Consider the following 70988-nt stretch of genomic DNA (forward strand, 5'->3'; position numbering starts at 1 on the left):
GGCTGGCTAGTATGACCCGATTGCGAAACCGAGGCGAGGGTGGCGTGCGATAGCTAGCCCCCGCGGACCACCCTTGGACCGCGGCCCCACGCAGATGGGTGCCCTCCGTCCCCTGCCCCGCAGCTTTCTGCGCAGACGCGACGGAAGCCCCGCCCCAGCTCGCCACTCCCTCCGCGCGCTCCAATCACGGAGTCCTGAAGGGCACCTTCTGCAGCCAGTGCACGCTCGCGCGCTGGGCGGGGGCGCACTCGGGTTGGCGGACGGTGTCGGCCGAGGGCGGGCCCCTTGAGTGACATGCGCTCTGTCCACTCATCGAAGGCCGTGCGCCACCGCCCCCTCCGCGGCGCCGGCCGCCCTGCTCTGGGCGCAGAGCCGGGGCCCCGGAATGTCCCGGGCCCAGCAAGCTGAGACGCCCGCTCCGCTCCTCCCGGCTTCTCTGGTGTCTACACGGCCCGAGGCTCTCCGCGTTTCGAAATGGCCGAGCAGTCGGACCAGACTGTCAAGTACTACACCCTGGAAGAGATCCAGAAGCACAACCACAGCAAGAGCACCTGGTTGATTCTGCACCACAAGGTGTACGATTTGACCAAGTTCTTGGAGGAGGTGAGTTGGAGAGACGTGACGCCGGCTGGGTTTGGGGTTTCCGTGCGGCGAACCGTGTGGCGCTCGCAGCGTGGCGCGGTCGAGGTGTGGAGCACGGTCGAGCCCGTGCGTGCACACCTGAGCGCGTTCCTTCGGTCTGCACCTGTGGGTGCACACCTGTGCTCACACACGTGGGGGCGCCCCCTGAATCCGGACACCTGAGTGGCACCCGGCTCCGCACGCCTGGGAGCGGCCGCGGGGTCTGCACACCTGGGCGTGCACCCTCGGGAGTGTCCCGCGGCGCGTCGGCCGGCGTCGCTGCCGGGCGAGCCATCTCAGCAGCCGGCGGGTGCGGGCGCTCCGCAGAAACTGCCTCCCTCCGCGCGCCGGAGAGCACCGCTAGGAGCAGGGTGGGGAGCACCATCGCATCCGGAGCTGCCTTCCTGGGAGGGGGCGCTGCTGCGGAAGGATTTTGAATAACCCTTTATGAGTTTACACGGGGGATGGGGGGCTCCATTGGAGACCAGGATCCTCGAACTTGGATTCCCAGTAGAAGCCGGTTGGAGACCACCCGCCCTGAGAACTGTGAGATCCCACAAGAGAGGACCCTGAGTCTCGAGGTCCGGGTGTAGTCCGCCCGCGCTGTCCCCGGCAGCCGCAGGCCCACCCGCACCATCCACGCGCAGCCTGTTCGCCAGGAAGGAGTGCGGGGATTGTTAACCGCATCCAGTGAGGACAGCGCGGCGAGGTACGGTGCTGGACTCTCGGGACTAGGGAATCAACCCCGCCTGTGTGAGGCTCTGATGCAGAAGGAAGGATGATGGGTGGTGAGAACCGCCAGTGGGACTTGAGCTTTAGCCTTGGGAGTTGTAGACTAACTTTGCCTAACTCAAAGGAAAACATTGCTTTGATGAGGTTCTTTGCATTAGGTTACAATGTTTGCAGTGAATTCTAGGGTGTTTTTCTTTGCTACCTCTGGATTTGTTTTATCACTGTGGGTGAGCTTGAACCTAAATCCGAATGCAACACTTAACCTCCTTCGCCGCCCCCCACCCCGGCTCCTCCCACCAAACAAAGGAGAATGTTTAGTGATGCTAATTTTTTTACATAGTTGGAGGGGAAATGGAAGTAAAAACCTGGTCTCAGCTGAATCACAATTTACATCAAGGGACTTTTTTTTTTTTTTTGAAAGACATTTATTTGACAAACAAAGATCACAAGTAGACAGAGAGGCAGGCAGAGATAAAGGAGAAAGCAGGCTCCCTGCTCAGCAGAGAGCCCGATGTGGGGCTCCATCCCAGGACCCTGGGATCGTGACCTGAGCGGAAGGCAGAGGCTTTAACCCACTGAGCCACCCAGGCGCCCTACATCAAGGGACTTTTGCTGAGAACTTTTTAAAAGCTGTGTCTTAAAAAAGCTGAAAGTGATGTTTATTAGTAAGATATTTTACTCCTAAATTGTCAGTTGGTGGTGTGCCAGAAGAAAAAATAGTGTTCCGATTGAGGAGTGGTTTATAGTAGGAAGGCACACCTGACCTGTCCCTCTTATCTAGTCACAGGCCATAAAGCATCAGGAGTTCATAACCTGGCGCCCTTACATCAGGGCTAACTGATGCCAAAGGTCTACTTTCACCTGTTCCTTTTTCCTCTCCCATGGTAAGTGTAATTCTAGAATTTTAAGATTCAGTGTGTGCTTTCTTTGTTTCTATCTGTAGAAAAGAACAGCATTTATGAAATAGTAATAGGATATTTTTTGAAAAAAACTTTTTTTCCCTCTTTTGTGGGTTCTGTTCTGTCCATTGTGTTGTACAGGCGTCTGCCCTGGCATCTCCCCCCACCAGATGTCAGCACTCCCTCCCCAGTTGTGACAGTCAGATTGTCTCCAGATACTGCCAAGTGTCCAAAAATCACTCCTAGTGGAGAATCACTGTCCTAAAAAATGTATTTTGCATAACTTTTAAAGGTAAATTTCTCAGAAGGAGATAACAAGGAAGAGAAGATTACTAAACTGTAGGCCACTTACATTTCATTTTTATGAGGCAGGAAAGAGAATTGCACAGAATTTTCTGAGTAAAATTGTAAAAGGTGGGAACAAGCTGTTGGGTAAATTAGCCGAGGACCAATTCTTTTCTTTAATCGTTTTCAGTACTCTGAAAGTAGCTTGAGAAGAATGTGTTAGGTAATAGGTAAAATACAGTGAAATGAGCTTCTCACTAATATTTGATAACCAACACAGTGAGATAACTAAAAACTATTTATAGTGAGATAAATAAAAACAAGTTTACGGTGGTTCCTGTTTCCTTTTCTCAACTGGTACTTGGTAAAATGCTCCCCGGTATAGCCTGCCTGTGACTTGAGTTTGGGGTGCCACTGCTGTCTGGGCATTGTGCCCTTCCTTTTGATCAGTAAGTTCAGTATCTTCTGAACTCTTTCGAGTGTTTCTCCCTCAGGAGATTACGACCCAAGAGGAAGATGCATCTTTTCTGTTCCCGGAAGCTTCTGTTGGAGGAAGCAGGACTAGCACTGGAAAGTGCTGTGCTGGGGTCCGCTGAGTTTAGTTGAGTAGGGAGCAGACCCAGGAGGGCGGTGTGAAGCCTCGGGCCTGAGCTCTGTAAAGAGGCCCTGGAGTCCACAGTGGCAGGGTGGAAAGGACAACGCAGGTGCAGAGTGAGGACTGGGTTAAGGTAGCAGAGCAGAGTGGCTGACATTTTGCAGTTGGACCCACTGGCAGGAGTGGAGGCCTCTCTGGAATGAGACCCCATCCTAGGGTCCCTGCCTGTGGCTTCCCGCATCTTAAACACAAATCTCCGCTTCTTCAGGCCACTCTGCCAGGTGTAAAATTCTTCCTAGATCTGTCCTGTTTCCATTACTTTATTCTGCCAGTACTGTTTATCTCTTAACTTCTTTTGAAACAGAGAAGGGGCCCCAGGTTATCTGTCTCTTCCTTCCTCCCCTGCTGATTTCTTCTGTCATTTTAAAAGCTCCAGGATTTCATGAAACTTTTCTGTGTTAACTAAAGAATGTTCTGCTTTCCCTAATTTACCTAAGTATGAAAGGTTTTTCTTTTTTCTTTCGGAGTTTGGGACTTCCTACCTCTAAAGTGAACTTTCAGTCATTATGGGCTCTAGATCTCCCTCTACTATGAGTTCACCCATCTGTATGGACAATAAGACTTTTCATGGCAGAGTATTTTTTCCTGCATTCGTGTTGAGAAAATGTATAGTGTGATGGGTGGAAGGAGGTACTCCTCTGCTACCTACACTCTCCGTGTCTCAGATGCCTTATTTTAACATAAAGTGGAGGATGGTAGTAGTGTCTACCTCACAGGGTTATTATAAGAATTAAAATAATGCTGGTTAAACACATGACACAATACCAGACACGTGGATAAACAAAAACCCCTGTTTTAGTTTGGCACAGGGTGGGCTGGTGGTTCATTTTCTGTAGTATCTTATGTAGCTGAGTGTTAATGGGAGATTTTAGGTAAAGGTGTAAATCTGGCAGGCGATGTTGAAATGAGAAAGGATTATAAAAATTATATGCTTCCAGTCAAGAGCACAGGCGAAGTTTCTAAGTTGTGCAATGAGCTCTATCTCTTGAAATAATAGCCTTAAAAAACTGGTTTGTTGTTCAGGAGGACAGTAGATACCTGAGAGGGCAGGCTGGCTCATTGTTAATGGCAAGCTAGGTACCAGCAGGTGTTTAGTTACTATCTCTGTTGACCTACAGGATTTTATTGCTTGCATTTTTTAGAGTAGATTTTCTTTTTTTCAGTCCTCAGTTCTAGTTTTTAAATTTATTTTCGTGAAGTTTGGTTTTGTCTCATCTGATGATATTATTAGCAGGACTAATGACTATAGATCTTTGAGAGACAGTTACTTGAAATGAAAACGTAGGCCTTTGGGGCCAGGAGGAAAAAAAAAATGGTTTGCTTTTCCCTTTCTGTGATTTAGGCCGCAGTGTGTATTCAGTTTTTAAGAGTTGTGGGAGCAAGAAGAAAGCATTTTATAACTCATGAAGTTATATTAACTTGCTTTCAGTTCCAGTCAATAGATGTTTGATTTATAAAATTGGTATCTTCCTGGGGCACCTGGGTGGCTCAGTGGATTAAAGCCTCTGCCTTCGGCTCGGGTCATGATCCCAGAGTCCTGGGATCGAGCCCCACATCGGGCTCTCTGCTCGGCGGGGAGCCTGCTTCCTCCTCTCTCTCTCTGCCTGCCTCTCTGCCTACTTGTGATCTCTCTCTGTCAAATAAATAAATAAAATCTTAAAAAAAAAAATTGGTATCTTCCTAAAAAATGTGGTAGAGGAGAATGCCTTTGTGTCAAGTTGGTGCCTCCTTGTTTCTGTAGCACATTCTCTTGTCATCCTGGATTTGCTTTGACAGCATTCTGCTGCAGAGAGCTTTGGCTCCTGGTTCATTCTTGCTTTCAGAGACTGTGTTCATAATAGCAAGTTTTGGTGTAGGGATTTATGTTTTGTTATCTTCCTTGAACATGGTTGCCTACTTTTCAGAAACCAGTGGTTCCTATCCTGGGGGCCCTCAGTTCTCCTGGACCCAGGAAGAAAGTAGGTGCTTAAAACTTAAGCCCTTAATTCTGAAAAACACGAGGACAGTATAGCTTGGTAAGGGGGTGACATATTTAGGGCTAAATCCTAAGTGCCTTTGCTTTTTTCGAGGAAAATTGATAACACTCTGAATCTGATAGTACTAAAGGGCTGTGGTTGCAAATATGTCTTTGATGACTGTAAAGTAGGAATGTTATTATTCCCATTCATAGTTTGGTAGATAAAACTTTAGAAAATAATGAAGCGCGTAGGAGGAAAATATAAAGGGGTTCTTAGGGGTACATGTGGCTCAGGTGTCTTGGGTAAACAGGCAGCAGAGCCACAAGTCTACTTGGGGTATGTGAGCCTGTGGGCAGGGTCTTTTATATTTCTGCATTTTTTTCCCCTTGGTAACTTTTTGCTACTTTTGAGAGGAGGTTTCAAGAGTGCTTGTGAGCTACTACTCTGTTTTGAAACATTAAAAACTTAACAATAAAAAGCAACACTTGAGATTGTTAACTTTTGACTTTTGTTTATCTTTAAGGTGGATGGAAATTCCAAAGGAAGGGAGAGTAGTTTATGCAGGCCAGTTTGGCTAAATCAAGGAGTAAATAATGCTAATTTCTATTGAATGCAGGTGTCTTTATTCCAAAAGTCCTCCAGAACCATAGAAGACAAGCAATGGGTACCCTTTTATTTTTCTTTTTTAAGATTTTATTTATTTGAGAGAGAGAGAGAGGGAGGGAGAGAGAGAGAATATGTGCACATGCGGAGCTGGGGGAGGAACAGAGGGAGAGGTACAAGGTGACTTCCTGCTGAGTGAGAGCCTGACAGGACAAGGGGAGGGGACACTCCATCCCATGACCCTGCATTTTTTTTTTTTTTTAGATTTTATTTATTTATTTGACAGCGTCACAAGTAGGCAGAGAGGCAGGCGGGGGGGGGGGGGGGGGGGGGAAGCAGGCTCCCTGTGAGCAGAGAGCCCGATGCGGGGCTTGATCCCAGGACCCTGACAATCATGACCTGAGCCAAAGGCAGAGGCTTAATCCACCGAGCCACCCAGGCACCCTTGACCCTGCGATCTTGACCTGAGTGGAAATCACGAATCAGAGGCTTAACCCACTGAACCACCCAGGTGCCCTGCAGTGAGTACCTTTTAATATAATGAAGTTTGAACAGGACAGTTCCTGTTAGACATTCTAAGTGTTGGATGGGGGTTAAGAAAACTATGTCTCATCTTAGACCTGTTTTGAGGTGAGTCAGGTAAAATCTGTAGATCATTTTCTTCATTCTTCAATGGGGACTATTCTGTCACTTGTATCACGTTTGTGAACATTAGAAAAATATGTGTTTAAGCACTTGGAAAATATATAAATATTTTGATTAAGATAAAGTTTTCTTCCCAAGTAAGTTAAAATTTTGTTGTATGGAAGGTTCAATATTTATTTAGTAGATACACACACCAAATTATAATGTTAAAAGCAAAAATGGTTCAAAATACAAATATTCACTTGAAATATAATTTTTGAGGAATATGTGCTGTGCATTATGGATATCCTCTCTTTTCTGGCGCCTTTAAAAATATAACTTTAATTTTTTCTAAAAACATTTTATTTATTTTAGAGAAAGAGCATGAGCAGGGGTAGAGACAAGGGGAGAAGCAGACTCCCCAATGAGCAGAGGGTCTGACGCAGTCCAATGTGGGGCTCCATCCCAGGACCCCTGAGATCATGACCTGAGCTGAAGGCAGACACTTAACTGACTGAGCCACCCAGGTGCCCTAAAAATACAACTTTATTGCTGTGGGGAAAGGAATACATGTTACTCTAAGAAATTGGACCGTGTGGGAAAGAACAAGGGAAAAGTCAAAACTCACCGAGTTCCACTGCCCAAGGTGACTGCCGTGAATGTCTCAATGAACACCTTTCCACGAGCTTTACACACATCCACCCTTGTACAGGGATTTGCTGTACGTAAATGATAAAATACTCTGCGTGCCTTTTGGTAATCTATCTTGTCCCCCTGTACATGGAGGACACCATTCTGTGTCGGTAAATTGTATTCTTCTAGCTACTTTCTTATTGGGTAGATGTGTCATAATTTATGTAACCAAACCTTTTTTTTCTTTTTTTTTTGCACATTTCATTGCGCTGTTTGCCACCAGTGATGTCTCCCTAGGTGAGTCTTTGTAAACTAGGTTGCTGGGTGGGAAGTTACATGCGTTTTGCATTTTGTCGCATATTCCCAGAGTGCCCGTGGTGATCACAGGAGTGGCCACAACCTGGGCTTACACGCTAGTGAGACTTTGCTCTCCCAGACCTTTGTTTTCATTAGTACCTGACAGAATTGATTACCCTCCTTCTCTCTGGAATTACTTGGATGTGTATTTTTCTCAGCAGGGGCAACATATGAAACATTTTTTTCTCCTTTAGCATATACATTTTCTTAAAAATGCAGCTGTAGCAAGTAACACCTTTTTTATCCTAAAACTTCCAGGGCTGGTCCAGTTTGGAGCACTCAGGAAAAGTGGCCTGAGGTAGCAAAAGAATGATGAGTTGGACGTAGCAGTGGCTCAGGGCTCTTCTCTGTGTCTTGATGAAGTGTGCTGCTTTTTCCTGTTATCTTTGAACCTGGGTTTCCTGGGCACTCCGATTTATGTGCACATATTTGTTAACTGACTGCTTGTGTCTTAGACCAGACCGGGAGAGTGAATTGAAGATGTGGGACTCAGTTCACTCTGGGTGGGTAGAATTTGGTGTGAGCAACCTGTTGGAAAGTGATCTCCAGTCGGGGGGAGCTGACGGTCGTGAATGACAGCGAGATGTCACGTTCTTGCGTGCCGAGCTGTGTCTCTAGTCAGGCCCGGAGGTCTCCACTGCTGCTGGGGAGGAGCGGGATGCTGGGTGGCTGTGGGAGAGCCAGCGAGGGAGGCATTCATGGCCCCAGGCACGGTCAGCGGCCTCCTGTGCTGGCTTTCTAGGGGTGACAACCTGTCGCTCCTTGGCAGCAAATGTCTAGAGTATGTCCTTTTCCACGAGTTTCTTGCGGTTCCTGCCATTGGTTGTCACGAGCAGGCTGTTCCGTGAGTCTTGCACAGCTGTGTGGAAAATTCCCCAGGACACAAAATACCCAACCTGCTTTCCCTTCTTCTGTCTTCAGAAAGTGTTAACTAATGTCATGTGTTCTCCCTCCCTTGGTGGAGATGCCCAGTGGACTAATGGTAAAAGTGATAGCAGGGGACACTCACTGAACATTGATTGGTGTTGAAAATGTGCCAGATAGTATGCGGAGTGCTTTTTTGTGCACAAAGCCCTCCTTTGCATTTATGCTTTTAATCCCCAAAATGATCCTCCTAGGTTGGAGTTGGTATTCTCCTCTTAAACGTAAGAGAAATGTGGCTGGGAAGGTCAGGGACTTGCTCTAGTCCCACGGCCAGTGAGGACAAAGCCAGGATTTAAGTCCATGTTGCAGGACTCCCAGCCCACCTTCTTCAGCTTACACTGTGGCCAGGGCGTGAGACCTGGGATAACTGGGAGAGCTTTAGAAGACAAGAGCCATCCGTTTGGTACATAGTTGCTGTTACTTGCTTTGAGTTTTCCACCCCATGTCCAGAGGTCACTGCAGGAACCAGGGAGAAAGCAAAGGGAAGTTGAGAGTGGAAATATTTGAACAAAAAGAAAACCCTGAGAAGGGCAAAGAGCAAAAATGTGCCTGCCTTTCTGTTATTTTACTGTGTTGCGTTACAGAAGGTGAAGGATATGACCAGCCATTCCAGTTTCTCACAGGTTTTTCACGCACCGTGTCTTGGTGGAGTCTTCAAGGACTCTGTTCCTAACACAAGTGACACGTGGGTGGTCTTAAGAATCAGTGTCCTGGGGGCGCCTGGGTGGCTCAGTGGGTTAAGCCGCTGCCTTCGGCTCAGGTCATGATCTCAGGGTCCTGGGATCGAGTCCCGCATCGGGCTCTCTGCTCAGCAGGGAGCCTGCTTCCTCCTCTCTCTCTGCCTGCCTCTCTGCCTACTTGTGATCTCTCTCTGTCAAATAAATAAATAAAATCTTTAAAAAAAAAAAAAAGAGTGTCCTGTTGTTTAAGGAAGAGATTGTGTACGTAAATGTTAGGTATGTGTGAAGAGTTAATTGCTGTTCTGGACAGGCTTCTTAAGTGCGTGCCCTGGGAGGGCTTGTTCTGAATGGAAATCTGAGGAGGTTACTGCTCAGATAAAATCCCCTCGTGGGTTCAGCTAATCCCCGCCTGCCCCTTCCACCCCCTCACCGATTGTGGGTCCTCAGCCCCGGCGCTGTGCATAACACCCTGCCTTGCGTTGTCGGCCTGTGTCACCATTCCACTTAACGTTGCAGCCTCAGGAGCCCCCTGGGAGGTCTCCCCCCTTTCTTGCTGCTTCCCTTCTGTCTTCTTACTGCTCTGTGAGTGTATCTGCCATACCCTTGCGGTCTGTCCCATGTTCTCAGAGCAGGACCTCACCCAGTCTCCAGGATTTCACGGGTTCCGCCAAATTGGTGGCTGCTTTGAGTTTTCAGTTTGAGGAAGTATGTTGTTATTCTATTAGAGAATGGAACTTCTTGAAGAAAATCAAAGAACTTCATTTTGTGGAAACAGATTGCCATTTCCCTGCTTAATTCTTTTCAATGACTTTCTGTTGCATTTATAATGAAATCCCATCTCTGTGTCCTGGTTTAATAAGATCCGCATGATCTGGCCCCTGCTGCAGGCAGTAATACTATCCCCCTGTCCTCCACCCCTCGCTCAGGCCCTCTCTGTTTCTCAGACACGTCCGGCTTGTTTCTGCCATAAACCTTTGTACTGGTTCCTGCTTTGCATGGTGTGTGTTCCCTGATCACTACCCTCTTGAGCTCCCAGCTCGGGATCTTTTTTTTTTTTTTTTTTTTTAAAGATTTTATTCATTTATTTGACAGAGATCACACGTAGGCAGAGAGGCAGGTAGAGAGAGAGGAGGAAGCAGGCCCCCCGCTGAGCAGAGAGCCCGATGCGGGGCTCGATCCCAGGACCCTGAGATCATGACCCGAGCCGAAGGCAGCAGCCTAACCCACTGAGCCACCCAGGAGCCCCCCAGCTCGGGATCTTTTCCCAGGACGGGGATCTTCTGTCCCATCGTCCTGCTTTGCTTCTCTGTTAATACGTCATTTGGTACCTGCTGTTTTTCCTATTCACCTACTTGCCGTCTTCCCACCAGGCAGTGAGGCCCCTGTCCGTCCTACTCACTGCTCTGTATCCTGGCATGTAGTAAGTGCTCAGTAAATGTGTCTCCCTGATGGAGGGACACAGACACATTCTCTGTACTGTCTTATGTCTTTTTTTTTTCTCTTTCCACACAAATGTTATCTTCTAGTTTTATTATGACATGATCCTTTCTTAGTCTGTAGATGTTTGCATGGAATTCCGTCCCAGAGACTTAACACTTAGAGACTGGAGAGACTTTATTAGCAGAGTTCAGATTATGGCATAGCATCAGAGTGTGGACTGGAAGAATGACACCGAGCCCGGCTCCCAGGAAGTAGGGAGAAGGAAGTGGAGAGTCAAAGGCGGGTTTCCAGTACATTCTGCCAAAAGCCAGTGATCCCCCTTCCTTCTGCTCACCCAGAGTCCCTTCGTCCTGCTGCGTCGGCAAGCCCCTCCTCAGCCCTCACCTCACTGGGTTGTTCTTGCTCACGTTCAAGCGCGCTGTTACTGGTGCTGTCCTCAAACACACTCACGTAGCCCCTCCTTACTTCCCCACTCCTGGTGTGGGTTTTCTGCTCCCTTATGTTGAAATCCTCGAGAAGGTTGTCAAGCCTCCTGCCTTCAGTCTGTCTGTGCTCTTCTCTCACCGGAACCGTTCCTGCTGAGGTCTGCAGTAAGGCCACTGCTCCGTTCTCAAGTCTCCTCTGTTTGACTTTCCTGCACCCCGTCACCTAATGTTCCCCTCTCTTAGAGACGTTTTTTGCGTGTGGCTCCCAGTGCCCTTCTCTCCTGCCTCCCCGGTCTTGGTCTGTCTGCCTTCTGATCTCAGCAGGGGAGCGCCCTCCAAGCCCTGCGCTTTGTACTTTGCCTGGCCATCTCTTCCAATGTCCTGACTCTGAATATGCCCGCAGCTTCTGAATTTGTATCTCCAGGGCAAAAAGACTTCTTCTCTAGCCTTGGGACTGTTGTATCCACAGCCCGCTTCACATCTCTACTTGAATGTCTGCTAGGCCCCTTACATCTAACATATTAAAAATTGAGCTGACCTTCCCTTGTAAACTGTCCCCATTGTCACACTTACCCATTTCAGTTGATGACAGTTCTGTCCATTGGCTCAGGTCAAGAACCTTGAGATCCTATCTGACCCTTCTCTTACCTCTCAGTCCACATGAGTCCAGGAGGACATTCTGTGGTCTCCACTTTTATAATATTGTCAGATTCTGACTAATTTTTCCCACCTTTCCTGCTGTCTCCTTGGTCTGATCAACATTGCTCTTCACCTAGTGTCCCTTGCCTGGGACAGCAGACTCTCACTACAGTAGAGTAGACTTTTATTTATTTATTTATTTTTAAAAGATTTTATTTATTTATTTGACAGAGAGAGATATCACAAGTAGGCAGAGAGGCAGGCAGAGAGAGAGGAGGAAGCAGGCTCCCTGCTGAGCAGAGAGCTTGATGTGGGGCTCCATCCCAGGACTCTGGGATCATGACCTGAGCCGAAGGCAGAGGCTTTAACCCACTGAGCCACCCAGGTGCCCCTAGAGTAGTCTTTTAAAAGGTACATCAGAATGCATCACTTTCCTGTGTAAACTTTTTCATGACTAATTACACCACCTAATTTAAGATTTGGTTGATGGCTATAGCAATCAAGAGAAGTGCATTCCTTGGCAGAGAAACATACACATAGTTCAGTGGAACAGAGTAGAGAACCCAGAGGTAGACCCATGCAAATACTTCCAACTGGTTTTTGACAAAGATGCAGAAGAAATTTGATCAAGGAAGAGCAGCCTTTTGAACAAATGGTTCAGGAACAATTTGACATTCGTAGTTGAAAAACAAATCCTGAACTAACTCACAGTTGATAAAAAAAAAAAAAAAAAAGTAACCCAACTATAGGTCATAGATATAAATATAAAATGCAAAATATTTTGAAGAGGCTTAGGCAGAATTCTTAGACATGACAGTGCAGGTGTGGTCCATATAAAAGCAAATGGATAAATTAGACTTCCTAAAAATGCAAAACATTTGCTTTTTAAAAGACCCTCTTCGAGGAATGAAATGACAAGCCACTGACCAGCAGAAAATTTGTTTCTAATCTCATATCTGACAAAGGACTTATATCCAAAATATGTAAAGAGTTCTCTAAATTCAACGAGGACACAATCCCAATAGAAAATGGGCAAAAGACTTGAATACACATTTCTTTCAGAAAGATACATGGATAACATATAGATACATGGAAGGATGTCCAGCATTATTAGCCACGAGGGAAATACAAGTTAAAGCCACAGTGAGATACCACTACAGACCTCTTAGAAAGGCTGTGAAGGGGGTGCCTTAGTGGTTCAGTTGGTTAAGTGTCTGATTTAGGCTCAGGTCATGATATCAGGGTCACGGGATCAGCCATGTGGCCCATGTGGGGCTCCACGTTCAGTAGGGATCTGCCTGAGATTCTTCTGTCTCCCTCTGTCCTTACCTCTGCTTGTGCATGCGCTCTCGTGCTCTCTTTTCTCTCTGACTTAAATAAATAAATCTTTTTTAAAAAGGGGGGCTGTGGTTAAAAAAACAAACAAACTGGTAACCCAAATGCTTTCAGGGATGTGGAAATACTGCCTCCGGCATGCATCGCTGGTGAGAATACAGGAAGGTACAGACGCTCTGGAAATCAACCTGCTTTTAAAAAGTTAAACATACATTACCGTATGAGCTCGAAATCACAGCCCTAGCCATTTGTCCTAGAGAGATGGAAAATGTGGTCTGTACACAGGTGCCAGCAACTGGAGCAATGCTGGTGCGTAGAGAGGACCCAGTATTTATTGGCTGAACAATTAAGGGTTTGTAATTGTGAAATGTTAGAGAATCGATACAGAGCGGCTGTTGGCTAGTAGCTTTATGTATCATATCCCTGAACTGCAAACAGCTCAAGTGTTCTTCAGGGCATCCGTGGTTAGGCTGGGAAGTGCACGGAGCAGAGTATGACTTGGCACCGAAAAGGGAGCAGAGCAACCTGAGCGAGTGTCAGGGGCGTTACGTCTGGTGAAAAACGAGATGAAAACGAGGTGAAAATCTCACAAGATTGCGTGCGGCGTGATTCCATTATGGGATCCTCTCGAACGGCGAGAGGACAGTGAGGAGCAGGTGAGAGGTTAGGGGGTGAGTAAACAGGCAGCCGGGAGCCCCTTGTGGTGACAGGGCTGTGGTGTATGACGTACGTGCGGGTGCTGCAGGCCCGGACGCACCAGGCAGACGCTGTGCGCGCCCACAGCAGCTCCTTGAGAAAGTCATCCTGCCTTATGCCAGGGTAATGCTCTGTAGTGCCGCTGAGATGTCATCGGTTGAGGAAGTCTGGGGCGTGGCATCTGTCTACTATTTTTACAACTCCTTGTGAGTAGCTATGTCAATATAATTAAAACAGAAAATACCTTCAGTGGCTCGCTCTCTCTTTCTGCTTCAAGCCAGAGTCTGATAGCTGTGGGGTCCCATGCCACTTGGTGCCAGGTTCCATCTCTGATATTCCATTCTGCCACCTTCTTCCTGTCATGTCCCGCTTCAGACATACTGATGCCCTCATTCTTGCCAGGACCTCTCCCACCTTAAAAACCTTGTAATGGAATTTATTGCCCCAAATACCTGCATAGCTTTCCTGTTCATCTTCTCAGTAAGGCTTGCCCTGTCCCCCGCCCCCTGTTTTAAAGGGGGAAGTTCTTCCAGCCCCATGCATCCCAACTTCATTACCTTACTCTGTTTCTTCTTTTTTCTATAGCAGCCACCTTCTAACATGCTGTGTAATTTACTCATATACTTAGTGCTTGTCTTTCTCCCACCGCAAATGCAGGAGCTTACATTTTCTAGCATATTGGAGGATCTATTTCCTCCTCTATTCTCTGATGTTTCCCAGCAACCAGAACAATGCTGGCACATAGAAAGGACTCAACAAGTATTTGCTGGATGAAAAATGAAAAGTTTTTAAGTGTTAAGTATTAGAAAATTGATTCAGAATGGCTGCTGGGCTGGGTTGAGTAGTTTCCCAGCAGCTTATTTTATTTCTGTCTTGCCCTTGGATACCAGGTTTGAGCCAAATTTATAATTCTCAACACTAGATATAAAAGGAAAAATAGGCCGAAGGTTAGAGGGGAAATGTGAGAAAAGACAGACCAGTGCCACCATCAATCCTCTTTCCTTCCCCCTTCATTGTCAACACAGGTTGTCCTGTCGTCTCATCATTTGGCCATTCTAGGGCCATCATTTGGCCAAGGTGGGACTAACAGTGCCTCTTGGATCACTGCCTGCCTGTCACTGGGTCTTCAAATTTGGTGGCTTTGCTTATTCTCCTGAGAAACACTGGGTTGAGCTGCATCACAAGGCATATAGTGTGTTCTCCCTGCTCCTCTCCTGTGCTCTTCCTGTGTGCCCTGTGCTCTTCCCTAGAAGCAGGCCTGTCCCTGTCCCTTCCCTCTGCCTGAAGTCTCTTCTTCTTACTTCAGAATTGGGACTTAGGCTCATTTCAGAGATGAGAGGAATAGTTCTGTCCGTAATTATCACACTTGCTTTATCGTATCTACTGAGAGGTGATCAGTACCAGTAGAATTAATAGTATTGGCCAAGGCGTACTCACTAAAAGCAAAATTACCTTTGATTCATGGCACACTTTAAGCCAAATATTCACTATCTCAACCCTAAAAATAACCAAGAAGAATTTTGCTTCTCTCTTTTCAAGGAGAGAAAATCTTAACAGCATTCCTTGGGATAATCACCAGCTCGCAGCTGCATCGCGTTATCTGTTCTCATCCCACATGACCTTCAAGAATCTCTCATGTAGGCAACGTGTGTCATGTTTGCAAATTTTTTGCAGTTTCTGTTAGTTCTCGTCGTTGGGTTCTGTGGCTTTGTATAATCAGGCTTAGTAATGTGATTGAATCCACAGAAATCTCTTGAAGAGCAGGGTAGAAAGAAGTGGGGCGTCTTTGGGCTTTGGTGCTGGACTTGGCCTTCAGCAGTTCATGGGGGCCGGTGCAGTTTAACTTCTGGTCAGGTTCTCTGTGGCAACAGCAGATGCGGGTGTTGGAGAAAGGGAGCTAAACCGATGTTAGTGGCTTGCTGTTACAGGCCAGGCATTCCGCGGTGGTGTTTGCTGTCTTCGTCAGGCATTTGTGATGTGGAAACGGAAGCTCAGAAAGGTCTGGCACCTTCCTGGTCACCTCACTAAGATGTGACAGAGCTGGACCTTGTTCAGCTTAAAAAGTACTGCCGACACACGGATGCTGGCACAGCCGGCGTACAGATCGCGGCTTCCGGAATAACCATGACACAGGGACCTGAGGAGTGTAAGAAGGTGGAGGTGTTAGAGCCCACTGCAGTGGTCAGGGAGAGGTCACAAAGGTTAAGGGGCTTGAAGTGACTAGTGAGGGGTCTCATGCCACACTTTGATCACTGACAGTAGAAAGGGTTATCAATAAAGCTGGTGGGAGGTGATATGTGCTTAATTCTTCTTTCTAATTGCCTCCCCCAGTCCAGTAACAAGAGCAGGTGAAAAAAACTGTTCCTGCAGTGCATCTTCATACCTGTGAAATCAGGTTATGAATAGTGCCTGAGGGTCCTCCAGGATGCCCTTGTGTTTCCTTTGCATAGACCCTCTCTCCCTTGTTCACATGGGGAACGGCTGGTGAACCTTTCATGCCACAGTTCGGGCATCTCCCCTTAGTGCCGTTCCCTGGCCCCTCTCGGCCTCCAGCTCCGGGGAGTTGATCCCGCCACCTGCTCTGCTGGAGCTCCCGTACCTGCTTCTTACTGTGTGTGGCCATTGTCTATCTCTGTCTCTTTGCTCACTAGACGGTAGCTCCCGGAGGATGGGGGCCAGTACTTAGCCATCTTGCAAACAGAAGAGCTTGGCTTGGGACTTAGCAGATGTGTGAGTGAGTGGACGGCTCTCAGGCTATTAAGGGGAGTGCATAGGTAGCCCTTGTTTTGAGTTTCTTCCTGTGATGTTCAAGGGATACAGGGAGAAGTAATTCAGATGATGCTGGTGAGCCTCTTGTCCCTGAGCTTTGAGGATACAGTGAGGGAGGGTGCATGCAAAGCCGTAGGCAGTGCACAAAAACTGTCTCTGAAAATTATAAGAAAACATTCGGTTGGGCCTCTTATTATTTTTTTCTAAATCTTGTGTAAATTGTTTATGTTCCACACTCCTTTGAATTGTTTTCATTTTTGGCTTAACTATTGTAGATAATCTCTTTAAATAAATTTTTTTGCTCAGTCATTGTTTATGGACAGTATGTTTACTTGACCCTTTTTTGGGCAGTGTTAAGTGTTTGGATGAAAGATCCTATTTAAACCTGAGAACTGGTGGACTTGGGGTCCATATAACATTACATTTAAGTGGAAAGGGGTTTTTTGTTGTCCTTTGTTTGGCTTGTTTAAATAGGCCCTTGGAGGGAATGGAATGACTTTGACCTGACACGTTGTGATACTGTAGTGTAGTTTAGCATACCCTTCTGGGTTTTTAATAGCGATAACCTCGTAGCCGGATAAAACCCTGTAATAGAAGTGTGTGTATGTGTGTGTTTGTGTGTGTGTTTCCTAAGAATCTTTCTTAGTTGGCAAGACCCCCCAAATTTATGGAGGAACTTTATTTTTAGGGCATCTTATCCAAGGTTACTTTGATTAGAAACATAAACATGGTCATTTAATTTGTTCAAATAGGGGGGCTGAACTACAAGTTGGACCCCAGGATTCTGGTCCTGCCTCCTCCATGAACTATCAGTGTGCCGTTGAACTTAGTTTCTCTGGGTTCCAGGTCCTCTGTTTGTGAACTTGAGGATGTTGAGTCTCTGAAGGTTCGTTCAGACTCTGCCATTCCGGGATTTTTAACCTTCAGCCCACTTTTTGGAGTCGGGATCATCAGCTCAGTTTGATGCTTGTGATGCCAGGCTCACGAATGGGGTGGAAGACAGCAGGACTTTGAGGAAGCTGAGAGTGCTTTATGATTAAGGCTGGAGCCTGTGATGGTTTGCGGGGGAAGTGGGAGGCTGGAAAGACTCAAGTCTGAGGGCCTGAGATAAGATGACATGTCCCAGCCCAATCAGTGAGGCCAGAGAAGGGGGCACATTCCTCCTTCCTCTGTGTTTTGTTCTACTCAAGCCCTCCATGGATTGGAGCAAAGGCAGTCTCCCCTGCTGAGTCCGCTGGTGTGAACACTCATCTTACGCAGAAACACCCCGAAATAGTGTTTACTCTGGGCATCCCTGGACCCAGTCAGGCTGACGCACAAAGTGACCATCACACAGTCTTACGTGTTGTGCTTCATTCAAGCTCTCGTCTTCACTGACCCCAAGCCCTCGCATGCGTTTCTGCAAGCAGGCCTTCCTCGGGGCTCGGCCTCTTCTTGAGCCCGTTCATCTGAACCTGCTGTTTCCCCAAATTCTAGCTCTCCTGAGGGACCTAGATAATGTTTTAATAGCCCCTGCCTTTCTGGACTTCTCCGTTCAGTCAGCAGTTAATATTGTTAATCCTTTAACCTTGCTCTCGTTTAATGTGTGTGAAGACCATTGTCCTAATACGGTTTTAAGTGTCCTGACCCTGGGAACAATGTTTATTCACATCTTTTTTTTTTTTTTTTAAATTTGACAGAGAGATCACAAGCAGGCAGAGAGGCAGGCAGAGAGAGAGGAGGAAGCAGGCTCCCCGAGAGAGCAGAGAGCCCGATGCGGGGCTCGATCCCAGGACTCCGAGATCATGACCTGAGCCGAAGGCAGCGGCTTAACCCACTGAGCCACCCAGGCGCCCCTTATTCACATCTTTTAAATGCTTTAGGACTTTAGTACCTGGCGCACGGTATTGGTAAAATGATGGATGCAGTGATTAGAATTAACCTCAGAAGAATCCAAAGAACTGTGCTTAAATAAGTTTCCTTGTCTGTGGTAAAGAAACGAGCCAGCCAGCCCAGGCCTGGTGTGCTGGCTGCGCCCCACCTCGGAGAGCTGTACTTCTGGCGTACTTCCACGCCATCCCTAGGGTCTGGTCCTCATCCCGCTGTTGAGAGGCAGCATCTCCATTCCAGGAAGCAGGATGAAGAGAAAGGGGAAAGGGGGCATGCCATTCTACCGTTCTAAAGAAAAGACTTCTAGAAGGTTTTTCTGACTCTTCACTTCTATTCTGTTAGCCAGAATTTAATCACATGGCTGAAAAGGAGGCTGGGAAAATCTCTATTCCAGGTAGCTGTTTCCTAGCTAAAAGTTTAAGTGTTGTGCGGGGTAAGGGGAAGAGAGCACAATGAGCAGTGAGCAGCCTTCGCCACTACTGACCTGCTTGGGCCGCGGAGGCCGTCCCCTGGGATGTGCCATTGTTGAGGCTTTCTTTGTCGAGATACTCAGGAGACATTTGATTGGCATGCAGAAGTTCACCACTGTCTATTTTTGAGTGGGATGCACTAAACAGCCAATATTTAAGGATGAACATTCTACCAGCAATTCGGAAGACGAGTAAGAATGGGAGAGGAGTTGGGGAGAAGAGGACCAGTTTGGTGGCTGGAGCCATGAACTCCGTGAGAAGTCCTCTCTGGTCTTATTTACAAGAGTGCAAGGCTTTCCTGTCAGGTGATCAACACCTAATGCTGACTCAGGAATTTTACCATTTGTTTTTCCAGTGTCACTAAAATGTCGGAATTCTAGGAGTTAAGGTCAAAGACTAAGCAAAAATGTTATTCTGTATCAAGCCTAAGACTGTCTCATTTGTGAAATTGTTTACATTAAAGGGGAGTATAACTAGTACAAATACTTCCAAAAGTATAATTTGTACCCATCTTTATTTTCTGGCTAGAGAATCCGAGGAACTGTAGCAGTCACAGACGCAAACAGCAGAGATGCAGAGTGGAGGGACCTGGAAAGTATTTTCGCTCAGTGATTAGTTTCGGAATTAATAGTAGTTGCAGGCACCATTTGAATCTAGAGTGACTTGGTTTTACATTTTCTTTCTCATTAAGATTATTGCCTTCCAGGGGAGGTGGGAGGGGAGGTGGGCAGGGCACGGGTTAAATAGGTGATAAGGGCCAAGGGAGGACACTTGTGATGAGCGCTGGTGTGTGGAAGTGTTGAATCACTGTATTTTACTCCTGAAGCTAATATTACATTGCATGCTAACTAACTAGAACTTTAATAAACTAAAAAAATAAAAAAGAGAATTTCACAAATCATGTTATGGCATAGTAAGGATATAACAATCTCTGTAGCTTCATGGTGTTTAACAACAAAAAGATAACTAATAATAATCTAGTCATTTGAAAAATACTGAACTATTTCTAAAAATGTTTCTATTGCATGTGATAAAAGTGGGAATTCAATTTTTTTAAAAAGTACTCTTGAGAAAAAAAAGAAAAAATTTTAAAATAAAAAAGATTATTGCGCTCCTAAAAATAATTTCTTGCTTATTGAAAACATCTGTATCAGGGGAAGCATCTAAGTTTATCTTTTTTATCTTGCCAGTTTTTACAGATCCACTTTTTACTGTATTATTAGCATTATTTATTGTTATTTTGTACACTACTAAATATGAAGTAGAATTTTATTGCCATTTAAAAAATCCTGTTATTATGCATTTATTCTTTTACTTAGCATTTCTCTTTGGCCTCATTCGAAAAAGGATTTGAGGGGCGCCTGGGTGGCTCAGTGGGTTAAGCCGCTGCCTTCGGCTCAGGTCATGATCTCAGGGTCCTGGGATCGAGCCCCGCATCGGGCTCTCTGCTCAGCGGGGGGCCTGCTTCCTCCTCTCTCTCTACCTGCCTCTCTGCCTGCTTGTGATCTCTCTCTGTCAAATAAATAAATAAAATCTTTAAAAAAAAAAAAAAAGAAAAAGGATTTGAGGCCTCACTTTCATTATGTTGATGTTATTATTCTTGACCTCTTAACACACAAAAATAACCCAAGATTTTGCCTTCATTGACTGTACTCGTTCTGTACCTGATCCCCTGATATGTTTGCACTGGTGCTCTGGTAAAGCGCCTTGTAGTTTATTCTGATACTCTTTTTTTTTTTCTGTGTATGGGAAATTGGACTTATTTTCATTTGAAAAAAGTTACATGTTGTATGTGGCATTGCATGTTCTCTGTGGTGTCTCTTGCTACTGGTTATTACTGAAGCAGAGACTATCGGGGTCAGGGCATGAGCTCGAAAAAGCAGCTGTCCTGGGACTGGCCTTCACCCCTTAGGCAGTGCTGCTGTGACATCAGTGGACCTGGAGAGTCTTGCCGTCAGGTTCGGGTCAGGTGCTTTTTTGTAATGCTCTGGGGTGGAAACCATTGAGCTCCTTAGTGTTAAGCAGACCACACGTCTTCTCAGTGAGATTAGATTTTGGTTATAAATGAAGCTTATCATCTGGTTTCTGAGTGGAGGCTGTGAGTGTGGGGTTAACCCTGATAACACTGGTATCCTCCCGAACCGAGCCGTCCCAAGAGCACCTGAGCTGCACCTCTCCTGAGTGTTTTTCAGATTAAAGCAAGTTCTTCCCAGGAGGATGTATTTGGGTAGGATCATGACTAGGCTGGCTCTGTAGGTGAAGAGTGACAAGCTGGTTATTGGTTTTAAGCATGTGGATTTTTCTTTTTCCTTCTTCTTCTTTTTTTTTTTTTTTTTTAAGTAAACTTTACCCCCAGTGTTAGGCTCAGACTCACACCCTCAGGAACAAGAGTCGTGCTCCGTGGACTGAGCCATCCAGGCCCCCCAAAGCGTGTGGATTTTTCACAGCACGTAACTCATCAGTGTTTACCTCACAATCGGAGCATGATTTAAGACGAAGTGAAAATCTGAGTTTGTTTCTATTTCAGTATTGTCCAGAGGACTGTAAGTATTGATTAAGTATGTGGTTAAGTATATGATTAAGTATTGTAAGTAAGTATTGATTAAGTATGTGATTAAGTATATGATTAAGTATTGTAAGTATTGAGTATTAGATCATTGAGACTCAGTGAGTGCCATTAACAAGGTAGGGGTGATCTCACCTTCCCTCTCAGTCATTGGGCATGTGGAGGGTGCCATTGTTGCCTGTCCTCCATCTGGAATGACCTAATTCTTCCCTTGCATTTTGATAGTCATTTAACACTTCTTATTTTCTACCTTATTAGTATTACCCTCTGCCTTATTAGTATTACTCTCATTTTTGTATGTATTTGTGAGTCCCTTGACTTTGATAAATCCTCAAATTCACAAGTTCAATTACAACTGCATTGCTCACATTAAGTAGAGTGTAACTGAAAAGCCTAAGAGACCACTTCAGACCTATAGTGATTGAAAAAGGACTAAAGCCATAAAGTAATAATTTGTTAACTTAGTATGAATGAACTGCTCTGTCTTTATTGCATTGTCATTATGTATGAGGAGGATTTCAACAGCCTTACCCTGTAATGCCTTAGGGTGGGTAAAACAAGTCAGACTTGATCCTACAACCTGCCATAACCACAGAGAAGAGTCATTTGGCCCTTGGCCATCACCAGCTTTTATCTTGGCCTCTCCTTCTTGGATTAGTAGTTGACAAAAGCTTTTTTTTTTTTCCTTCCAAGGCAGTTTGGTTCGTGCTGAGCCTGTTTAGCTGTTAGCCCTTGTCTCTCAGTCTCCTCACCTTGTGAGGCAGTGCGCTACCAAAGCTGTGGGGTTGCCTGTGTTGTGTGGGGTTTCTGCCTCTCTGTCACACACACACAATATACATACCTTTCAGTGCAAATGAAATGCTTTTTCAGTTTTCACCTAGGTTGTCTATAGGTCTTGAAAAAGGTTTGTGTTCTCTATAGCTACAGTATCCAGTGTGGTAGCTAATGGGTGTACATGGCTTATTTACATTTAAATAAATAAAATCAGTTTCTCACCCCCACTTTAAGTGTTCCCTAGCTGTTTGTGACTAGCGGCTGCTATCTTGGAACAGTTTTATAAACTTGGACAGTTTATTTATTTATTTATTTATTTATTTTAAGATTTTATTTATTTATTTGACAGAGAGAAATCACAAGTAGGCAGAGAGGCAGGCAGAGAGAGAGGAGGAAGCAGGCTCCCTGCTGAGCAGAAAGCCCGATGTGGGGCTTGAACCCAGGACCTGGGATCATGACCTGAGCCGAAGGCAGCAGCTTAACCCACTGAGCCACCCAGGCGCCCCATTGGACAGTTTAGATATAAGAATATCCATCATTACAGAAAATTCTGTTGGACTGTACTAGACTAGACACTCACTAAAGCAGCTTTAGGAGCCACTTGGTTTCCATGTAGAAAGAGTATTTGGTGGAACCATTTGTATCACAATTTGAAATCATTTTTGAATTCACATATTGCTCCAAACCCCATTTCTGATGTCTGGCAACAACACCATTGCTTTAGTGTACTTCTTGATTTTTCTCTTCACTTCCATCAGCATTATTAGCAGGTGACTTTTTCAGAGCCATCTGTCACAAAGAAAGCTTTTATCACACAAGTCACAGTATTGAAAATAAGTCGCGAATCATTGAATCGCACTGTGCTATGGATGCTGGCGGTAGTTACGTGCCTCATTTGCTCCCGACTCTCAGGGAGAGGGATTCAGATCCATGCTCAGCAATGTTGCGGATTACTATATGTTTAGGACCTATCGGGTCATTCATGATGAGGCATAACTGTGAGGCTGTATCAGTGAAGGCCCAGGGGTTTTTCTCTGTTATTTAACCTCAGTGTAAGCACATGGTTCTTCAGGATTGAGCCATGCTGAATTTTTCATGAACTTTTGTGTGTCCCACACAATGTCTTGCTCAGAGTAGACAGTAAATATTTTGATTAAATAAATTAGCAGTTAAACATGAAATTATATGGTTTCTGAATGGTAAGAACTATTATAGTTCAGGAAAAGGAGAGTGGTATGAGCTAGAATAGTTGAAATGAGAAAGTTGTCATCAGCCACATAACTGGTTAGATGTTATGGTTCCAAAGCCAGTGCACAGTGACCTGTGTTTATCTCCTTTATTTATCCAGTAATTACTTTTAAATATTTCTTCATCCCTACCATGTGCCAGGCATTGAACTAGGTATTGGGGCAGTAGTGATGAGTAGGACAAACAAAGGTCTCTGTCCTCATGACTCTTACAAACAAATTGATATAAATATCGGTAGTAATGAGTGCTGTGAAGGCAAACAAAACAGGAAGTGGGTAGGGAACCTGGTTGGGGGTGGGGGCTCTGTAGATGGGGAAATCCTCGAAGGGCTCTGAAAGACCGACCTGAGTGTGAATGAAGGGTAGACTGGATCACAGAAACGTTGGGAGAGGAGCATTCCAAGCAGAAGCAGATGGGAGGGTTCGGACGTGGAGAACAAGTTCGGCAGGACTGAGGACTTGCCCCACTGGCTAGATCTGAGCAAGGGAGGGTTCACTTTGCCCTCTTAGAAAGCTGGGATATTGGATGTTTGCAAGTGTGGGCAGAATCTGTGGGCATGTCTGTTTTCCTTTTCTACTTCCCTTTTACCTCTTCTCCCCTCCACTATGACCAGCTGCCCTGGACGAGGCTAACATTAGCCCTTCCCTAGATTACCTTAATCCTCTTCTAAAGGTCTCCATTATATGACAATGTGAGGCTGCTAATTGTAGAAGGGGCTAGAGGAAGCAGACCGGTTAGGAGACCGTTGTGGTCATCTGTGCTTGGTGTTGGTAGCTTGGTCTAGAGTGACAGTGTTGAAATGGGGAGAGGCAGTTGGATTCTGAGTATATTTTGAAGGTAGTCACCTTCACCAGTCACCTGCTGGTGGGTTGGAGTGGGAGGGAGAGAGGAATACAGTTTGACTTCTGGTTTGGACCATAGCAACTGGTATGTGGTGGCACTGTTTCCTGAGAATGGAAATTCTGGAAAGCAGTGCTTTTTTTTTTTTTTTTTAAATTAAAGATTTATTTCTTTATTTTAGAGGAAGAGCATGATCAGGAGAGGCAGAGGGAGAAGAGAGAGCATCTCAAGCAGACTCCTCACGGAGCACAGAGCCTCGCATGGGGCTGGATCCCATGACTCTGAGATCCTGACCTGAGCCGAAATCAGGAGTTGGATGCTCGGGCGCCCTTGGAAAGCAGTGCATTTTGAAGGAAATAAAACATTCGGTTTTGGTTATGTTATGTTGTGCTTGAGACATCCATTAGATGCTGAGTGAACGTGTGAGGTCGGCTGCTGCAGGTGGGAGGACTCACGCTCAGGGGAGGTTGGGTATTATTCACCTGCACTCACTAGGGAACAGTGATTTTCTGGGTTGGAGGCCAGGTGAAATCATTGGGAGAGCTGGTGTAGGTAGAGTATGAAAGAATGCCAGGGACTGAGCCCTGGGGTGCTCCTGTGTTAAGACTTGGTGATGAACAGATTAGAAAGTAGTGGCCAGTGAGGTTGAAGGGGGAACCAGAAGGGTCCACTGTCCCAGCAGCTACGAGAGGCCAACATTTCAAGAAGAGATCTGCTGTTGCAAGGTTGCTAAGGGCTCTTATGCTGCGAAAAGTAGAAAGTCAGCTGTAATTTCAGGCCCTGGTGGCCGGTGTTCCCGTTGATACCACAGAATTCACCATGTCTTCCTGAAAGTGTCCTTAGGAGTGGGGCTGTGGCAGTTTGTGTCTTCTGAGTTATGGACTGTGCTAATCTTTTATCTTAGAAATATATTTTCCTATAAATAACGCTTAACTATATGGATGTCAAGAGTGAAAGCTATTCCCAGTTATTTTATTGGTATTCCCTTGTTCATACCTGGGGGTTCCCGTACCTTATTCATACCTGGGGGTGTCGGAGCAGGGCGTGTTTGGAAGCCTCGTGGAATGGAGAAACCGCAGAGGCAGACGGAGGGAACTACTGGATCAGCAGGTGTGCGGACCGCTGAGCGTGCAGAGCCTGGCTGGAGCCAGTCTGCCCGCCACACCTGGTCCCCTTCCAGGTCCCCGTTCCCGGCAGTTGGCGCCGTCATCCATTCCACGGGGGAAGCCGTAAACCTGCGTCCTCGTGTCGCGTCTTGTCTCTCATCCACCGTCTTCAAACGGTCACGACGTCCTTCCTCTCTTGCCTTTTGTCTTTGTCTTCATCTTCTTCATCTCCGTGGCCGCCAGCAGCCTGCCTTAGGCTCTCTGGCCTTAGCGAATCGTCTTCCTGGATCTTTTCCCGTCCTTTTATCTGTTGTTCACTCGGAAGACCAGGGTACGTTTTTAAAACGAAGTCTGCTTTCATCACCTTCCCTTCTTAGATCTTCTCAAAGGCTTCTCCTCGCTTACAGGAGAGAGCTCAGAATCCTCGAAGGGGCCTAGAGCCCTTTGTGGCCCGTCCGGCCTTCTGCGGCTTGCCCTTTCTCCCTCTCCTGCCCCAGCCTCTCCCTGCACCATGGGACATTCATCCCCTCTTTCTCTGCCCCTTGACCCTGACTCCTTCCCGCTTTGTACCTCAGCCCCGAGAGGCCCCGCCTGAGTCCTTTGTGTTGTAGCCTTCATGGCACTGTGCTCTTCGGCTTCAGAACATTGGTTCTCACTGGCAGTTAGTTGTGCAATTACAGATTCTTCCTATAGGATCCCTATTAGTTTGTCAGCCCCCTAGGGCAGGAGCTGGGACCTGCTCTGTTCTGTGTGTCTGGCACACCTTGGTGTCTGGCACATGGAGACACTTGGTATGTCTTTCTTGTGTGAATTGACTTTAAGACATAATAACACAAATGGAAAACAAAATTTTCCTTTGGAAAATGGGAGACTTAAAATGTTAGAAGGACAACTATAGTGGAAATGGCTAGTTTTCCCACAGCTGCACCCAATTCTGTCCTTCCTGGGTCCTCCTTACTGTCACCCCTGCCATTCCTTCCCATCTCTCTTTCTTCAGGCTTTAGAGCTGCTGACTTCTGCCTCATGATGGGACTAGTGGGGGCCCTCTAGGGTGCTGCTTTATGAGGACAGAATTCTGTTACAGCTTCACCAGGGCTTGGCTCAGACTCTTGAGGAGAGTCTCCCCTCTTTTGTTAGCTCTGATCTTGCCTGTGTGTGATTAGGCACTTTGGTCTTTTCCTTAAATCTTTCAGAAAATCTCCAGATAATTTTAGTCACCTCTTACTCTACTGCTTTCCTCTTGCCTTGGCTTTTCTTTATCTGTCTCAAATTCTAGAAGCTGCCCAACAGATAGTAAGTTTTCTCAGAGTTTCTGGGCATAAACTGTAGACCTACACCATCTCTGGGAGTAACCAAGACGGCGCCAACACCAGTGCGCCTGTCTCTTAAGAGAGCTGACAGGTAAGGAAAAGTTTCCTTCTGGCTGAAAATGAGACATGTGCATACTAAGATGTCAGCATGAATCTGCTCACAAGAGTGAAGAGAGTGACAAGGTGAACCACCAAGTTTCAAACCATCATGATTAGACTTGATGTACTTCACAAAGTGTATATCTCTATCTCTCCCCACATCATAAATATATTTCAAGGAAAATACCTGGTATTATAATAAGCTCGTCCCATATCTTTTGCTGTCTTGCCAAGATTTGAGTTATTTTATTCTGGGAAAAAGAAACAAACTTTTAGTTTGTTTATTCGTTTGGCTTTTTTTGTTTTTGTTTTACTGTTTAAAAAAAAATTCCTAGAGTGGGACAAAGGTATTTTAGTGTCAATTCATTCATTTTATAATTTTTCTTAAATAGCAGTCGGTGGAACCAGTGGAAGCCAAGATGTCTTTCCTTTTTTTCCCCTAAAAAAAAAAACTGTCTCACAGAGATGGTTTAGGCAAAGTCTAAATCATAGCTAGATACACACATATGTACCTATAGAGACATACTCTCCTGTTTTCCTTCCTTGGTCAAAAATTAAGTTGGGAAGTTGCCCTTTTGTTTCAGGTTAAGACTGTTGTGTTATTCTCTGTGAAGTAGAATGTTTACCTTGTATGTTTTAGCATTTTAAAAATCAAAATTATTTTAAAAACTTGTCTAGTTTTATGATGCTTTATGAAATGCCAGTCTGTTTTTAACCTTATTCGAAAATTTCCTTTGAAGATAAACTGTAACTGGAAACTAATGATTTGCTGTGAGAGATTTTGTCTATATTCATATATCCTTAATAGGAAACAAAAGTTAAAAGGAACACATGAGTTCAGCCACCCACACGAAAGGAAAAACAGTCTGTGAACTTACATAACTTCTGGGTGTTGAGTAAGTTGTCATTTTATATCTCTTGTGTTTTGCTTCGGTACTCCTCAGTCCATACCCAACAGTAGATAGACTGTTCCAGAATCAACAAATCATGGTTTCCATTGCCATAGCCTTGGGGGTGCATCAGGAAGCTTCAGATTGGCTTTCAGAGTGAGCCACTCAACCACTTACACCACTGGTGTGGCTTCTCATGTTTGTCTAAAGTGGACTTCCAATTTTCTGTGCCCCCAGTAGAAGACATCTAAATAAGTTTGGAAATTCCTGTAGTATGCAGCATTAGGCGGCTGCTTAAAAAGTCATGCTGAGGAAAGATGCTTTATGACATTGGGAAATATTTAATGAAAATGCTGGACAGTGTTTATTGGTCATTATGTTATGTGTCAGACACCTATATTAACACATTCAGTCTTAAAAAATTATATGAGATAAATGCCATTATTTTCCTGAGTTCACATAGTAGTAGTAATTAACTACTAGGCAGTACTGTCTCTCTATCATGTATTATAACCTGCTTTTAATCTAACAAAACCATATGCATAAGATAATGATCTCTGTTTTCTTTAAAAAATTACTGACCTGGGTACATGTGTGTATATTTAGCGCCATTGAGATGTCAGGACCGTAGCTGATTTCGGTGATCTTTATTTTCTTCTTTGTGTTTTCCGGTTTTACTATAATGTAGATGGATAACTTTTACAATAGTAGAGGGAAAAAACAAGTAGATTTCTATAGCAGTAGATATATTTAAACAAAGTAGGAGGAGAAATGGATTTCAAAACAAATTGTCCACCGTTCTCTGTTAGGTGCCTTTGTGTTTTCCATCACCGGGAGCAATTAAGAACAGAGCCCTGTGAGTTATGCAGACTTGGACTGTTTGGTTTAGTTATTGGATTCGTGCCTACAGGTGCTTTGCTCAAGGGCAGGGTAAATCTGATCTAAGGAAATAGGCTCAATTTAAGAAGGTTTCTCTCTCCCATAAAAGTGTTCAGGGTGATAGAGCCGAGCACTTACTCTTTTTACTTGACTGAGACAGCCTTTCCTTGCCTGAGGCTCTCTTGACACATCCTCTGTGTCGGTGCCTGGCCCACCTGGTCAGCCCCTCCCCCCACGGTGACGGTCTACTGTTTCACTAATTGAAGCAGTGAAGCTTTGGCTGAGATCTCTCAAATCCTTGGGTTGCACAAGGCCTTCCCTCCAGCCCCAGTGGAGTGGTGCTATTTGCCTCCCTTGTCCCCATCAGTGATTTGTCCGTGTGGCAGCAGCTTACACAAGTTCCCGCCGCACCTGCTGGCTTTCCTTTTTCTTCCTACTAGAAAGTGAGTTCTGCTAGAAGGGGGGGGGGGCGGGGGGGCATGCTTACCTGCCCAGCAGGCGCTACGCTTCCTGTACTTGGCCGACAGGCCGGGTTCTTTTCAAAGATGAGTTACCACACAGCTACCATCTAAGGTGTAATAGTATGAGTCCATACCTAGAACAAAGAAGTCAAAGGTGGGGGTATAGGACTCCAGAAAAAATAGATTGGGTAAAGGTCAAGAACAATTTGGAGGTCAAGAACAATTTGGAGAGCTTTAGGGAAAAGCAAAGAGGACATTCCCAAAGGATTAAAAAATGCGTGTCTAAAAGTTTTGTAGCTGTAAGAGTGATCTGGGGAAATGAACATCTGGACTACTGGAGAAAATTCTAATGAATTTTCAAGAGGGAAATTAAATACAGAAAAGTATGCTCTTTTCATCCACATATTGGATGAATCGTACTCACTCATTGACATCTGCGACTTCTAGAGTAGCCTGTTTGGTTAAGAAAACTGGCCACTTCCTTCTAACTTATTTACCTGGAAAAAACATATTTATTTTTTTGTATCTGTCCTTCAAACAGCATCCTGGTGGGGAAGAAGTGTTAAGGGAACAAGCTGGAGGGGATGCTACTGAGAGTTTTGAAGATGTGGGACACTCTACAGATGCTAGAGAACTGTCCCAAACATACATCATTGGGGAGCTCCATCCGGTGAGTACCTTACTGGGGACCCCACTTCTCTTGAAGGCTGTGGCTTGACCTCTCTCAAAACTGTAGACTTGCATATTACAAAACTGAAGAAGTAGTAAAGCAAAAACAATTCCTCCTGATTATATAATACCATTCTCGTCATAAATAATCGACCAGAAATTTCTTTGTATTTCCCTGGTTGCAGTTTTCACTGTCACTTAGAGTCGGGACCCTCTAACCCAAAGCTAGGGGCCAGTGCCTCTCAGACTATGAAGTGTCATGGAGCAACATATTTTAGAAGGTGGGGGTCATTGACCCTGCACGCTTTCCTTTTTTTTTTTCTTTTGTAACTAAAATATTTTAAGACTTTTTCTTTTTTTCTTTTCTCTTTTTTTTTTAAGATTTTATTTATTTGACAGAGAGAGACACAGCAAGAAAAGAAGCATAAGCAGGGGTGGGAGAGGGAGAAGCAGGCTTCCCGCTGAACAGAGAGCCCGATGCGGGGCTCGATCACAAGACCCTGGGATCTTGACCTGAGCCAAAGGCAGGCATTTGACACCTGAGCCACCCAGGCACCCCTTAAGAAATATTTCTTAAGAAACTCCCTTCTACTGTCATAATTTGAGAATATTTCAATTCTAAAAAAATGATTAAAAAATTTTAAACCACTTCTGTTAAATGAATAAACTCTGTCTTCTGTAAAACCCACACATTCTCCTCACTCTTCCCACATGACCCCAGATCTTTGAGAACATCAACTTTGGTGCCAGTCCCTGAACTGACTTGGGGGAAATGCTGCCTAATATAGCTTTTATATAAACCCAGGGCTGTAATATGAATTTAGGTCCTTCTGTGACAATTTTGAATGACCTTATGAAACTTTGCTAATCTGTCAACCGAAGTTATCTGGAATGTAGCTGAACTCTCGGGAAGAGGTGGCGGAAATCTCGAAGCAGATAGTGAATCCGTTGCCTGACATTCAGCTGTTCTTCCCTCTAGAGAGCGCCTGGGTCCCTCAGCACGGTTCGCGGTCTCCTCTCTGCTCCCTGCTCATGCTGCTTCACCGGAGCCAGCGAGAGGCGGGAGGAGGTGCTGTTAGAAAGGGGCTAATGAGGGCATGTGGTCTTAGCCCGAGTACCGCTGCTGAGAAACCAATGAAAAGCAAAACCCATATGAAAAGTTTGGTCGTTATAATAAAACTCACATATAATTGCCAAATATATTTGCCAATAATTCTAATGTTGTCATTTATTATAAAACATTTGTAAATACAAATCAATAGGTGTGTCGTATAAAATATTAATCAAATAACCTCCCGTATGCCAATTAGCAAGCTAAGAAATTTAACATTGCTCCCCCGCAAAGAAAAGTTTTGTTTCTTGCAATATCTATGAAGGAAGGAAAGCTTAAAGGCTCTTTATGGAAGGTCTGAAAGTAGGAAATCTGTTCTAGAGCAATTTCCATTGAATGGGGAGGTGGGTTTTTTGTTTGTTTGTTTGTTTGGCGATAGGAGGGGTAAGAGTACGCCCTAAGGAAAGAATGAGCTTTCCTTAGCTGGAGAGTTTATTCACCCACATATTTTCATCTTCATCTTCATACTTTACCAAAGTTTTATGGTAACCAGAGGGGGTTTCCTTTAAAATGTTTGATTCTATCCTTAATCTTCCCTTTCTAAACTTGCGGGTATAGAGGAGGTGGGTTGTGGCTGTGACTACAGCGTTTCTGCCCCATCTGTCTACTGTGATCCCCTGTAGTCACCTCTAGGTGACTTTAGTTTGGACTACCTCAGCCAGAGATTTAAGAAAAGTATAACCCCGCAGGTGGGAGAGTGAAGGGATTCACTGAGGATGCCGCACCCAGTCGCACGCACAGGTACACACACACCTGTGCTCATTTCCGAGGGTAGTGGGGGAGGATCCAATTCGGTCTGCCCCCGAATTGAAGATCAAAATCCAAGTCTAGTAAATGTGTATGTGCACAAGTGCATAAATGTGATTATCATGGGTGATGTTCTAAACTTGGAACTTTAGACTGAAAATCACTTAATCAGCTATTAACTTTTGCAGTCAAGTCAGATGGATCAGACTTCGTAATGAACAATCTATATAGAAGGACCTAAAGTGCCAGTTACTGAATAGCAATTTTTTTTTTTTAAATCTCAATAAAAGTGACTTACTTTTGGACATGGTACTTTTGTAAGTATCCTTTCATTCTACAGTGTGCCCTTTTTTTTTAATTGCAGGATGACAGAGCAAAGTTAGCCAAGCCTTCGGTAAGTGTGTCCTCTCCAGTGTCTCCGTGGCTGTGCCTATCTTCACTGTATTTCATACCTGTCAAACTGCAGGACAAGCATTGTTTAGCTATCTGAATGAGACCAGCATAGGTCTATCTAGGTTAGATGAACATGTAACCTGTTGACTTAGCAAAATACTTTGTGCATAGACCAGCCATCCTGTTTCATTAGGACTGCTTGTGTGTTCTCTTTGTAAGACTCTCAGTACACCATTTTTTCATCTAAGTATCAGTAGATAACCTCTTGAAGAGTTACTTTTATAAGTAAGCACTATGCTTCTGATCTCAAAAATTTGACACAAGCCTTATTTTCAGAGAAGTTAAAATTTGAGCAGAGGTCTTACTACTTGAGCCTTGGGGAACACTACCCATGTTTTCTTCATCTCCTTGTCCCTGGGACGTAATAGGTGTTAAATAAGTATTTATTGGATGAATTTAATGTTAATCAAATGAAATAATAACTTTTTGATGCATTTTCCCTTAGGAAAGGAAAATATATTCTAGGGGATATTAATTTTACGCCCTGGTTCACTTGCCCTTCTCTCTGAGCTGGTCTTCTCACTTAACGTTTGAAGATAAATCCATAATAAGAATTGATGACAACAACCAGAGTCCCTGACAAGTACAAGCAGACAGAATAGTTGTTGGCCTGTAATTAAAGGACCATGGAGGAACATTTTGCTTAAACCACAGAATGAGAGAATAATTTTTCTTTTATGGTTCCAGTTCTTGCTTTTATTAGAGCCCAACAGTGGGACTCCACAGGGCCTGTATGAAGAACTGGTGAACTCATTTACTAGCTGCTGTTGACAAGATGTTGTCTTTAATCTACAGCAAAATCAGAGCAGTAAATCCAATAGAGTGTAAAGGCCATATTTACCTTCATACCCCAGATGGTACAATATAAGTCTTGATTAATGCTATTTCCTACAAAGCAATTTCATTTATATCCTCTCCTTTCCCTATTCAACAAGTTCAGTGTTGGTGATCTGAGTACTTTGGGAAGATAAAAAATGGACTTCAGAGTTTGAATTGCCTCTGTAACAGTTGCTGAGTCCTTGCTGTTGGGTCATATGACATTAGCACCTTTTTTTTTTTTTTTTAAGATTTTATTTATTTATTTGACAGACAGAGATCACAGGTAGGCAGAGAGGCAGGCAGAGAGAGGAAGGGAAGCAGGCTCCCTGCTGAGCAGAGAGCCCGACGTAGGGCTCCATCCCAGGACCCTGGGATCATGACCTGAGCCGAAGGCAGAGGCTTTAACCCGCTGAGCCACCCAGGCGCCCTCATTAGCACCTTTTTTGAGGCTACTTTTGGGGTAACTGAAATCCTTTGATGTGGGTAGATTTTGCTTTTTCTGCACAGTCAGGTCAGGGAAAAATTATGTATTTTTTTCCTGTTGGGTGTTCAGTGTGTTAATAATCTTAGTACAAATCATTCAGCTATAATAAAACAAGGATTTGATCAGGCTCATTACATTCACTTAGATTTAATGTAGATCCAGTCATATCCCAAACAATGTTGCCTACAAACAGAAGTTAGAGCGGAGCTGGTAAGCAGGTCTCCTCCGTGCTGCTGTATTACTTAAAGACAGTCTCTTTCCTCTTTTCGAACATACGTGACTTTGCTTGTATCAGCAGAAGTAGGACAAGAACTTGCTGTCCTTTTTAGAGGACATAAGTAAATACAATGGAAAAAAAATACATGACCACTTTTTGGGGTTTATCTTTCTTATACTTCTAGTTTGCCAGAAGAGTGTGTCCTTAGGTATTTCTTTTGGTGTGTGTGTCTCTGTACAGCCTTCTGTCTATGTCCAGGCTGATACGTGTAAGCTGTGGTCTGAATCTGTTCATTGCTGTCCCTGAAAATACCTAGTTGAACTATGAAATAAGAAGCAACAAAGATTATTAGCTTGACCCTGCCCAAAAGAAAACATGGTGTTTAGTTGCCAAAATAAGGCATTTTGTGGAGTTAGAAATGTTGCATTTTTAAACAAATTTATATCTTTTAAATTTGCTTACATGGAGCATATCAGTAGTATCAATACCTTTTTTTGGTTGTGGTTTTCAAATCATTGCAGTTTAAGTGACTTTATTTGGGCCTTATGATATCCCTGTGGGATCCATAGACCTTCCAGGGAAGGTAACAGTAAAGCTCAGATCTTGCTGCAAGCTTTGACCTTGTTCAGGTCACACTGCAGAACCACGGCGAACACCCGTCCCAGGTTCGGCTGGTGCAGTTTCTTAAGCTTCTTCTGTAGGCTCTGTACTCCAAGGCGTCAGTGTCCCTGATATTTTTAGGAAAGTCTTCCAATTAAGGAATAGGCTGAAGTAGATGAATGTATAAATGAGATGATTTTGCTCAAAAACTTGATGAACTTTGCATGATTTTGTATATAGCTTCTCATGTACTGGTGGAATTATTAATTTTTGCTATGTGAAATTGAGCCCCTCAAGGACATAGAGTGAACAAGTGGCAGAGCCTGTAATAAAAAATGGTCTTTTCTGCCTGTTGGTTGTTGACATATTTGTTAGTTACACACAGAGGCCCAGCTTGGGCCCCTCAGACCATTGGACGGGCAGGACAGTTTTAGTTTCCTTTTTCATCAGTGTGGTAAGTGGTAATTCAACTTGCTTTAACTCTCAGGCATCTCTGGGTTAAGAGCCTAACAGATAATAAACACTCAGAAATGTATATAATCTTTGTTGTTGCTGGCAGTGATGGTGCCCTAACAGTTTTAGCATTAACGCTAAGGGCAGTGATGGAAGGGGGAGGAAGGCTAGGCCAGCCTAGTTTCCATAGAGTTGTCAGCATGTTTGGTAAAATCCAAGTGCTTGGTATAACAAAATAACAGATCTGTGTTTGCGTTGTTTACTATTCTGGGCTTAACTTTCTATTGTGCTAATAATGTTTCACTTTCAGTGAGCCTTTGTGCTCCAGTTTCAGAACTTACTACTTCTTCTAGTAGCTGAGTAATCATTTCGTGTAGTCTGGTGACTTCTGGTAATCCTTGTTACTGTTATTCATATACACAAAATTTTAAAAATAATCTTGCAGTAGCTATGAATACTTTTGTAGTCACTAAGATTTAACATTGCTTAAAAAGATAATAAATGTGTGAAGTTTTCTTTTTAAATGACTTATTTTTCCCCCCTACTGTGTCAGGAATCTTAAAGGCCGTATCTCCAGGTTTGTGGGTCTCCTAAGTGATATGCTTGCTCTTCCCTAACAGTTTTGTGCCTTTTCATGGGGTTTCTCTAACACTTTGCCTCACTGCGGAGTGTGCGTTGTTTTGCTAATGGCTTATCTTTTGCTTTGGGAAACTGCAGAGATGAACTCTCAGATGAAGCTACCTTACTTACGGCTACCTTCCTCTGAGGCACTAATACTTTTTGCTGGTGTGAAATTTCCAAAGAATGCTTCTTAGCTTTCAAGCCCAGAAAAGTGTATTTTTCCTCAGGCCTTAGTTATTCATCTGTTTGGGGAAGTGTGTATTTTTTTAGAGCCAAAATTAGTTCACTTTCATGGTACTGACAGAACTTCTCTCAGAAAGTTCTGGAAGGCAAAATAGGCCAACTGTGAAAGACCCCAGGACACACAAAGGCCGTCCTTATTTGGAGGTTTCTTGGCCGGTGACCCTGTGAGGTCAGTTCCTGAGGCCTCCACTTTTTAGAGCTGTCTGGTCAGAGTTAGAGAAGGCCAGGAAAGGTGGTGGTCCACAGTGTGGTGATTTAAATGACAGTTCTTATTTTTCTCTTTTTGGTTGACATGCCTTTTAATACAACTTGGGTACATTTTTACTTCATATAAAATTTGAATGAAATAACTGATTTTACTGAAGATTTCATTCATGCTTTTAAAGAATTAAACTTCTCTTCCTCAAGGTAGTTGTGGGGTTATGTGCCCATGTACATGATATCTGTTTTCAATTTTACATTATTCAGATGTGTACTGTGTAGAAGATATTTTATGTCACCTATCTTTAACATTTTTTTTCAAATTATCTAGCTTATGTTTGTAAGTAATTTAAATACACATGATTCTTTAATCTTTTTCTTCTAAAAATGGTGAAATTAGGCCTTTTAGTGAAAAGTTTATGTTATAATTTTCCCTTCCAATGTGTTTTGAAGAATGTACTGAGTATTGTGATCTTATTTTAAAAGAAGTTCTTAGTCCATTGAATATATGTTCAGATGTTCCCTTTAAGTTCACTTTTTCTCTTGTGTTTCAGGAAACTCTCATTACTACTGTTGATTCTAATTCCAGGTATGTCGTCGTTTTCTCTTAAACTGATCAGAAGACCAGTGGAATCAGGGTGAGATTAGGGGGCTCTTCCCCACCTGAGGACTCAGGGTCCCACTGCACCCCCTCTCAGTGGACAGCCCAGGGTCTTCTCCACTTGGCTCCCAGATGACTGAGGACATCCCCTCCTCAACTGTCAGAGAACTCAGCCTCTGGACATTCTTCAGAACAACCCCAAATCTCTCCCTCCAGCTGCAGACTGAATAGATTAGGTCTCCTTTCCTCCAGGGTCATCCTCTGGCCTACACAGTCTTTTACTGTCCAGGCAAACGTGCTCTCTCATTCAGTATATGGTCCGTTTCTTAAATTGTAGTGATTATTTCTCCCTGAGCCTCGGCTCAGCATTCCTTTAAGTATAACATGAACACTTGGTCTAGGGACTGGATTTCTGTGTCACAGTCCAAGATCCTGTTAACATTTGTGGCAGCTCTACCATATCATCTTGCATAACCGCATATATCTCTCTGGTGGACAGAGAGATTTGGCCCCAAGCTCAAAACCACACATTTGTGCCAATTTTATTTCACCCTGTCAGATGTAACTGCGCCAGTCTGCTGGGGTTCTGGTACGTTCCCTGCCTTCAGGCAGTAGTCAGTCCTTCACCATACGTTTGTTGACAGGTCAGTTTCCTTCTAAATGGAAACTGAAAACCCCAGCAAGATGAAAGTGATATTTGTAATCCTTTTGCAGTTTAGATCTTTTTATTGAACTCAGTCTTTGTAGGGGTTGATGTTTGAAGAGTATTAGAGGATAGTAAATTTATGACAGAAAATATATTTATAGGCATTATCTGACTTAATTCACATTCTACAGCTTGTATTATTTTGTTTTCTAAGAAACTATAGGTTCATATCTAAATCGAAGATCATTCTCGTTTTGTCTCTGGTTTGATCTGTAATCTGTCATTTTATAGTCAATCAAAAATTCTAGGCACCAGAACTGAAACAGTGTGTAAGTTAGGGATTTTTCTGCGTTTACACCTATGAACCGCAGATTAAGTAGTTTGGGCACGCGGTTTCTTAATGTGGTAAATCTACTGTGTGTGGGTAAAGATTAGATTTTCAAAACAGAATCATGGAGCATAGCGCTGTGGTGCTCATAGCAACCTTAATAATCCTATGACTCAAACTCCTTAACTTCACAGTCCGGGAGATGTGCTTTTTCTCTTGGGTGTAAAGCTTGCTGGTGGCTCTCCCAAGATGAGAGCCTTGATTTTCTTGTTCTCAGTTTAGCTATTTTAAATTCTTAACATATGTAAGTAGAATAAAACCTGTAAGGAATATTTGCTTTTGTGAAACTGTGAGACATAACCCAGAGTTGGTGTCCTTAGGTAAGTCGCTATCTGTAGGGAGCATCTGTTGGGGGAGCGATTGATAGCTCTTTGTGTAAGTTTAGAGAAATAGATTTAAGTGGCCTGGGGATGGGGATCATTAATTTTCTTAACAAAGCTAGAGCCCTTGCTGGTATACTAGGGCATGTGTTGCGCTCACATTGATTTAAGCAACTCAGAGTTGACGTTTCGTCCAGGCAGGTTACAGAGGTAGTACAGACATGCCACATTGATTTTCATGGTAATCAGAAGGAGCAAAGGTTTTGAGTCCCATGCATTGAACATCATACAAGCATTATTGCCGTTTCTTTCCAGCTGGTGGACCAACTGGGTGATCCCAGCCATCTCGGCGCTTGTGGTAGCTCTGATGTATCACCTCTACACCGCGGAAGATTAAACACATTCTCAGAAGCCAAGGAAAGAAGAGACTGCTTCGGACCAGGGAGAGAGAAGCTAATGTTAACTGCTTCAACTGACAGAAACCTTCACCTGAAAAATAATTTTAACATACCTGTTTCCCTTTTCTCCTACTTCGAACCAAACCAAAAAGAACTCTTCTGTTCTTTCTACTCCTGAACTCTTAGAATGTGCCTTTTGTTCATCAGCTTTTTTTGATGTTTCATCACTACATAATTTACTTATTGTAAGCATGATCTTTTAAAAATATATCTGGCTTTTAAAATATACCACGTTTGCCTGTCTATTTGGTATATAACTGTTCCAACATTTAGAATCTCATTATTTAGCAGACTCATTTAATGTGCTAATCATTCAGACTCAAGTAGTCTCTATGAAGTGAGATGGACAGTATCCTTAGATCTCTCCTTGGGCAGCTTTCTGTCTCCCTTAAGCCGGTATTGCCTGCTCCGGCATAGTTTCCTTTCCCAGGGAATTAAGAAAAGCTCAGAAATGAAGATTTCTAATTGTTCTACTTGAAATAGATGATAAAATGAGAAGGCGACCTATAGGACCTATGAAAAAGACTCTCATCTCTTCTTTGATTAAAAACTACAGTCAACGTAAAAGGAAACCTGTGAACCATGAGAGGACATTTTAACTGTTCCCTCTCACAGACTAAAAATTTACTGAAGAGATTCTCAGTCATATAGGTTCTAAAGTTAAAAAAAAAAATTCCTCATTCAGAGGCAAAAACTTTATATACTCATTAAGGAAATGGTTGATTTCCTACTTCACAAAAGCAAAATTTGAAAGAGATTATGGGACATTTGGAATCCAATTTTTGAAGAAATGTAGCTGGTGGTGGTGAGCCCAGAGGAAGTCTGGTACGGCTCCATTCATTTTCTCATTTGAGTTCCAGTACACTAATTCTGTCATCTTTATTCTCTTCCCCATACCTTTTTTCCCTTTAAATGTGGAAGCTTAAGGGATGAATTAGATTCCAAGTACTTTGTAGTTATGTATGACTGTGCAAGTTTCTGTTGGCATACTAACCAACTGATAAGCACTGGAGTTCTTCAGAAGTAACTGAAACACCTTAGAAAGGAATTTTTTAATTACAGAGTATTGTTTAAAAAGAGGCAACAGGCCCCAAATTGAGTCACTTGTGCTAAACCCATGTCACCACACCAAGATTTGATACCTAAACTGTTGGGCAGTTTCAGCCTCTCTCAGGAGTGGCATCTTAGGCCAGCCAGTCTGGAATTAATCTGGTCAGCGCTAGCAAGGTAATCCCCGGTGGACACCCACCCCCACGCGCCAACCCCTCAAACTCAGGTGACTTTGCTTGAAACAGTCAGCTCTGCTCAGTCTCTCTCTGCCCGTGAATGTCTTCCATTTGGTACAGCTCTTGGAGTTTCTTTCTATTTGCCTGACAGGATATTGCCCGGTTGATGAATTATTGAATAAAACTAATAAGATCTTTACATTTTATTCAGATGAATTTTGGGTTTTAACAGATTGGGTGGCAGTGATGGGATCTGAAGGACACTTCTGACAGCTTCGGGGGCCATGAGAAACATAGGCATGGCACCCACAAACCGCATTCTCTTTGTTGTTGTTCCCAAGGGCCGTGGGTAATTTCCTCTCCGTTCTGAGCTCTACTTTCTTTGTGTCAAGCTCCTAACTGGCTTCCCAAGCTCACATTAGATGACTGTCACTGACTTCATGTTGAAAACTGCTGGCAGTCCAGCCCGAAGTCCCATTGGGTCAGGATCCTCAGCCCGTGGTTAAGTCTCTGATTCCGTGTTGCTGGTGGTTCACATAAGCTGGCCTGGATCCAGTGTGTTGTGTGTAGTTAAACAGCTATTAGACGTGTAGCCCATGCCCACCAATCAATCATACAGCTTTGGACGCCCATGGGCCGAGCGTCTAATAGCTGTTGGAAAGCTTGCCACCCAACTTCACCCAGAAGTTGGTCACGGAACAGGTTAGATTGACACTAGGTTACCTGCCAACCTCAGGAAGGTCTCCACATGGTGAGATACACTAGAGAACACCACACAGTCCCCACCCCAACAACACATCCCTTTGGATATTACTCAGGCCCCAGAAAACCCAAAGCCTTCGTTCCAAGAGTTGAGCACATCACCTTTTTGGCGCAACTTCTTATTTGTTGTCTAAGAAGCTGGTCCAGAAGCTGTAAATATTTACAACAATGACAAAGTTTTACTGAATACAACCTAGAATTACGATGGCCCTTATGAGGAATGTTCCCATTGGGCAAGATTTTGAAGGCCAGGGCTCCCAAACCAAACAAACAGAATGGGTTCCTCCAGGCTGCAGGAGATCCTCCTCAGATATCTTAAACTCCTTGGTCAAAGACTGAACTAAGGGGCCATAGTCAAAGAATTTCCTCAGACCAAGGAGGATTCCCAAAAGTTTCCTGAAGAATTCAGAGTCATTAGCAGGTCCAGGGACCCAGGCTTCCACATCTCTGTGGGCTTATGCGCATGCGGGTTAGCCCCGAGGAAGCCCCGAAATGGATGCCTGAAGCAGATTGGTATAAACCTGAAGACATTTAGGGTTCTCGCTCTTAATTACAGTTCCCTCACGGCCCAGAAAATGCTTGCAAGAATGGTGATTGACCTTTTAAAAACCATTGTAGGAAGGAGTTTTCCCTGCCTGCCCCATTTGGTTTATTCAAATAAGCAAACAAGATGAACCTTGGCCAACTTTCCAGCCCATCTGGAAGCTCTCTTCCTGTGGTACCCTGGTTGCGTATAATAAACGAGGTCACTCAACCTTGCTCTTGCTGCCCTATTTGTAAAGGGACCAATTCCTGAGACGAGTAGACTAGTTAAAAAAAGCAAACCATGATGGAACTGAGCTCCCATCACTCTGATAGAGCTCATGACAGCAGCTGAGTGCTTTGAAAAGAACTGAGGAACCAGACTACAAAGTTTGCTAAGCTGGTGTGGCGGTATGGATGCCTCTGTATCTACTCTCAAAGGAGAACTCCTATCTGGGCCCCTCCCAGAGTTGATGGGACTTCAGGGGTTTTTGGTAAATGACTGTTATTCTCTTAAACAGCCCAGGGAAACTGAAAATGAACGGAAAACCTTGCCAGGTTCTGGTGGACACTGAAGCTTCACTAAGTCCGCTTGGAGCCTGTGGGTGAGGTCTTGGGGAAGCTAGCAGAGGCGGGCTAAGGGTGAGGATCCTTACCAGAGCCAGCTCTCCTGGATCGCGGTCTGCAGTGCCCAGTCAAGAGGGGAAAATAAAATTTCTTGAGTTGTGTCTTCCTTTCCAAAACCCATTGGTTATCAACTCACTCTCCCTGCAGGGATAGGTCTTGCCCTTTTGCTTGTCTCATTTTGTGTCCTAAGAACTTGGCTTGGCTTTCTGCCTGCCTTGGACATGACAGTTGTCACTTCTTTGTTTTGGCTGTCTTTGGGAGTTACTCCCTGGATCTTGGGAAGGTAGTCATCTTTGTATCTCTTTGCAGGGGGACCCCCTTAACATCCAAGAGGGGATGTTCACTCCTGCCAAAAATATTTATTGTTTGTCCGAGCTAAAAACTAACAAAATATTTAAGATATTTTTGTAAAGTAGCTCTGTGGTCAAAAGATGGCCAGACCAGAAGCTGATAGTCAGTGCCTAATCGTCATTTTATTGTAGGCCTTCTCCCCTAAGCTAAAATGAAACTGTGCATCCAGAAGGAAAGAAAAACCTTCTGAAGGCTTTGTAAAAAGGATTTACTAAACTTCCCAAAGACAAGCAGGTCTAAATACAGAATATAGAAATCTTTGATTTTCATCTTAGCTGGAAATCTCCCTGAAACATAACAAATCAAAGATAATGTGGTTAGATGGACAGACAGATCAACCCTTTGCAACTCTGGGATCAATTCAAAGTTCACCTATTGTTACCAATCCTAAAACCACCGGTCTCAAATGGCTGGTCAGTATTGTAAAAACTCTTGTCTTAGGAAACAAAGTTTCTTCTGGGAGGAACTTACCTGCCCCCACCCCGCCTTGCCTTTGGGATGTAAATGCTCTACCTAGTCTTTTCCCCACACCCTTAGCTAGGCCTTGTCTTTGAATACACACTTCAGGGAGGTCATTCTTACCAGAAGAAAAACAAAAGGGGGAAAGGGTTATATGAAACTTGGGCAATTGAAAAATCTTAAGTGTCTTCTCAACAAATACCAGTAAAAAGCTTTAGTCAACTGAGCAGGTAACATTTACTTATTTCATCTTCCAGACATTCAATTTGGATCCAGGTAGTGAGTTCTGCATTATTCTACCTGTCTCGTGCCTAAAGTTTTAAAAGCTATAAGGTCTCTGTTGACGTCTATGTGTATAGGTGTTTATACATACATATTGTACTTGCGGGGTATTTTCCACCTCCATATGGCTTGCCAAACTTTGTAAAAGAGCTCTATCCAGTTGACTTAAAGAAAATTAGGTGCTGAAATGAATTAAGTGTTCATAAAATTCTCACAAATAGCATAAAGGCCTAAATGCTTTTCAGGTTCATGTGATCTGGGAAAATACTCAGTATTAAAGCTGATTAGAATTTGTTGGTTTAATTGAAATAGACATGTCTATAGAATTATCAACATTAAATATGCACACTTACATCTTTTATTCTGCCTGGATTTATTAGTTGAATAAGCTCATGTTTCGGTTTATAAAATTTGTCATCAGGAAAAATAACCTGGTATGATGGAATTTTCATAAGTAAATTGTTGAGAGAATGAGTAACTAGTTATAAGTGGGTCAGAAGTTTTTAACTTTTTTTTTTTTTTTTTAGTTTTTAACTTTTTAAATAGTTTCCCAAATGCTTTTGTAACCCGAAACCTTGAAGTTTTGTTAAGTTAAATTAGTCATGGAATACCTAGGCCATTTCTGAATAAAATACTGAAACATTGATTACTGAGTATGGATAGGTTTGTCTACTTTCTGGCTTCTCTTTACAGAGCAGCTAAAGCTATTTGAGTGTATGATGAGTACGTGTTGTGTCATACTGAGAAAGCGTGTGTTCGAGGAAATATAACATATATTTATGAATTTGCCAAGCCAGAGAATTCAGAAGTAAAAGACAGCTCACAATTGTTAACTTCCTTATTTTCCTCAGAAATTAAGATATTTGAAGCATTAAAAATTAGAACCTGGTGTAAGGTACTAGAAATAATAAGGGAAAGATTTGCAAGGAAAGTAAGATGCGTGTTTTTGGTAAGAGAAGGTGTGGGGAATAAAGGTACATTTTTGTTGAGAGAAAGAGTGATTTTGTTCTAAAGTGAGACTGGTTATTTCAGAATGGGAAAAAGGAAAAACGGCAAAAAATTTGAAGGGATATTTGAAAAGTTATAGAAGTTTGTGGAAAAGGAATCTTTGCAAAAGAATTTTGTGTATGGTCAAGCTGGCTTAGAACAAATTTAAGATTTTTTTTTCAGTGAATAAATTTAATGTCAAAAGTAATCTGCAGGGCCATCTGGGTGGCTCAGTTGGTTAAGCGTCTGACTCTTGATTTTCGCTCAGGTCATGTTCTCAAGGTTATGAGTTCAAGCTCTGAGTTGTCTCCATGCTGGGCTCTGTGCTGGGTGTGGAACCTGCTTAAGATTCTCTTTCCTTGGGAAGCCTGGGTGGCATAGTCAGTGAAGTGTTGGACTATAGGCTTTGGCTCAGGTCATGATCTCAGCGTCATGAGATCAAGCCTCACCTTGGGCTCTGTGCTCAGTCCATAGTCTGCTTAAGACTCTCTCTCCGTCTTCCCTGTCTACCATCCCCCCGCCCAAATAAATAGATAAAATCTTTAAGAAATTATTTTCTCCCTCTGTATCCCCATCCATGTGTGAATGATCTCTTAAGAAAGAAAGAAAGAAAATAAATAAATAAATAAATAAATAAAAGAAAGAAAGAAAGAAAAGAAAGGAATAGAAATCTGCAAAATTAGAGGGTGTTCTCGTTTTTAAAAGGGCAAAGTGTTCTTGGACTATTGGTCTGCTTTTGATAAGAGGTTGTGAAAAGGTTGTCCTTAACTTTTTAAGTAATCTAGAAATCAAAGATTCTGTGTTTGCCTAGAAAACAAAGGTCATGGTCAGGTCATGATTTCAGGGTTCTGGGATTGAGCCCCATGTCAGGCTCTCCTTAGCAGGGAGTCTGTTTTTCCCTCTCCCTCTCCCCCTCCCCCACCTCCCTGCTCATGCATACGCTTTCTCTTAAGTAAATAAAATCTTAAAAAATATAATAATTTCCTGGTTTCATAATGTGTTTTTCGTGGTTTTGATTACTAAAGAAAACTGAGTCTTCTCTATTGATAGAGCTAAGTTTTTTACACAAATGTTTGTCTGCATTTGCCGAAGTCATTGTCATTATGATTAAATGGATAACTAAGTATCATTTCACCGTGGCCTGTGATCCTATTTGACCAAGTGCTTTAAAACCTTGTGATATTTTTTATAAACTTCCCCCAAAACCAAATTCTAATTGATGTCTTTTTGAGCTGGAAATAACTTTGGGATTTTCCAGAGACCCTACTGCATCTCAGAAGATTTGTAAAATCACCTTATCTTTTTAGAAAGATGTTAAACTAATTAGCCTTATTTGAAATGTTAGGTTACATGGGAATTATTGTCAAATAAGTCATACTAAGCCTTCTTTGTGTTGTGTAAGTATATGTTGCAAGTATTCTGGAAATTGTATAAAATTCCTAGAAATCTGATATGTCCTATTATAATGTTCTTTCTTTTTTTAATTAACATATAATGTATTATTTATTTCAGGGGTACAGGTCTCTGATTCATCAGGCTTACACAGTTCACAGCACTCCCCGTAGCACATACCCTCCCCAGTGTCCATCATCCAGCTACCCTATCCCTCTCACTCCCCTACTCTCCTCCCCTCCAGCAACCCTCAGTTTGTTTCCTGAGATTAAGAGTCTCTTATGGTTTTGTCTCCCTCTCTGGTTTCATCTTGTTTCATTTTTCCCTCCCTTCCCCTATGATCTATCTTGTTTCTCAAATTCTCCATATCAGTGAGATCATATGATAACTGTCTTTCTCTGATTGACTTATTTCACTTAGCATAATACCCTCTAGTTCCAACCAGGTTGTTGCAAATGGCAAGATTTCGGGATTTTGATGGCTGCATAGTATTCCATTGTGTATCTATACCACATCTTCTTTATCCATTCATCTGTTGATGGACATGTAGGTTCTTTCCATAGTTTGGCTATTGTGGACATTGCTGCTATAAACACCGGGGTGCAGGTGCCCCTTCGGATTGCTACATTTGTATCTTTGGGGTAAATACCCAGTAGTGCAATTGCTGGGTGGTAGGGTAGCTCTATTTTCAACTTTTTGAGGAACCTCCATGCTGTTTTCGAGAGTGGCTGCACCAGCTTGCATTCCCACCAACAGTGTAGGAGGGTTCCCCTTTCTCCGCATCCTCACCAGCATCTGTCATTTCCTTACTAGTTAATTTTAGCCATTCTGACTGGTGTGAGGTGGTATTTCCCTGTGCTTTTCACTTGTATTTCCCTGATGCCGAGTGATGTGGAGCACTTTTTCATGTGTCTGTTGGCCATCTGGATGTCTTCTTTGCAGAAATGCCTGTTCATGTCTTCTGCCTATTTTTCGATTGGATTATTTGTTCTTTGGGTATTGAGTTTGAGGAGTTCTTTATAGATTTTGGATACCAGCCATTTATCTGATATGTCATTTGCAAATATCTTCTCCCATTCTGTCAGTTGTCTTTTGGTTTTGTTGACTGTTTCCTTTGCTGTGAAAAAGCATTGTATCTTGATGAAGTCCCAGTAGTTCATTTTTGCCCTTGCTTCCCTTGCGATTGGCGATGTTTCTAGGAAGAAGCGGCTGCAGCTGTGGCCAAGGTGCAAGAGGTTGCCGCCTGTGTTCTCCTCAAGGACCTGCTATAATGTTCTTAGTAATAATTTCAGTTATTAAAGTGTTGTATATCACAGAAATAACTACATTTCCTTTTTAAATGAACTCTCATCAGATTTAACAGTGGACATGTTACAATCTTTTATCATTTAGAGACAGTTACCATTTTACTCTGATGCTTTTACAAAAGTGAGACTGATGGGGGCGCCTGGGTGGCTCAGTGGGTTAAGCCTCTACCTTCGGCTCAGGTCATGATCTCAGGGTCCTGGGATCGAGCCCCACATCAGGCTCTCTGCTCAGCAGGGAGCCTGCTTCCCTCTCTCTCTCTCTCTCTGCCTGCCTCTCTGCCTACTTGTGATCTCTCTGTCTGTGTCAAATAAATATATAAAATCTTAAAAAAAAAAAAAAAAAGTGAGACTGATGGAAAGGACCCAGTAAGAATTCTTGATCACTGACACTGCTGCCAAATGACAGTGTCAATCCTTGGGCACGTGCATCCCAACTGAAGAAGGTGCCACCAGTCATCTGGTCCCGTGCAAACACCAGACACCTCAAAATCAAACTGACAAAATAATCAACATCAGAACAGACTGCTTTCACACAAGATGCCAGATCAAGACTTCATACTTTACCTAGCCACGAATCCCTCTCCTCTCTCCCCTTCACTGCGACATTTTCCTGGAAAGATGACACCACCATCTGTCTTTCTCAGTCCATTGCTAAGGTGAGGGGTGGAGGAGGTAACCTTTTAGACTATTGGATTTGTCATCAAAAACTGATCTTTCCATGATTCTGGAGACCCCTGGTCTTCCCTGGACCAATTTCTCTTCCATTCCCAATGCTACCGTAAACTGCAGTTGGACTCCCCTCAGAAGTCACAGACTCTGACTTTCATGGCCAGAACATCCAGTGCCTTGTTTTTGCCTTTTTCAGTTGTAACTGTACTTGCACAATGAGACACAAATATCTACTCATCCCCAGGTTCTCATAATTATCTAAATCTGATCTGTCCAGTCATGAAAAGATTGTACCAGCAGTGTCCATCTTTGCCAGGAATTTAGAATGACTCTCTATTTCAGGCCAGGAGATTTACTTTCCAAATGTGCTGAAATGACCCCTGGCTTGAATGGGCAAATGTGACAGTCCTTGGGAATGAATCCATTAACAGTCCTGCCTTAGCAGGAATGTTTTGTACCCTGACAGGATTTACCTTTGTCTGTGGTGGTTATCGTCATCCTTGGGTCTATGAATGTGGACATGGCTGGCACATCACCAGGGCTGGGGCTGGTTCTCCTCGTGCTGCCACCTTCTGCCATAGAACTTGGAGGAATCTGAAAGTCCTAAATTCAAACCTAGTGTTTTAGGCCATTAGCTAGTAGACGTTAGCAGATTTGAAAATACTCAGACCTACTATATGTGTTTCCTGTGTTTGTACTACCCCACCACATACATGTGAGTGGACTCCGGTCTTGTGAGGATCAGAATGAAATGACTGGGGCCCCTGGGTGGCTCAGTCAGTTAAGTGCCTGACTCTTGGCTTTGGGTCAGATCATGATCCCAGGGTTGTGAGATCAACCCCTCCGTTGGGCTCTGTGTGCAGTGTGGAGTCTGCTTGAAATTCTCTCTCCCTTTCCCTGTGCCCCTCCCACTCATGTGCTCGCACACACTCTCTCTCTCTCTCAAAAATTTTTAAAATATTTTATTTATTTATTTGACAGAGAGAGCTCACAAGTAGGCAGAGAGGCAGGCAGAGAGAGAGGGGGAAGCAGGCTCCCCACTGAGCAGAGAGCCCGAAGTGGGGCTCAATCCCAGGACCCTGGGATCATGACCTGATCAGCAGAGGCTTTAACCCACTGAGCCACCCAGGCGCCCCCTCAAATAAAATTTCTTAAAAAAGAGAAACAAAAAGACCATCAAGCTCGTACCCCTTTGCTTGGTGCACATGTGTTTTGAATGTTTGTACTTCCCCCATCTGGATCGCTTTAGAGGAAAGATTGCTTTTAGTTAGGATGAGGTATTTGGTATGTGAAATTCCAGAAAAACAAACTGTAATTGTGATGCTTACAGCACACAGACACATCACATCCACATACAGGGTCTGTGAGGCTGGGCTGAGATCCAGTGTCTAAACTCCTCTCTGTGTTCCTCTCTGACTGTATTTGTGTTCACTCTCTCTGGAGGTGCAGTTTGGTTTGGCCCCAGGGTGGGGAACTCTCGTACTTTCCAGAGTAGTAGAGTCCTCCTTGAGAGATCAGGATCCACTCCCGTGGCATCATCTTTTGCAACACAGGCTTGCATATAAGGTGACAGGGAATGATATGGTCCCTGTTCTCGGAGAGCCTTGCAGTCCTCCAGGGAGGAGTGAAGACATGATAGCAGGCTCTGGGCTAGACTTACACATGTGCTCTGTTCAGCTGCTCAGAAGCAGGGACAGACTGAGGGAGGGGCAACAACAGGTGAGGAAGATGTTTCGTGCAGGAAACCTGGGTATCAAACTCCAAAACAATAAGAAAGGATACGAAGTGTTTCCATCATGATGGTTGAGGAGGGAGGGTTCTATCAGAAAGTATATCCTGCAGTCAATCAACAAATGTTTGAGAATTTGAGACAAAATCATTACATAAATTCTGAAATCTAAATCCACTTGTTTTTTGATTGTCAAACGTGAACATTTCCATCGAGATCGAAAACAAATGCCAAGTTGTTGGTGGGAACGATGCATCTGTTAAGGAAAGTCCTAAAAATGGAGAAAGAGGCAAGTCTTGTTTTCCTGCTTCTCCACTCTTGCCTCAGCCTGGTATCTTCCTGGTCACAGTCCTTTTGTTCCTACTGAGGCTGGTGACGCAAAGAATCCAATGAGTCATGAAATTCAGTATGAACCAAAGCCTACATGAGGTGTAGCATTTCTGACACATTAAAGGAGTTGCTTGAGGAGGGTGAGTGCGCAGCAGGTCCTTCCGATCCCACAGGTGGTCTCTGCATCTGAGGGCATTTGGAGTCTCTCCAGGACCAGGCTGAAGTTTGCTAGAAGCACTCATGTCCTGCTGTGAGGCGGTTGTATACTCCATCACCACTTAAAGAAGCAAGTGAAACAAATTTGCTTTTGTCAACAGCTTAGTTCCTTCAGAAAAACAACTCAAAATATGCAATTGCAAGCATTTCACCTTCAGTCCACATAATATAAGGAACCATTCAAATGGTATGTTGTCACTTTTAGATGATGAAATTTGATTTAATAGTCTTGAAGCCATGGAGGATTCTGGAAGTAACTGAACAATTAAAAGTCCTTGTAGAAAGAATTCACAATTCCCGTCATTTTAAGTGACACGTATCCTGTGATGAACACTCAATAATTTTGAAAACTCTTGTTTCGTTATCCTAATATTATTCTGAGCTGAGTTTCAGTTTCATGATTATGCTTTTCATGTCAATAGCTCTTTAGGAACTAAAGCAATTAGCAATTGATTTAGGAAGAAATCAATTGAGAATGGACAAATGGGAAAAAATTAATATTGTAACAAAGAGGACTAGCATTACCTTCACATTCATTGCTTAGTTCACTAGTTCAAGGGTAAATGGGGAGTTGTGGCTAATGTGTGCTGGGTCTCTTTTTGGTGGGATGAAAACGTCCTAAAGTTGCCTGGGATGATGGTTGCACGTGTGTGAACATATGAACGTCCCGTGGAATTGTGCAGCTTAGGCAGGTGAGCTGTATTGTATGGGAATTCCATTTCAACACAGCTGTTATTTAAGAAATTCAAGATCCAAGCACGCTCATCCTTTAAGAAATAGTTCTCTGGTTTGTTATCTCAGAAGTGTCTGCCCAGGTCACACCAGAAATGGGGAGTGACATCCTGCTCTCCCTTAGTGTCCCTTCCTAAAATCAGCCATCTGTTAAAAGTGGTCTCCTGTGATGTGTGGGGTGTGAAGCCAGAGAAGGGGCTCTTTATATTTTGTCCTTATACAGTTTGAATGAAAATGTTTGGCTTTTGCAATCAATAGTAAGAAACAGCTGGAAGGACGATGGGCTCTAATACCCATCTCTTTTCTCCACTTCCCGTGTCACCGCCTTAGTGTACACGTTCAGCTCTTCTCTGGACTGTGGCTGCCAGCACCCCCGGCTCCTCCCACCCGGATCTGGCCATGCCATTATGTTGTCCCATGCTGTCCCATACTCCTCCAATTCCTGGAGCATGGGAGGTGTTTGTTGACTGAATAACTAAACTAATGATGAAGTCCCATAGCTGCTCCCCCACCCCCATCTCGACTCCTAACGTGGACTCCCCACCACCATCAGACGGCTCACACAAAGACACCACTTCGGTGTCACTCTAGCCCCGAAGCCTCGGTGGTGTCAGCAAGTCCGAGGCAGTGCTGAAGACACTTGACCAAGTCCTCCTCAGCCTTCGAAGGTGGTGGTTGGTAAGAACTGCAGTCCGGAGACGGAGCGTTGCATACTGGAGCGAGGCTGCGGGCTCCAGAAGGTTCTCTCGCGGCCTGAGGCAGACAAAGTGTTCGCTGACAGAGCTCGGACGCTCTTGACCGGCTGGATCCTGTCGGCTGACGAAACCCTCCGAAAGGCTACGTGGGAGCCTCGGCCTCGGAGCCCGTCCAGGAGTTGGAGGACGGGGAGGGAGGGAGGTTATCAGCCGCGAGCAGGAGGGTGGGCAAGGCCGGTGGCGTGTCCGAGGTCAGGGCAGCTCGGGCTCTCGGCCGATTGATTAGGGGCTGCTGAAGCGGCGTTATCTCCGCCCGAGGCGCTATCTCCGGGCTCCAGCACGGCCCGACGGCCCAGTCTGCGGACCCTCCCGGCCGGCGCAGTTCACTTGGCAGCCAGCCGGGTACCTGCGAGCCGCCTTTCCGCTGCGGCCACTGGTGCGGGCCGAGCCGCGCGGCTCCTCGGAAACCCGAGCTCTCCGCTTCCCAGATGGAGTTGTGAGGCTCGGCGGTCGCCACGGGAGCATTTTCCCTTTCCTGTGGGGGGAGCCGGTCACGGACCCCCCCTTTCCTGTGGGGGGAGCCGGTCACGGACCCCGAGACCCTGAATAGCCGTTCAAACGACTCCGGGGCTTGGCTGACGCGCTCGTGGGCTCGAGGAGCCCTTCAGGGAGGCCGCGGGGCAGGTCTTCGCTCTTGCGCCCCGCGCCCCCGCGAGCGCCCTTCCCGGGTCAGCCCGGCTGAGCACGCGCCCCTGCTCGGCCGCTCCCCGGGGCGCGTCGGGTGAGAGCGGAGCCCACAGCCCTTTCCTCTGTCCCGCAGCCCGCGTCGCGTCTGTTCTGCTCGTGTCCGCGCGCTGCGCCCCCTGCAGGCCCGGAGCCCCTCCCTCGGGTTCCGGAAGGCCCGCGGCGGCCTCTCGGCGAGCCGGGCCCGGACGGAACACGCGGGGCTCCGGCAGTGAATCCCCTCGCGCCCGCGGGTTTGTCGGGCTGCGGGGTCGCTGCCCTCCTGCTTTCACAGGGGCAGCCGAGGCCCCTTGAACGGTGCGTTGGGTGGCGGTTACTCAGAGTCGGGTGAAGCGGGAACCGTTTTGTTGAACGCCTTCTCCTGTGCTCGGGCGTTCGTCTCCTCGGCCGCAGCCGCGCGCGGGGCGCCCCGGATGGCGTCAGGCGCGTCGTCCAGAGGCCCTTGCTGTCGCCGAGAGCCCCGACTTCGGGGCCGCGGCCCTGCTGGGGCGTTAGTCCTCTGCGTGCCTTTGTCGTGTCCCGCTGGCTCGTGACCAGCCCCGGAAGGCGGCCCCTCGGGGGAGGGCAGCAGCGCCCCGTGGGAGCGGGTGTCACGGCCCTCAGAGACGCCGAGGGAGACAGCTAATCCCGCGACGACACTGAGCCGGGGGACGGGGGGGGGGGGGGGGGGGGGGGGGGGACAGCAGAGCTCCGGCGGCGGTTCGTTGTGCGGACGCGGACGCGGGGCTGCTGACTCGTCCTCCCCCGCGGCGAGCTCGGGCCGTGAGGGGAAAGGTGTCCTTTGTGCTGTGCCCGCGCCGCCTCTCTCTGACCACCTCTCTCGGTCGGACGAACCCGAAGGAAAGATCGTTCTGGTCACTTACTCGCAAATGAGGCTCGGAAGACGGACACCTGTGCTTTAGGGCAGTGGATTTCAGCTTCCTGAAGCCGCTCCAGAAGGTCCTCAGAGCCCCAGAAACTACGTGGAACATTTCTTTCATGCTTGTTGTTCTGGGACAGGTATTAGGAACTTCTCTTAAATTCTTAGGGGGCCTGTTATTCCCTAACGATCAAGGACCACTAGTGTCAGTGTAAGAAAGAAGGCAAAATCATCCCTCTTCAGGTCACAACCGTTCCCAAAATTTACCCTCCAACTATGCATTGAGTTAGGAACCATCTTGGCCTGGGCCACAGGTCTAAACAGCCCCTGCCCCCCGGAAGCGACATCCGCGGGACCTGCAAATAAGACACACACGTGGAACACCAGTCAGTGAGTGGTGTAATGAAGTGGAGGAGGAGGAAGTGTCCAGGGCTGGGGGTGCGATTCTAGGGGGATTAGGAGATCCTCCATGAATGGGAGACCTCTGGGTGCAGATCGGCATGAGTGAGGGAACCATCATGCTGTTGGAAAGGCATGACCTGAGCCAGACAGCAAGTGCAAAGGACCTGTGGCAGCAGTGTGCCGGGCATATTGAAGAGGAACAAGGAGGCAAGCCTGGCTTCTACAGCCATCACCCGATTTGCATGTAGAGGGAGCTCTCTGCAGATGAGAGACTACGGGTGGCCAAGCACAGGAACACAAGCCTAGGAATGAGTATGTGTCTTTATAAATATGTTTTCATGTATTTACACTTCTCAAAGTGGGAATTTTTAGTTACAGTTATTACTTTGTACATATTTATAGAAAAAAGAAAACAAGACCTATAAATCAGAAATATATGAAATAAAATGTAAATTGGTGACCACCTAAAAATAACTTCAGTTAGCCTCTCAATATATATATTCTTCCAGAACTGCTTCTCAAGTTCCTTTAGAAAAGTGGAATCGCATTGGAAAGATAGTTTTTCACTTTATAACGAATAGCAGGAATCTGTCTAGATCAAAACGCAAAAGGTTGCATCTTCACTGAATGTAGTCCGTTAGGTACTGTTAGTACATTTATTGTAGTAAAACATTCATGAACTCACTTTTAAAGGAAGTCCACAAGGCCTCCACCCAGGCTACCCCACATCCGTTGTGAAGCCCAGCCGCATCCGTGAGTTTGTTAAACGAAGGATCTCGGCCCACCGCAGCAAGGTTACTCTGGAGGCCTTTGGAGGAATACGCTCCGCCCCCCTGAATGGGTTGTTCCCTGAGGCTCTGTCTGCACTCCTCTATTCGTCCGACCTGGAGGAAGGCAACTGTTGTCATGACCTCAAGTATGACCTTGTCACTCCACACTCCCCTTCTGAATCCCTTGACCAGAGACCTTCCATCTACCCATTCAGTCCAGTGAGAAGTTTCCATATGTCAGTTTTTGTTGAAAGCCCTGGAGGTACAAACCCACCAAGACATGAGCAAGCTGGAGAAGGTTCCAGGAGACTGGCTTGGGCATCTGGGAGTTGGTGGTGCCCTATCATACAGGCAGAGACAGAAGCCATCAGCTCTCCATCTAGGGGACAGGGAGGCCTGGGAGGAGGCTGAGCACAGAGGTCGCAGGGAGGCCAGGGGCGTGCAGGGCTCTGATGCCGAAGGAGAGGCTGCAGAGCTACAGAGATATCCTTGGGAGGACAGAGAAGAGCAGGTGCCGGCCCACAGCCCTGGCAGCTTTGCCATGGGCCAGGCACACTTTGGAGGGTGTCACGTTAAGACCTCACCCAATCCTCACATGCACAGGAGGTAGGAACCTGCTGTAATCTCCGTGTTAAAGATGAAGCCACAGAGGCCAAGAGAGAACTCCCCCAAGGTCACCAGCAAGTGACAGCTGGGACCCAATTCCTGTCAGGCTGGCTCTGAAGCCACATGCCAGGATTGAGACTGCAATCATGCCCTAGGAGAGCGGCAGGACATTCCTGGCCGGCCTTCTCGGGGGAGACTGCTTTGTCCAGAACACTGCTATGATGGGGCTGGAGGGTGTGGGAGAATGGAGCTCCTCGGGGCCACAGGTCCCTGGGCTGGAAGGGCCAAGGAGGCCAGAATGTTCCAGAAGAGTCAGAAAGAGAAGGGGAAATGGGAATCCACGCCTCGCATCTTCCGTGAGGAGAGGTGGCGGAGGACGGAATGAGGAGTGCAGTGCAGAAGGGATGGAGGGTTGCCTGGGCAGCACCTAGACGCCAGCTGGGTCAGAGACCATGCACATGGCAGGGTTTGGTATCCCCAGCTGGGTTCAAATGCACTGTCCAGTGTCCTCTCAAAGTGAGGCCCCACGTGGCCCCACAGGCAGGAAGTAAGGTCCCTTGGCCCCATGGCCTTCCTCTCGCGAGGCGGCTGCTACCACTCAGGGCGCTTACTGAGTGTAAAGGCTTGTTCTGGTCACACTTACCGAAATGGTAGCAACCTGCCCTGGGCGTCTCCTCTCTGCCACCAGTGTCCGTTCGCACTTGCTCGCAGCACCCTGATTTGACTGGCAGGAGATCAACTTCCCTTGCTCTCAGCTCTGTGTTGTGGGTGGGATTGACCTGCCTCCTACCTCCAGGGTGAGCCATGATGAGCTTGAGCTAAAAACATCCCATCTCCTGACCGTAGTGAAAAAGTATTTCACTCTGTCAGAACCAAGGAGGTGGAGGAGCTGTTTGCCAGTGTTTGTGGGAAGGTGGTGCCTCTTCCCTCTGTGTGTGCTTCTGAAGAGGCTGTTTCTCCTCTCCTCAGTAATAGGGTGTAGGGATATATGACTTGGCATGTTGCAGCCATTTTGACATCATGAGATACTTTGGGTCCTGCTGGGGTGAGGACTCATGAGGTCTGAGATGAGCCTGTCCCTATGGAAGGCAGGCTAGAAAGATGGGGAAATCTGAGTCCTTGGAGACTCTCACTAAGCTGCTGGATCATGCCTGTCCTGAAGCTAGCATGATCTATCATGGGGCTTTTTATAACACTGGAAGCATAGTATACTGCTGACAATTTGACAAGTGTTGCACTACAAGAATGCCAGTTTCTGTCAGTTCAACCTGAGAGTTGAAATTCATAAATCCCCTTGCTTGTCTAAGCCAGTTTTAGGTTGTTTTTGTCACTTGCTCCTCAAAAGACGGGCAGTGAACACAAGCTGGACCTTAGAATCATGCTCCAAGGAGGGGGAAGCTCCCGCACTGAAGCCCCGGAGCTGATGGCTCCGAACCACCTCTGTGCTGCTCTTGCTGCGTCCCAGCTGGTAGCAGAGATGAGTTTGCGCCTGTGGCCATCCCGAAAGTGGCCAGCCCATGGGAAACAGGTGTGGGCACCCTTGGCCTCCCTGACCACCACGTCTGTCAGTCCCAGCCTGGAAGAGTTATGATTCAGAGCAAATCCAAGGTCAGGTCGGCAAAAGGGAGCAGGTTAGTGCTCAGGGGCCCCCTTCACGTGGGCGCCGGTGGCAGTCAGGGGGTCAGGGACAGACGCTTTTCTTTGGAGGGGAGTCTCCATCCCTGTCATGGATGTTCCCTCAAACACTGGCTTGGCCCCAAACAAGGGCCTTCCCATAAATACTGAGAATGCATCGAGGGGCCCTCAGGGCACACACGATTGTTTGAATTTTTGAACTTGGAGCGAATATTTGGAAATGGCCAGAGGGATTTGTGCGTGGTGGGGTAAGTCAGACCTGCACCCGTTCTTGGGCTGCAGGCAGTGCTTCTGGGTTAGAACATGTGCTCTGTGGCTTGCTGAGCTTTTCTGCGAACACCGATGTCACTCGGATGGCCCACAGGCTCAACCGGGACCCATAATTCATTACCACTGAGTCATCGAGTTTCATCAGGTAACAGGCACTGGCTTGTGTGGGGAGAGAGAAATCCTAAGTCTGACTGCACATGTGTGGGTCTAACTGAACTGCGTTTATCAGTGAAACACGCCCCTCCCTCCTCCCGCCCCCGATTTGTCAGTTCCAAACCCTGTCCCCAGAGAGAAGGGGACGTGCCCCTTCCTGAGCCCAAATGTCTTCAGGTTACCCCCGTGGTTGCTATAGCTAGCGAGGTCTTCGCTTCCACTGCCAGGGTTCAAGGTCAAGGAGCTATTAAAACCCATACACCTTCTTTCTAAGGGGTGTAAAGTGAAGGATTGCACGAGATGTTAATAGGGAAAGTCAGATTCTGAGCATCTCTTGGCTCTTGCCTTTCTGGTGTGGGGATGTGTACCCATCGTTGTGCAGGGCGTGCCATTTGGGTGAGAAAAGTATTCTCGTTGTAACTGCTTCCCCATAGAGGCTAAAGGCTGCACCAGGGCCTTGCCTCGTACGGCCCCCGCTGCCTTGAACTCTTGTGTGGGCAGGAGAAAAGAAAGAAGATATGTTTCATATCTTCTGTGTCTGCCTGCCATTAAGTATTGGTCTTAAGTTTAGCCCAACAATTAAATGATAGACAAGATTCATGTTCTCATTTTGCATGTGGTGCATCAAAGCATTATTATATTTTCATGTGACCTAAACTTCTTGGCTTTTACTTTCAGGAAATAATTGAGTTCTCTTTGGAGAAAGCAGGCCAAGGAGCCCTTCTGGAAACCCTTTCTAAGATCATGAAAGCTAGACTACCAAACTGGCAACTAATTTCCTAACCACCACGAGTCAATTATCACCGTATGTTTTATTATATTTTTATCAATTATATATAATTGATAATCTAATCGATTGACTAATCAGTAACAAAACCCGTGCTATAAACCAAGAGTTCAGAGGTAGGTTATCTGGGGGCAGTTCCGAGGCTGACTCACCTGGCAGTTAACTCTCCTGGAAAAGTCCAGGAGCGGAGGATGGGGATGAGGGAAGCATCTCCTGTTGTCCTGATTGACTTCGGCACAACTAGTTAGTTGGCAATTAGTCTGTCGCATTGGTTTTTCTGGGTCATAGTAGGAGGTGGGTGTGTCGAACACTACAACTTTTTCTTTTTTAAAGATTTATTTATTTATTTGAGAGAATGTAGGGGGAAGGGGCAGAGGGCAAGAGAAACAAACAAGTAGATTCTGCACTGAGCTCAGAGCCCCACAGGGGGCTTGATCTCACGACCCTGAGATCAGGACCTGAGCTGAAACCAACAGTCAGATGCTCCACCGACTGAGCCTCACAGATGCCCCTGTTTGTAGTCCAACTTCTACTGGACCTCTTCTTCATCATTTCTGCTCAAAATGTACCACGTGGGCCTCCTGGGAATGCCAGGAATATTCCTGAGAAAGAATCAGGTTTTGATGAACAGAGTCCAAACGGGGAGTTTCTGATAGACAATACATTTCTATTCTTTGTAAATAAAACTGTAACTGTTGGGCCCATTGTTTAATTCATTAGCATGTAAAGCAGTAAAGCAACCAGTGATCCCACCTCCTTGGTGGAAAGGAAAACATGAACAGTGAAGGAGACCCAGATTCAGACCAACATTTTTATCCTGGAAAAATGGTGTCGTGACCCCTGGTCAGTGCTCCTGGAAACTTCAGCGGCCTGAACGGTGTCTGCGGAGCTCCTTGGGCCCCAGCTGGGTCTAGCTGTCCCCGCAAGCCCAGGTGAGCGAGAGCAAGGCTGGCAGGAGGGAAAACCGTGTCGAACAGACCCTGCTGGGATGAAGAACTCAGCCGCCCCACATGCTCCGCAAATCCAAGGGCTGCTGGACGGGGCGGAGCCGAGCCCAGAACAAAGTCCCACCTGTCCGCGTTGACAAATCTGTTCATCACAGGCACTCGGGGCAACAGGTGGTTTCACTGCCCTGCTGTTCCTTCTGGGTTGAAAACCTGACCCGCCTGGCAGTGCCCATGCCAATGACTCAGCACCTAGCTGGGAGTGGAGCTTTGCCAGGAGGTGCCGTGAGGCTGATGGGCGAAAGCAAGCCAGGCCTTCCCGGGGCACCTTCTGCCCTGTGCACGCATGGGTGCATGTCAAGGTCACTAGGAGTCAGCGGAGTTCAGACTTCCAGTCTTCAGCTGGGGGGAAGGGGCATTTGCTGCATATTTTTGCCTGAAGCTCTGTATTGAATTTGTGACTGGTGAAGAACTAAAAATTACACCTCCTCACAGCTACTGCTCACGTCCCTGGTAGCATCACGTTTCCCGCCGGCAATGGGGTAGAATTTCTATTAGCTTAAAAAAAATAAAAAGCCTCATTAAAACTTCCTGTTCACTGCATTATTAGGACCGTGTTCATTTTCAGGCACGAAGTTGTGTTAGAGCGTCTTAAAGCAAAGACGGGGCAGTGTGAGGAGCTCAGGGATGACATTGAACCTGGAACCCCACACAGTTGGAGCCATTTCCGGGGGCGAGTGTCTGCCTCGTTCTCTGCCATATTCTCTTCCTTCCAACGTCACTTCCCCAGTGAGTCTGCTTTGTTTTTTCTTCCTTTACTTCTGGCTGGGCTATATGTTCTGCGTCTTCTGGTGCACACGCAGGGAGGGGCTGGCTTTCTGGCCCAGCCAGAGACTTTGGCACCCCACAGACAGGTCCGCTGGGCTCCGGGATCTCTGTGGTGCAGCCAGTGACCCTGGTCACAGAGCACAGCCCCAGGGCTTCTCGGGGCAGATGGTCCTCTGGGGAGTTTGGAAATGTGCAGAGACCTTTTTGTCTTCTGTCATAACTGTACGCACCAAGCACTTACAGATTGAAATAAATATTAACTATGGGTTCCTTTCATCTTATTTTTCTTTCTATGAGACTTTGGTCGTCATGATTATTCTTTCTGAATGTATGTAGAAGTTATATCATCTAGGAGTCGTCAGATGAAGATGGCATCTCTAAATACTGGTGCTGAGCCAGTCGCTAGGGGCTCTGACAGGTTGAGAACCTGGAAATGCCGGGTCTTGTATATACGGATGTGAGTTACTTTCTTCCAAGGAATGACTACATCTTTTCTCACGTTTCAGATGTTGATCCCTCACTTTTTAAAAACCTCCAGAATTTGGGGCAGGCGGCAATACCTACCACTTCCTGAGCAGTGCCCTGTCGTGGACCCTGGCTCCCTCTCCGAAGGAGGGCGCTGGCAGCTGGCCACATGCCACGCTCGGGACCACGCAAGGCTGCCCAGCAGTACATGTGGGCACAGTGGGCCCGTGAGTCTCCGAGTCTCACAGTTCTGCTCTGAGTCTTGGCCGTGCTTGTTGTGCTCCTTTTCCCCTCGGATGCCAGCATTTCATGGTCCCACCTGTCCCGCCCGACTGATGGGAGGTCCTGATTTATTCTGCACCTGCAACTGAAGGGCGATGGGCTACTTTCTCTTTTAGTGACATCATACACAGCCTCGAGGTATTGGTGGCCTGTAGAATTTCCTCTGTCAGTTGGGATAAGACAGATTATTTTACGTTGAGGGGAGGGTGGGACGCATGGATACCTCATTCAGTTGAGCATCCAACTCTTGATTTCGGCTCAGGTCATGATCTCAGGGTCGTGAGATCGAGGCTCACGTCAGGCTCTGCGCTCAGCAAGGAGGCTGCTTGAGACCCTTTGTCTCTCTCTCTCCCTCTGCACGCCCGCCCTACTCGTTCGCTCTTAAATAAATTAATCTTTAAGCTGAGGAGAGGTTGGTAGTTGGTACTTTATTGAGAGCTCCATATGTATGCTTAAGTTACGCTGAACTCGTGTGTGGGAGAGGAATGTCAAGGGTTGAATGAAGGTTCCCCCAAAAGCCACGTAGAAGTCCAAGTCACTGGTCGCTAAGGACGGGGTTATTCAGAAATCGGGCTGTTACGGATGTAATTTGTTATGATGAGGTCCAGTGGAGTGGGGTGGACCCCTGGTTCAGTCGGTCCTCATGAGCAGACAGCTGTGTGAGGACAGGGACACATGCAGAGATGGCCACGATGAAGGGTGAGAGACGAGTGATCCAGCTAGAAGCCCAGGAATGGCACAGACTGCCCACAGCAGCAGAAGCTGGAAGAGGCAGGAAGGCTCCCCAGCCCCGCAGGATTCCGAAGGAGCACAGCCCCGTCCACACCTAGATTTTGCATTTTTGGCCCGCAGCACTATGAGAGAATACGTTGCTGTTGTCTGCTGTGGACTCTTGTTACGGCGGCCCCAGCAAACAAGTCCAGGAAGAAGAGGGTATGTGTCCCATTTGGGACAGCGGGTCGGGGGGACCTGAGTGGCCAGCATTTTCCTGCATGATAACCAGTGCTGCATCTCTCTGTACCCCCTGGATCATGACCTCCTAACACAAACAGATATTTAAACAAACAAAAAAAGATCAAGATCAAGTTGTCAAGTAAGTAAAAATAAACATAAAAAGATAAGCGATTTCGAGGAATGTTTTGTTTATTTTGGAGAGCTGTGAGATGCCATGAGATGGGTTTTCGGTTTTCATGTGAACGATACTCACGGGGTGCCTTCTGGTGGTAGGAACCCCAGTGCATCAGCCTCAAGGGCTGGCAGCGCACGCAGAAGCCTTGGGTGGGTTTGGCGACCTCCTTCCAGAACTCTGAAAGGGAAGACTGCTTTTCCTGTGATCCCCGTGCACCAGTTTCTGGGTGCGGGAGCACCAGCTCCCCGCGGGGCCAGCTTCTTCTGGCTGATCTGTGTCATAATTGCAGAAGGGTTCCCTTAGTGAGCGAAGCCGCCTGCCTTGTCTCTTTCTGTCTCTTCAAACCGTTGTCACCCCCTCAGTGGCACCTGTGGAACGTGCCCTTTTCTCTCTTCTTAGCACCTCGTCACCCACCAGGTCTGCCTCTCCCTCGGTTCCCTGGATCATTTCTCTTCATATATTAAGGGCTGACTTGACACTCAACCACACCCAGGACATGGGAAATTCTATCAGAACTCCCGAGTCTTCAACCAGTAAGTGGCATTAAAAAGGGGAGGAAGCTCTTCAGAGCAAAATCCATGGCGTAAAGGGTGTTGGCCTTGTTGGCTTAGATCCTTATTTAAACACAGTGTAACGGGACATTGTGGAGAGAACTGGGGAGGAGGGCGCCTGGACTGGGGCCGCCTCCGCCATGATACTGGGTAAGCAGGTTATTACTGTATGTTTTGCTGGAGATGATGATGGTATTGTCCTTAACGGTGAGAAAGGCAGACTCGAGTTTGTTTACAATTTGCTCTCGTATTTTCTTGCCAAAAGCTACGGCAGAGCTGGGGTGCGGCGATGAATAAGAAGACGGGGTGAGGCCGCACGGGCTCTTTCCTGTTTGTGCGTGTTGTAGACTTTTCACAATACGACGTTTAAAGAAGAAAGAGTACATGGGCTGTGAGCTCTCCGGGGCCATTGCTGTCCCCAGATTCATGATTAGGGCCCTAAGGAATTCATTTATTATTTATTTCTTTAGGGTTTATTTACTTGAGAGAGAGCGCGCTCAGGGAGGGGCAGAGAGGAGTGAGGGGATCCTCTAGCAGACTCTCCACAGAGCGTGGGGAGCTGACACGGGACTCAGTCCCAGGGCCGTGAGATCAATACCTGAACCGAAATCAGGAGTCGGCTGCTGAACCGACGGAGCCACCCAGGCGCCCCCATCGCTGAATTCATTTCATCACCACGATGACAAAGGACAAATTCAAGTCATGCCCGCATGGGTTTCCACAGGCATCCCAGCGAGGGCACTCCTCCATTTTCTAGTTTCCACAGCCTGACAGCTTTCTTTCCAGAACCGCGAGGACGAACATCCAGGTGACCAGTGGCCGAGGGCAGATCGTGGGACCCCTGTCTCGCGGGGGTGGCTTCTCTGGTGGGGCAGCCCCCAGCAGTACCAGTCTGCGCTGTCGGAGTGTCTGTGTTGTTTGCCTGCTCGTAGCCTGAGCTCTGGGACTCTTTGTTCCAGAGAGAACAGAGGGAGAGTCTTGTTGCGTCATGCCGGTTCAGGTAAAAACTGCCTCTTGGAAAGGACGCCCCTGTCACAGAAGCTAGCACACTTGGCCAGACCTTTGTCAAGGACTCTCCCCTCAGAAGGAGCCACGGCTCCTCTGGGAAACAGCTAATATCAGGGCCAGGAAACCCTGTGTGGGTCCGTGAGCCTGGGGTGCCTTATGCTACAAAAAACAGAGTGACTTTAAAAGACAGGACTAGGGGTGCCCGTGTGGCTCAGTCCTTAAGCGTCCGCCTTCGGCTCGGGTCATGATCCCAGGGTCCTGGGATCAAGCCCCGCATCGTGATCTCTGCTCGGCGGGAAGCCTGTTTCCTCTTCTCCCACTCCCCTTGCCTGTGTTCCCTCTCTCACTGTGTCTCTCTCTGTCAAATAAATAAATCTTTTAAAAAAATGAAATAAAATAAAAGACGGGACTGGTCAGAAGGACCCAGGAGCCACTTCGGCAGGGCTCCCTTTAGCCAATCCAGCCAGACCTGGGCAGGCACGCAGCTGCGTACAGTAATGACTTACAAACCACTGCAAAAAATAGGGATCAGTGAGTCTGTAATGATAATGAAGAATAAATAAATGGGAGGGCAAGGAGGCCTTTCATGGGACATAGGCAGGGTTCAGCAATTTCTTGACTGGACAAATTAGTGCCTTTCTATCATGGAGGTGTCCTTCCCAAGGGTGAGTTTTTATCTGGACCAGCATTAAGAAAATGCTTCTGCTGGGTGGTGACTGTGACGTGGGGACAGTCTGCAGTCCTCACGGGGAACGCTGGCTCGGGCGAGAATCACCATGGATGCTGAGTCTAAGCGGAATATTTCGTGAGGGTCAGAGTCTGTGCTGGCCATCGTGTGTCCCCTCTTGGACCGGGTGCTCATCGCAAGGGAAGCCATAGTAACTGCGGGGTAGGAAGCTGGTGATGCCTCGATGGGGTGCTCGTTTGCATTCCTAGTGAGAGGCCAGTGGACAGGGCATTCCTCCAGGCAGGATGCCCGGATTGGGACCCAGCATTGCGTACGTGGGTCACTGGCCAGGAATGCATCAAACCCTAAATGAGGACAGTGCCACTGGGAGGGAGAGGAGACTGTTCTTCAGAAATGTAATGTCCTAAGAGGTAAAGACAAGCTGTAGGAACATTCCAGAGTGAACATGACTACAGATGTGACGAAGGGAGGCAGATGCTGAGCTGGAGGAAAAAGTGCTACACGGATATCGGCTGGCCAGTCGGCAGAATTGGAATATAGATGGGACCCTCACCAAGTAGGGTGATGGAAAGGGACTGGGGTGGGGGCCCCATGGCTGCTGTGTGTCCTGCGAGCCCCAGGCAGCACAGGGTGGGCTGGCCTGCGTTCCGTGTGGCTGCTCCCTGTGTTTCTAGGAGCCGCCCCTTGGGAACCAAGACACACCCGTCCTGGGCAGTTCTGCCCGTGACGCTCGTGGCTCTCGACCCTTCCTCCTGCCCCTCTTCTTTCTCACCCAAGCACAGGCCAGGCCTTCTCTGCTCCGTCTAAGATTCCCTCAAGTGCCAAAAGGTGCAAACTGCTCATTCTTCCTTTGTAGGTGGGCTGCCAATTGGTGAGCTAAAAGATATATTTGACATTTTTTAAGCAAGAACTTAATGAATAGCTTCTTTGTTTTTTTTAAGAGTGAGCCTCCTTTGTGGAGAGGGGAGCCCTCCTACACTGTGGTGGGAATGCACGCCGGTGCAGCCACTCTGGAAAACTGTATGGAGGCTCCTCAGAAAGCTAAAAATAGAGCTACCTACGACCCAGCAGTTGCACTACTGGGTATTTATCCAAAGGGTACAAATGTAGTGAACCGTGCCCCAATGTTTATAGTAGCAATGTCCATAATAAGCAAAATATGGAAAAAAAAGATATCCATCACCAAATGAATGGATAAAGAAGATACGGTGTACACACACACACATACACACACACAGGAATAGTACTCAGCCACCAAAAAGAATGAAATCTTAACCAATGACGTGGATAGAACTAGAAGGTATTATATGCTAAGTGAAGTAAGTCAATCAGAGAAAGACAATTATATGATCTCACTCATATGCGAAGTTTAAGAAGCAAAACAGAGGATCACATGGGAAGGGAGAGAAAAAGGGAAAACAAGATGAAACCAGAGAGGGAGACAAACCATAAGAGACTCTTAATCAAAAATAATAAATAAATAAATAAATAAATAAAGATAAAATAAAAAAAAAGAGAGACTCTTAATCATAGCAAACAAACTGAGGGCTGCTGAAGGGGAGAGGGGTGGAGGGATGGGGTAACTGGGGGGTGGGCGTTCAGGAGGGCACGTGATGGGATGAGCACTGGGTGTTACATGCAACTGATGACTGACTGAATTCTGCCTCAGAAACTAAAAGAATGAAAGAAAGAAGAAAGGAAAGAAAAGAAAGGGAAAGAAAAGAAAACAAAGGAGAAAAAAAGAAAGGAAGAAAGTCCTAATGAGTCAAAGAAATAAAAAAAAAGTGAGTGTCTTCTGGTGTCTTGGGTTCTCAATATATTCGTTTCTGAAGTGGCATTTCTGGTAAAGAAGCGTATACAGCTGGAACGCATGGTTTTCATTAATAAATGTACGGCATTTCGAAACCACGTCATTACGGGATCCTGGCACACCCCACCCCACCTTGGTGCTTCTCTAGGCTCTGGAGCATGATCCAATGCTGCCACAGATTTTCACCTGTCAGGAGGGCTCAATGGTACCTAAGTAGGTGCACGGGGAGTCCCAAGCCTCGCTCTCTGGGGCAGCTCTCACAGGGCCACAGGCTTCCTGTGTCTCTGCCTGAGGCATTCTCCGGCTCTGCCGGGGACCATGGCTGGATGGCTAGTGGGCAGGCGTGATGTGCTAGGGAGGTAATGTCCCGGGAGTGACTCAGTTAGTGGGCACAGCCGTGGGTGGGTGGTAGATAGCTGGCTTCCTCTCATCTCTGGGGGCAACACGGAGACAGAATCCTTGCCCTCTCTGGAGTCCCCGTTGCCTGTGACTATATCCCTACCACGACCTTCCTTGTTTCTCCTCCCTTCCCTGTGTCACTCCCACACCCTGGGGTCACCTCTCCCATGAACTCTTTGAACTTGTAGGCTTGTCCTAGGGTCAACTATTAGGGGACATCCATCTGAGACATGCAGGCTTTTCATCTTTATTGCTGTAGAAATTGGCTATTTCCAGAAAGCGTGATGATTGGTCATTGCCTTTTACTCATTCATGCACTCATTTATTGAGTCCTACAGTGTGCTAGAATCCTTATAGAGACACAGACCTGTGGGCACCAACCGGGCATTCGGCAATGGCCTGGAGGAAGCCACGGGGGAGGGCATGTGCTAGGACAGAGGTAGGGAGAGCCCAGAAGGACAGGCAGACAAAATATAAAGCAAATGTGCTTGAAAGGTGCTCTTAGAAGTACAAAGAGCTTTTTTTCCAAATGAGCGCTGGAGTTGTGCCAAGTCTGGCTTTCTCAACAAACAAAATTGGCCTTTGCAGTACAATCTGTTGCAATTTGAATTGATATTTCCAGCCACGTTGCAACGCAGGTTGGGTTGGTACAATCGTGGCAGCACTGGCTGACCTGACCGTTTTGGAAGGCAGCTCGCTGTTGCCCCATCTCAGGTCCCTGCGCTGCGAGTGAGAGCACAGTCCTCGAGCTTCATGGGGCCTCTGGCCGAAACAGAAGGAGCGCAGAGCTGGCAGCTGGGAGAGGTGGGTCTGAAGTTCATGTGTTGCCTTTAATGGACTGTGACCTCAGGCAGCAAGTCCTGCAACTTCTTTGAGTCCAGATTCCTTGTAAATTATAAACTATAAAATTGCAAAACAATGGGCCAGGGACGAGCAGGGTTTTGGCTGCAGAAGCCAGGTGAGGAAGCCCATGGTGGACGGTTCCGTTTAAACAGGAGAACAGGGTAACTTGGAGGCTCAGGAGTCCGCCAGCCTGTGTCTGCCTTCGTGTGTAGTGTTTGTGATCACTTCTTCCTGAAAGTGTGCTGCCCCCAGTGTCCTCGAAGGCTTGTGGCTTAGAGGCTTGGCGATCACTGTTCGACCCTCAGGTAATAAGAAAAATAGCTGGGTTTTAATCTGACATCTTTTGAGATACCTGATAGGTCTTGAAAATGATATGCACAGGATTATAAAAGAGATGTTTTTCTAAAGAGTTTATTTGAGGGAGAGCGAGGAGATGGAAAGAGCACACACAAGGGGGTGGGGAGGTGAGGACCAGAGGGAGAGCGAGAAGCAGGCTTCCCGCTGAGCAGGGAGCCTGATGCGGAACTCGATCCCAGGACCCTGCGATCATGACCTGAGCCGAAAGCAGACACTTCACTGACTGAGCCATCCAGGCGCCCCAAAAGAGGTGTTTTTAAACTGTGATCTGTGTGTACCTTTGTACCGTTCTGAATACACCTGTGAGCTTGGAGATGTCTTGGGAAGGTGTGAGGTGCGTGGGCCATTCTCCCGGCCCCTGTTCCAAGTACACAGAAAAGTGATGCTCGTCTCCATTATATCTTATAGGGAGGGATCCACTGTGCCCACGACATCCCAGTGGGAGTGATGAACTCCTTATCAGATGGAAATATTTGTTTGTTTGACTTTTCCTACATCATACTTTCTTTCCTCTGGTTGTTTATTCCCAGTCTGTCCTATTCATAAGTCACAAGAGTTCACTCAAAAGCATCGCTCCAAGTCCCAAGGACCCATGCACACCAGAGCTCACGTGTTTTTTTTTTTTTAAGATTGATTTATTAATTTTGAGAGATATATATAGAAAGAGCACAGGAGTGGGGGTGCGGAGGGAGAGAATTCCAAGCAGACTCCCTGCTGAGCACAGAGTCCAACTTGGGGCTCAGTCTCCCCACCGAGGGATCACGACCTGAGCCAAAACCAAGAGTCCGGGTTTCACTGACCATGCCACCCAGGCGCCCTGAGAGCTCACTGTTTGGAGCACAACCTGCTTTAGGAATGTCAGTTCTAGTCGTTCCAAGTCTGCCGTGCAGGGTGCTGGTCCCCAACATTTATGCACGCGAATCTATCCCTCCCTGCCCCCACCTGGCCCGCGCCGTTTCAGAAGAGCACCCACGCTGCCGGTGCCTCCCTGGCTCCTGAGGCCCCGGCCCTGGTGAGCTCCGTTAGCAGCAGTACCAGGCAGCCAGCAGGGGAGGAGCAGGGCGTGTGGCCTCCGTTCTGCCTCACCGAGGACTGCGGGCTGCAACTCCGCTGACGAGGCCTTCCATCATCCCAGGGAGGCCTATGACCACCGCCCTTCCCTGTGTCTATCTGTCTTTCCCTCTGCTGCAGGGCACGCTCTGCCTTGCCTCCATGAGCCCCGTGTAGCTTCTTGGTTCTTGGATCAGCAGCTTAGCAAATGCAGCAGCACTGAGTTGGATCTCAGACCCTTGGCGTGGTTTCAGTTCTCCTGATCAGATCCTGACTGATGCCCGGGGGATGATGGCTTCATTCCACACTGGAAGAAACAGAGGCAGAGATCACAGAGCTAATTAAGGTGCAAAGAAGGTCAGTCCCAGGCCTTCAAACCACACTGCTGGGGATAGCCTGTAGACCAGACCACCTCAAGTCCAAAAGGCCTGAAAGCTGGACAGGAACCATTCGATGTCACGTTGTCCCATGATATTAGACCTCCACATGTATTGGTTTAGACACCCAGAATGATCTTTTTAAAGTCAAAGAGAAGCAGAAAGCACATTGTTTTAGATACATAGTTGATACTTCTCATTCTCAGCAAAAGCTAGCTTTGAATGTGTATTTCTGAAAAGGTCACGAGGGATGATGAAATGCGTATGGGCTGTGACATATAGTTCCTGAGGCAGAAATGTAACTTTTGAGCATTTCCTCTCATCCCATCCTCCATCCCGGGGGCAAGGCCTTGATTACCGCCCCCCATACGCAACCTTGGGAGCTTCCTGTCCAGGGTTGGGCTGTCCCACATCTGGTGGCCAGTAGTTTTGAAAATTATCCTTTCTTCATGGACTAGGACTTTCAGCAATACCGCTAGCAAGAACCAAGGTGCTCCTTTTAAATGTTTTGTTATTCTTTTTGCTCACTATTTGATCAAGATACTAGAGAGCAGGGCAGCTGGCCGGCTTAGTTGGACAAGTGTGCGACTCTTGATCTTGGGGTCGTGAATTTGAACCCCACCTGAGGTGTAGAAATGACTTAAATTAAAAAAATTTTTAAAAGAAAAGAGAAAGGTACTAAAAATCAATTTAAATGACCAAAGAGTATTTGTAAGTTAAGTATTAACAATTGCATCACTCTCTATATAAAGAGAAAAGAGTTCTATCAAATGAAAGTTTCAGAGCAAGAGATCGAGAGTGGACCCAGAAGAGGGGGTTTCATTTTGGTGTGTGTGTCTCTGTGTGTGTGTGCTTTAAATTCAGTCTGTAGAAGGAGGAAGAAGACCAGTGTCTGGTCAAATTCTGCAGACCAGAAAGTTGATTTTGTGCTCTGTGTTGGTCGTATTGGACAATCCCTTCTGGATTGGCAGTGGACTAGTTTCTGTGTGCGTGGATGAGATTACAGAAGTGTTCGATGTGTTCTGAAGTTCAGGGCTTATTAGTTCATTCCGTTGTTTTTAGAAACCTTTTGTTTTACAAGGCAGTATTTCAAATTTTGTTTTTGGCAACTAAGAAGCTTTGAAGTTGGGGTAATGCTACGTTCTGACCACTGACGGGGAAAGGTTGAAGTTAGGTAAGCTATTACTAAATCTTAGCATGAGAACATTTGAAGGTGGAAGAAAACTAATTTGGTGCAGAGGCTGGACATTTAGGGCAGAAGGGGGGGGTGTTTTTTTTTCTTAATTGATTTCAGTTGTTTTACATTATGATTTTGAAAGAGGCTCAGACTAGTTAGGGATCTCTCTAATGGCTAAACAGGGGCCTAGCCCAGTAGCCTTTATAGAAAGTTTTCACCCCTCACAGAGACACGCAGCAGGACCATGTGAATGACCCCATCTCCAGGGTGGAGTACCTGGAGAAGACCGCATGGACGACTTCTCGAATCACTCTCTGGGGTCCGGGAAAGGGAGGGAGCCACCCTGCGTCCATCCTCCAGGCCCCACGAAAGCGTTTGGTGGGGATGCATGGGGGACAGCTGGAGGCCCTCCGATCCAGGCCACCTGTGGAAGGGCCCCTGTGACCCCTGCCATCAGCGGTGCTTGTTCCATGTTGCCTCCAGAGCCCCAAGTCTGAACTGCCCCCTGCAGGGTAGTTCCACCCCCCGAAGGAAGGAAGCCCATGGAGTTCCCAGAACTGTCCATGTTTGTTAGTGAAGGCAGCGCTGGGAGGGGTCCCTAGACATCCTGTGGGACAACCCCAATGTCTCACAGCTGCTCTATTCTAGGGCCTCTGATTCTGACTTCCAGTTCAGCATCTTTCCGTGGCATGCTTATGGAGCTTTGAAAGGGAGGATGGTGGTTCAGGGATGTGACCAGAGGTCCACGGAGGGGCCTCCACCTGGGCTCGGCTTGGAAGATGGAGCAAGTTAGGTGTTGGCATCCGATTCTGTCCTCGCCTGGCCTGGCACCCAGTCTGCTCTTGGAGCCCTACTGCCTGAGCTAGGATGCTGGCCCACGCCCCACCAACAGGGCGAATTTTGGCAATTTGTACAAACTCTTCCTGTCTTTGTTTCCTCTCTCATGTAAGAAAGTCATGGCACCTACGTTGTAAGGTCATTGTGAGAAATCAGTGTGTGTGTGAAGTGTTTATAGCATTTCATGGTGTTTAGTAAGTGTTCAATAAATGCTAGCTCTTCTCGGGGATTTGATAGGACATCCAGGAGCATGTGCTGTGCTAGAATTTTAACACATTTATACTGTAAAGCTTGAATAATGAGCCGCGGCTTCGGGGACCCTCCTAGAAGGCATCCAAGCCGTATCGGCAATTGTGCATGCCTATGCTATTGTCAAACAGCTTTATTGAGATATAGTTCATGTGCCCATACGTGCTTCTATTTTGAGAGTGGAAAATATTCTAAATCTGGAATTCTGGCCAAGACTGAAATAATATGACCATTATTGGACATGCAAATCTAAAAATAGGATTTCTTTTATGTATTATTTTCCACAGCTAGAACTGTGTCTGGTTATCTTGACATAGAATTGCATTTTCAAAAGCAATATGAATTACATAGCTCAAATTAAACATTTTGTAACAATTCTGTTACTTTGACCTAAGTCTCTTCTTTGAAGATCATGAATTCTGAATGTATACAGCATGATGCTATTATACCACCTTACTGATGAATGTCTACAAGGAACTAAGTAAGATCGTGGGGAAGCATCCAGCATTTTTATTATCAAATGTGGGTGTTCATTTTCATAAGCAGCTTTGGTTTCTAGCACTGGCTTGAACTGAGCAGGCGTGAACAGAAGCAATTCCGTGGCCCCTGTTTACTGAATCAACAGATGGGCCTTGTCTCTTCCAGACTTTGACATTTCCACATGTGACATGGTATTCTCTTTTGGTTATGTGTCATGGGCTTAGAAATAATATTTCCACATCATGCACATAGTAAGCTTTATCTGGAAAAATGCCATTTCTCATCCTTCCATGCTGATTTACTTTTGGTTGACAGCCCTCAAGATCTTCAAGCATTTGCTCTTTGGAAGAAAAGAACTAAATGTCTCACAACTCAACACTCGCGGTATTCCCCTGGTGTAAATGTCTGCACACAACACCGCAGTCAGCTGCATTCTACTCCCACCCCCATCATTGCTGCCCTATATGCGGTAGAATTTTCTAGAAGGGATTCCTGAGTGCTCAGGCATAGTCAACGAAAGGTGAAATTCTTACTAATTTCATGGTTCTGAAAGTGAGTTGCTCACTCCCAGGTCACATAAGTATGTCAGCTTTTCATCTCTAAGAATTCAAAAAATGCTCTAGAAACCTGGGAACCATGACCAATTACCTCTTACTAAGTTTTGACTAAAAAATATCATATCAATAAGATCATTGCAATACCTCACTGCACCTCAGATGGAGTTTCTTATACATGAATGACATTATTCACATTAAAAAAACTCGACAGGGGTACCTGGGTGGCTCAGTGGGTTAAAGCCTCTGCCTTCAGCTCAGGTCATGATCTCAGGGTCCTGGGATCGAGCCCCACATGGGGCTCTCTGCTCCACAGGAAGCCTGCTTCTCCCTCTCCCGCTTCCCCTGCTTGTGTTCCCTCTCTCCCTCTCTCTCTCTCTCTGTATGTGTCAAATAAATAAATAAAATCTTAAAAAAAAAACTTGACAATATTTTAAATCTTACTTAAATCTCTCATTTCTTTAACTTTGTTTCCAAAAGGTTTAATTTTTCTTGTCTTGCTATTTTTACTAGAAGCCTCTAATTATTCAAAATGCTTGAGGCATGGGATTTTTGATTAACTATTAACCAGTTTAATTAGAACTGAGACTGTCCCAAACCGTCAAACATATTTCAAATGTTGCTTGAATG

The 70988-nt window shown here is 45.9% G+C and overlaps 1 protein-coding gene across 4 annotated transcripts; it reads left to right on the top strand.

Moving 5' to 3' along the window:
• Window positions 1–344: 344 nt before the first annotated feature.
• LOC125082035 (cytochrome b5) lies at window positions 345–38046 on the top strand. 4 transcript variants are annotated; one of them, XR_007121863.1, is made up of 6 exons: window positions 348–603; window positions 29329–29457; window positions 31679–31708; window positions 34894–34917; window positions 35960–35994; window positions 37676–37781. XR_007121863.1 is itself a non-coding variant. In XM_047697141.1 (5 exons), the coding sequence occupies exons 1-5, from the start codon at window positions 475–477 to the stop codon at window positions 37755–37757; spliced, it is 405 nt and encodes a 134-aa protein (XP_047553097.1). In that variant the 5' UTR covers window positions 352–474; the 3' UTR covers window positions 37758–37937. The 4 variants fall into 4 exon arrangements, 3 of the variants coding, with proteins under 3 accessions (XP_047553098.1, XP_047553096.1, XP_047553097.1); XM_047697141.1 differs by lacking the exon at window positions 34894–34917 and having other exon boundaries at window positions 352–603; window positions 37676–37937; XM_047697142.1 differs by lacking the exons at window positions 34894–34917; window positions 35960–35994; window positions 37676–37781 and adding an exon at window positions 34263–34884 and having other exon boundaries at window positions 345–603.
• The last annotated feature ends 32942 nt before the right edge of the window (window positions 38047–70988 follow it).

The sequence above is a fragment of the Lutra lutra genome, chromosome 12 (assembly GCF_902655055.1).
Source record: "Lutra lutra chromosome 12, mLutLut1.2, whole genome shotgun sequence".
Classification (NCBI taxonomy): Eukaryota; Metazoa; Chordata; class Mammalia; order Carnivora; family Mustelidae; genus Lutra; species Lutra lutra.

Excerpts from the sequence above, each read along its gene's own strand:
- LOC125082035 (XM_047697140.1), top strand. The coding sequence starts at position 475 with ATGGCCGAGCAGTCGGACCAGACTGTCAAGTACTACACCCTGGAAGAG. Across the intron at positions 604-29,328 it reads TGACCAAGTTCTTGGAGGAG|CATCCTGGTGGGGAAGAAGT; the intron begins GTGAGTTGGAGA and ends TCCTTCAAACAG. Across the intron at positions 31,709-37,675 it reads CAAAGTTAGCCAAGCCTTCG|CTGGTGGACCAACTGGGTGA; the intron begins GTAAGTGTGTCC and ends GTTTCTTTCCAG.